The sequence below is a fragment of the Polyodon spathula genome, chromosome 14 (genome assembly GCF_017654505.1).
Source record: "Polyodon spathula isolate WHYD16114869_AA chromosome 14, ASM1765450v1, whole genome shotgun sequence".
In the NCBI taxonomy this organism is placed as follows: domain Eukaryota; kingdom Metazoa; phylum Chordata; class Actinopteri; order Acipenseriformes; family Polyodontidae; genus Polyodon; species Polyodon spathula.
Window position 1 is genome coordinate 24,197,835 of NC_054547.1, and position 60,252 is coordinate 24,258,086.

At 39.8% G+C, this 60,252-nt stretch overlaps 2 protein-coding genes across 2 annotated transcripts; one reads left to right on the forward strand and one right to left on the reverse strand.

The window, feature by feature from the left end:
• The first annotated feature begins 1,940 nt into the window (after window positions 1-1,940).
• On the forward strand, window positions 1,941-24,880 carry LOC121326496 (uracil nucleotide/cysteinyl leukotriene receptor-like). The gene is made up of 2 exons (XM_041269779.1): window positions 1,941-2,144; window positions 22,726-24,880. The coding sequence occupies exon 2, from the start codon at window positions 22,735-22,737 to the stop codon at window positions 23,752-23,754; it is 1,020 nt and encodes a 339-aa protein (XP_041125713.1). The 5' UTR covers window positions 1,941-2,144; window positions 22,726-22,734; the 3' UTR covers window positions 23,755-24,880.
• An 8,923-nt stretch (window positions 24,881-33,803) lies between these two features.
• Window positions 33,804-47,969, reverse strand: LOC121326352 (serine--pyruvate aminotransferase-like). The gene is made up of 11 exons (XM_041269587.1): window positions 47,532-47,969; window positions 45,204-45,396; window positions 44,701-44,765; window positions 43,997-44,097; window positions 43,683-43,753; window positions 42,861-42,945; window positions 42,238-42,333; window positions 39,014-39,083; window positions 36,670-36,765; window positions 35,557-35,685; window positions 33,804-34,484 (listed from the first exon to the last, which is right to left on the reverse strand). The coding sequence occupies exons 1-11, from the start codon at window positions 47,787-47,789 to the stop codon at window positions 34,377-34,379; spliced, it is 1,272 nt and encodes a 423-aa protein (XP_041125521.1). The 5' UTR covers window positions 47,790-47,969; the 3' UTR covers window positions 33,804-34,376.
• Window positions 47,970-60,252: the final 12,283 nt, after the last annotated feature.

Consider the following 60,252-nt stretch of genomic DNA (forward strand, 5'->3'; position numbering starts at 1 on the left):
CCAATCACCAAGATCCCTTTTTATGAAACCCAATGGGCAGTTTCGTCATCAGAGCCTGTGGGCATTCAGGGCCAAAACGGGCTCAATCCTCTTCACCAGAAACACCCCAAGACTTCCAGGCACCCATTAAAACTGAGAGGCTGGCTTTCTCTCCAATGAGAGTGTCTCAAATTCCTTCCAGGTGCCTGGCAAAACCCTCGGCCCGGGTATCTGCACCACAAAATGTCGAGAAATGTAATTTAATGTATATTATATTCTCCAAAACTACTAAATTAAACAAAAATCCATCCATTATCAGTAACCGCTTTATCCTTTTTTTTATAGGGTCACGGTGAGCCAGAGCCTAACCCGTCAGACAGGGTGCAAGGCAGGAGCACACACTAAACTTTTATAAAATCTCTAATTATATCCTGTAGCCTTTCCATATCCTATAACATCCCACTTGGTCTGTAATACAACATTGTTGATATATTTAAAAAGCTATGAAGTGCGTTCCCGCTCACATCATATCTTCATGGTGACCTCACTACACCTGCCAGTTTTTAAGTACAGTAAGATGCACCATTTGCCAATATCGGAACTACCCTGCATCGTTCCAAACATTTATTTATTCTGTTACATTTGAGATTCTGTTTCAATCAACTCCCTGTTGAAACAAAGTTTGAAAATGTTAATGAGAGAATGATTAAAATAATAGTATAGAAACTGGTGGAAAGAGACTTCATTGAGGATGTCAGCAAAAAGCCTGAGCTCTCTGGATGCCTGGCCATCAGGGGCTTCTGTAGTGCGGTAAGGTGAAGCAGACACTGCCAATGTTCCCACCCTAAACACAGGAGCGCCAGGACTGCATGACTCCCTTCTCACAGTGCGACTGTGTCTTTACCAGCCTAACCACGTTAAACAAGCCGAGACTTAAGACTACTTAAGTAATACCTTTTTTGAATAAAATTAACTCAGTACATGTGAAAGTAAAGTAGCCTCAGAGAATACAATAAATAGAACTGAATTCTTGTTCAGGGTATGGTACCAGTCCACATAATCTACTGGAGATTCTACAAGCTTTACCAACCATGATCATAAATCAATGGAAACAAGAATTCTTATTTCTATACATCATTTATATTTTAAGCTCCACAACTGAACCCCTGTGAGACACTGGAGGGTCTCATTCCGAACACTGAATCATGTTGACACAGAGCCGAGATTGGGATGGGGGAGAGAATGAGCTGATGTGTAGACTGTACAGCTGTGATCTGCTGGATGAAAGAAATATTCTCTTCTCTTGCTCATTTTCCAACCCGTCTGCCTTGTCAAAATAGAGATGATTATTCAGGTCCGAAACATCAGGCCTCTTGTCGGGAGGCTAGTAACAGAAGCCTTGTTTTCTCTTTCAGTTTCTCTCCCTTCTTATCTTTGTCGATAACGGGGCTCCTCAGATTAAACCTTCTACAAAGAATGATGTCCTTTCCCTCATTCATAACCCTTCCCATTAACAACACAGGCTGCCCTCTATATATTGATAGGGACAAAAAAAAAATCATCACAGAGACATTTTTAATTAAACTAGGCCTTGTTGCCATGGGGCCTGGGTTCCCTGCTCATCGCTAAGGAGAATCATTCTATTTTTCAAAATAAATAAAAAAACCTTCTCTTAACTCAGACCATTGTCCCGTAGACTGTGAATGGATAGAATGGAACACAAGTGGTCCTCACAACAGAGAGGGAGGAATATAACTAAGGTCAAGGTTCAACACCAAGAATCCCCCTCCCTTCCATGTCAATCAAATTAGAGAGACAACAAAAAGTAGATTCAGAGCGCTGTGGTTCTACAAACAACTGAGTTCTTTTTTTTTTTTTTTTTTTTTTTTTTTTTTACATGAAGCCAACAGCATTTTGCTGTGGGAGCTGATAGGTGGATATACATATCTCTCTTACTCAACTGGTCTTATAAAACTGATGCAGCCTACATGTAGTTCCCACTCCTATCTCTCACACACAAACTCAGAGCTGCTGTATCTGTGTATTTCCTTAACTTCACAGGCAGCTGTTGTCAGATCACTGCCAAAACCAACTGTCTGACGGACACACACCGGGCAGGCATTTTCTATCAGCACAGCAACCCAAGAGGGGCAGCGTCCTAACAGGTAAGAGCCCTATTTGTCAGTTCAGTGTTCAGTCTGATAGGTTTGATTTTTAGAGACTAATGTAGGTACTGCTAAAACTTAGTGTAGCATGTGGCACTGAACTGTAGCAACTCCATATGAAAACACACACGGAAAAGTGGATGGCTTTCACTAGAATATCCTACATGAAGCATCTGTTTTGTAAAATGGGTAAATGGATTCACCAACATGCTAATGATTGTGGGACTGGTATTACCAGCAAGGCAATGTGCAGTTGTTTTATTTTGTGTTCTTCTTAGGTGCAGCAGGATTACTTGCTTTGTGTCAGTTTGGGGTTCAAGCTTTTTAATGTGGGGCACTTTGGTTTATCCTAGCAGCTAGGATACAAAAGTTCCTACTTTGGTATTTCAACACAGAACGATGCTGTATTTACATTTAATCCTACAGAGCAATGTTTAACCACTTATTTCTAAAAATGAAAAGGTAGTTTTACAGAGCGTTAAGCTGTAATAAGGTCTTAAATAATTTTTCTAATATTGAAAATTGTACTTTAGCAAATTGCCACGCCTCAGATTGTATTTTTGTATAGTATTTGTGTCTATATAAATGGAATACACTAGTTATATTTTGAATCAGAGATAAGAAAGTTTTACTAGCCTAGTGAAAAATAAATTTACAGCTAGCCCCTGTAGCACACCCAAAACCATTATTTAGGCTATTCCATTGAATATATCCAGTCAATTGATAATGGTCAAAAAGTGCTAATTGCCAGTGCTGAATCTATTATACGAGCATACTAACAAACAAGTGTGACAGCCACTTGTGAAATATACAAAATCAAATGAATCACTTCTTTATACTAGATTTTGTTTTCCTTTATACATGATTATATCCTAAAGCAGTTTCCTGTGCAGTTCATTCTTAACTCTTTGTTGATAGATCAAATAAAGCAAATCATATCGCGTCATGCATTTATTGTGCCCTTGTTCGATTCACTAGCATAAGAATTGTTTGCAGTGTTTACTAAGTTTAACAGGCACAAGCCAGAGTTGCTCCTGCAAGTGATTGTGTAGGAAACACAGCTGATGCCCAGTGCTGTCAAGGTTGTCTGCATGCAGGGATGAATTAGCTTCCTGTGCTGGTCAGGATATTGACACGGGGGACTGACGCCCCTGTCAACTTAATCCTCTTTAACCCTGAAGTACAGAGTTTGAAACCAAACCTTATTCTACCCAGGGCATTTTACAAACACACTGTGAAACATGCTGGATTATTAAAGATTTGTACTTCTATAAAATCATTGTTATTATTAGGACACTTTTATTCTGGAAGGAAATAAAAACAACAACAATTACTTGCTTCAAATTGAGAACAAGCAATTTACTGGCAATTTACAAACACTTGATGTAAGTTGTTTATTTCTTGTTTACTTTTTTTACGTTTTTTCTACCTAGAAAATGGATCTACTAAAAACATATATTGAAAAGCCAGTACTGTATGTTCCGGTTTTGTGGTGTAGACTGTACCTGGCTGGAAACATGGATTCAGAGGGGCACAGTAGATCCTGGCTGACGAAGAAGTGATAAAATATAGCCAGACTTTCACAAGTCCTTTGACAAAGTGCTGCATTAAACTAATCCTTCAGATCAAATCAGTGGAAATACACATGGATTCATAACTGGTTAGAGAGCACTTGTAAATTATCTAAGGATCTTCTGGTTGGGATCCCCAATCTTTTATAGAGTTGCGAGTGTAAGGAATGTGTTACCAAGCTGCTTTATTCTTGATGACTCATTGACAGCCTTTAAATCGATTAGACAACACATTCTGGGATCAGAAAAACTGAATGCATTTCATGTTCTTCTACAAGTTATGACCTTGCGACATTTTACACATTTCACCATAATTATAAAACACACTGTATTGTCAATTAATTGATTACAACTTGGACTGGATACATTAAAAACTGTTATTGGCTGAACAAAGTCACATGACCATGTGTGGCAAAGTGCCCGTCCCATGTGTATTTTGTGTTATATGTTGTGTGTTAATGTTGATGTATAGTCATTGGTACACAGGATATAAACAGGTCTGTGTAACACATTGTTTAAAATGTATATTTGTATTTAGGCACGAGGATTGCACAACACTTCATGTGCAAGTAAAAAGTAATAATATGTGAGCACGGGGAATTGCACTTTATTAATTCACATGCAGTTGTACCGCAACCCCAATTGAATTATTGATTAGCAATCGAGTCAGTACAGCTGCATAAAAGCAGCATGTTTTCAGTCACTCAGGGTTGTGTGTTCGGTGAGTGGAGAACGGGATTGGAGACGGAGGTAATAATAATAAGAATAATAATAACAGTTAAAATATCAGCTCACGGTGTTTGTTTAGTGTTAGTCTGTTTTGTTTCATCTCTTTGTTTTGGCGAATTTGCTGTGTCCTGTGTTTTTGTTTGTCTGTCCGTCTGTTCATTCATTAAATGCTGAGCGCAAGCAAGCGCTCAGCTTCCCCAAAACTCCACCTCTCTTTTTTTTCTGGTTCCTGTTTCTTGTCCGACATCCCCCAAACCAGCCGTCTCTGTGACACCATGCCATAAGAATAGTATTACCACATGCTATGACATCTATGGGCCCATCACTGTGTTTGTATTGTCTCAGTGAGCAGTTTTGGTCAGGTTGTCTGATATGAGTGACATTCTGCTTGCCTGCCTGCCTGTCTGAGTTCAACTGATGCACTGAGACTTTGGGGAAGTTAAACTACTCTTGAGAAGAACAGGCAGCGTGTTTGGAGGAAGAGCACAATTGTTATATGAGGGAAATGTACTTAAGTGTATAGAACGTGTAAGTAAGCAGTAATATATTTAGGTTTTGTAGTTTTCCTTCACAGAAAACTAGTACATTTAAGCTGCAGTATAGAAATTCATAAATAAATACAATTCAATATCTAAAGAATAGTAAAATAATCCACTTCGCAGTAATAAGTTCCTGTAGACCATGTGCAGCCTCTAAAGACACAGTATAACTTTTTACATGGGCAGAAGGAAACGTTAACTTTAAAAAAAAAAAATTAAAATAAACATAGAGCCATTTCATATGTGCAATAACCCACTGCAGGGAGCGTGGTGAGAATGGTCTTACCACACACCTGGTCGTGGGTTATTGCTTGCATTTCTCCATGCTTTATCTCTCCAGCTGTTTGTTAAGATTGGTTGTTAAACCATATCAGTTTCCACTAAACATTGTACCACTACAAGAATGCACTCTGCGTGGGACTAAGCATTACAAATGAACTTTCCAAATAATTACAGATCTACTAGAAGTGTAATTATTTGCACAGCTGTTTCTTCACTGTCCCATAATTGTAGAAACAGACTGTTTGCCAAAATATGCAAAACTAAAACAAAAGTCATGTTTTGAATAAAATTAAGTATAATGAATGTATTGGCTGCGGAGTAAACCCTGTGAGCTGTAGTTTGCGCCCCTACTAATCAATTACCTAAAAAGTTAAATCAGTTAGGCCTGCCTTTATGCAATTGCCTGTTAGTATAGATGGCACATAGGGAATCCAACATATTTAAAGTTGAACTGTAGAACTTGATAATAAGTTATAGGTTGTGGCGGGCAGCCACTGTTTACCCTGCCACTGCATTTGTGAAATTTCTATACTTTGAATAAAGTGTGTTTGGGGGGTAATATATCTTATTCACTGACCCAGAAGTATCCACCACTATATATTTATTAATTGTTACACATTTAAACAAAATCTTTAACATTTTAAAATATTTAGTTTATTTATTAACTATTAAAATAACTAATTTTGGTTCTTGTGCATTATTACCTGTGAATTCCCAGAAGGTACTGAAAATGGCAGGTTTCCATGAAGTTTGTCAAATAACAATATTTTGATATGTTTTGTGAAAACTGTATTTATATCAATTTTGAAATAAGAATGAATTTTCTGAAAAAAAAAAAAAGTTTTTTAAAATCATAATTCTGGTGTGCATGTAACTGCACAGAAATGTCAGAAGTCAGTTCCCATTTTGAGCCGGGCTTCTAATTAAAAACAGGTCTGCATCAATCTGGATTTTTAAAAATGGACGTAATGAGCACAGTGTTTAACAAGAATGCATCGGAGCAAGGCAATACTTAACAGAGGAAACAGCTTCAACAAGACCCCGCGTTTAGACAGAAGTAGTATGAAATAATGTTGATAAGTGCGTTAATACATGATTCCTTGGGGGGAAACCCAGCTGGTTTATTAAACAGTGTGTATTTTTAGATCTGCCATTGTTTCAAGCATAAATAAAACCTGTTATCTTTGTTGACCTTGCTTTTATGGTACCTCAGATCAAATGCTGACCTCTCCAGCAGAGTCGTCCTCCCCCCTTAGTAAAATAACTAGTCAATAACCCCATCTAAAGCAAATCACTTTTATAAAATACTTTTCATAATAAAAATAAAATTGAATAACCCTGTCCCCTCCCACAGCGAATGTGGTAATGGTGAATCATTTTAAGGATGGACCCACCCAAGAACATGCTTATATCTCCTCTGGGTGCCCAGCTGCATCACTTAATTGCCAGCTGTGCTGAATACCAACGACGCTTGAGAAATACAAACTCCCCCGACTTTAATATGCCTTATTCCTTAGCAATCACTTTGAATTTATAGTATTTTGGAAACTCAGCAATGCTTTGACAAAAAGTTAAATGAAAACATTAGAGTTTAACATTACATTTTTCCTTGAACAAACCCGGCAGGATATAAACATTGTGCTGCTGCTTCCCCTTGAACCCTGTCTTCTTTTTGGTCCTGTAATGGGAGAAGCTACAGTGGATCGCTGGGAATGCACAGATGTTGGGCAGATGTGGGGATGCACATTTTAAGCAGTTGCAGTTCCCTTTCATTCGAAAATAACCATCAACGTATGGGACATTGCCGTCAGGCAGTAGGGATTGGCTGAGAGTTATAGCAAAGCTGCCCATTGGCCTCTGTGCGAGCTGACGTGTAAGCCCGCCCCCCTGGAAGCTTACTATACACAGCGCGCAGAGACTCTCTTCCTCTTTTGTCTTCAGCATCGGTAGCGGTAGGTACTAGAGCTTGTAGCTGACTGTACTCATTAAGCTTAGGCTTGAGAAGCTGGTTTTTGCCCCTTCTCCAAGTTTATTTCAGTTGCATTTATTGTTGGTAAATTTGGTTTATATAATTGTATTTATATTTTGTATATATATTACTTTATATATCCCTTCACGCTTTGCTTCGGCATCGTGTTTTTGTTTAACCTCGTGGTCTTCGTCTTCTCTTATTATTATATATTATTCTAATATTTAATTGTGTGTTTTTTGGGTTTTGTATATATATATATATTTTGTTATATATATATATATATATATTATATATATATATATATATATATATATATATATATATCCGAAAATATATATAATATATTTAATTAGGACCCACGTCGTTGGCTTTGGCCATGCGTGTATTGCAGCCTCAGTCTTGCCAGCTAGAACGCTTGTGAATTGAGTCTGCTCTGCAGCCCTCTATAAATCTTCCACTGCTGTGTGTTCCCCACCACGTGGTAGCTGTACGGTTTGCCCTACAGTCACTCATACAGTACACTAAGCACTTGCTGCAGCGTCCCAAAAAAATCCCTTTTCACCATTAAGAAGACGACCACCAAGCACATACTCCCTTAAACACCAAGGTAAGTATTCACCATATAAGACACTGTACCAGCACTAGCGTCTCCACTCTGCGGGTCAGCTGATGCTTAGGCGTCTCGTGCTAGCATCTCGACTCTCTGTATTCGCTCTGCGTGGTGTTAGCGCTTTGGCGCTTGGTGCAGTGCTTCCGCGCTTGGGACTCGGTGCTCGAAGCTCGTTGCGTCGGTGCTCGACGCTTGACGCTTCGACACTCGACGCACGCACCTCAACGCTCAGCGCTTCGACGCTCGGTGCTCGGCGCTTTGACGCTTGCCGCTTCGATGCAACAAGCTCTTTGACGCCACACGCTCTGCGCTTTGACGCTCAGTGCTTCGATGCTCGGTGCTCGGCGCTTCGACGCTCGGTGCTCGGCACTTCAACGATACACGCTCAGCGCTTTGACGCTCGACGCTCGCCGCCTTGACGCTGCACGCTTGGCGCTCTGACAATCAACACTAGATGCTCGACGCTAAGCACTTCAACGCTCGCCATTTGCCGCTTCGGCTCATGACACTCGACGCTCGGTGCTCGACGCACCTTCGGTGTTTGTTGTGTCGTGCTCTACGGAGATGTCGGGCTTCCATCGTTGCACATCCTGTCAGGCAAAGTTGCCTGCCAGTGACCCACACGATGAGTGCGTGGCATGTCTTGGACCAGAACATGCCACATCCGCGCTGGCGCATAGGGCCTTTTGTCACCTTTGCGCTGGCTTTCAGACACGCGCCCTTTGGCAAAGGGCTAAGAAATCAGTGGGTGGGCACTCTCCTTCCTCGGGATCTTCCCACACCATTTCAGCCCCGCCGTCGTCTACGGCGATGCTGCCAGGGCGACTGCAGCTCTCCACGAGCCTGGCCTCCCAGATTACAGCTGGTCAGAGGTTCCCCACAAAACGCGCTCGGGCTCTCAGCCCCTCCCTTTCAAGGGTACGCCCTCATCTGGAGTCTAGGTCGCCCTCCAGATCGCCTCGACGCAGAGGACGCTCTCGTTCCCCTCATCGTGACAGGTGATACAGAGACAGGTCGGGGGCGGTGGAGTTAACCTCCAAGATGTCTCAGTTCATGGAGGTTATGACGAGGCAGCAGTCTATCCTCATGTCCCTAGCTAATGCAGTGCCTCGAGCCCCAGAACAACCCACTGGGCCTGTCGCCAGCCAGCCAGTGGCTCCTCCACAACCTCCATCGGCTGTTTCCCTTCCACTGCAAACTCAAAAGGACTGGGATATCGATGCGGTTTCCAGGGATGCATCTGACAACCTGGAAGGGGATAGTATAGAGGCTGAGGTAGCCTCCCGGCACTCGGATCAGGACGCTGAGTCCGTGGTGATGGATACCGACGACCCTATGTGGTCTGTGGTGGACAGAGCAACCCGCCACTTGGGCATCGATTGGTCTAAGACAGAGCTTCCCCGGCGATCTCTGTTTGAGTCGCCTTCAGCCCAGTCCCATCAGTCCAGGATGCTTCAGGCATTCCCAGACTTTGTTAAGGAGGTGCAATCTACTTGGAAGGCTACGGCCTCTGCTCCTGCAACGTCTCGCAAGGCTTCAGCCTTTACTACGTAGGGGGCTAGTGAGGATGGTTTAGCGTCCTTTCCACCGGTGGAAGCTGCGTTCGCCGCGTTAGTGAAGACGCTGACACTATCTGGGCTTACAAAAGACCCAGCTTGCCCCAATAAGCAGTGCAGGACCACAGAGATACACCTCAAAAAAGGGTACTCTGCGGCCACGGAGGCAGTCAGACTGTCTAACATAGCCAGTCTACTGACGATTTACCAGGCGGCACTCCTTCGAGACCTACCTGAGTGCCCTTCTGCGGCCCTCAGAAGCGAGGTAGGCACAGTCAGTCAGCTGCTGGTGAATCTAGCCCAGCTCAGTGCGCAGGCTCAGGGCAGGAGCATCGCGTCTCTGGTGGTGGCCAGAAGACAGCTCTGGCTCTCGTAGGCGAGAGTGCAGGAGCCTGACAAGGCCCCTTTGCTGGATGCTCCGATTACACCCGGACACACATTTGGCAAGGCGCGGGAGGCGTCGCAGCAAAATGGATAAGATGTGGCCAAATAAACAGTTCCAGCCAAAGCGGCCTCAGGAACAATCACAACAGCAGGCACAACCATGGGGTAGTAGGACCTCCCCCGCAGGTCCGTCAGCGCGCGGACAGCCTGGGTTTGCAAAACCACAGCGCATACATTGTCACCCTAGAGGAGGTGGTAGGTCACGTTCTCGCGGCTCTGGCCAGGCCCCTTGTGAGTGAGCACAGCCAAAGCAGCCCTGAGACATCCAGGCAGCTGTTAGCCCACCCTTACACTGTTCCACAGCTCCAGTTAGCACAACAATGCACCAACGACATCTGGGTGCGCAAAACCATATCCATCGGGTACACCCTTCAGTTCTGGTTAAAGCCTCCCCCCTTCAGGGGGGTGGTCGTAACTGCAGTGAAGGACCCTGTTCAGTCTTCAGCTCTGAATGTCGAAATACCAGCATTGCTCAGGAAGCATGCTGTTCAACAAGTAGACTCTGCTCTGATCGACCAGATGTTCTATTCCAAATACTTCCTAGTGCCCAAAAAGGACGGCTGGTTCCACCGTATTTAGTACTGAACAAATACCTACAGCGGTTATCATTCAGGATGCTGAAGCACAGGCACAGCATCCAGTCATTCCGACACGGCGACTGGTTCACCACCGTGGACCTGGCAGATGCGTACTTTCATGTTCCCATCTGCCCGGGTCACAGGAAATATTGGTGTTTCGCATTCCAGAACAGGGTGTACGAGTTTTGTGTCCTCCCATTCGGTCTGTCACTAACTCCTCGAACCTTTTCCAAATGTATGGATGCCATTTTAGCTCCCTTGCGGGCTCAAGGTGTCCGACTGGTGAACTATCTGGACGACTGGCTCGTCTGCGCGCAGTCGAAGGAGCAGCTGGCACAGCACACAGTGATGGTTACAGACCATCTTCAGTGGCTAGGTCTGAAGGTCAATTCAGAAAAGAGCCGCCTCGTACCAAGCCAACAGACTGAATTTGTGGGTCTGCATCTGGACTCAGTGTCCATGGAAGCAACCTTGTCGACACAGAGAGTTAGCTCGCTGGAGCGGTGTCTCTCCCTGTTCAGGTTGAGAGAAACAATCAGCATGGAGCTATGTCAGCGCATGTTGGGGCTGATGGCTGCCGCCTCACAAGCCCTTCCTTTGGGCTTATTACACCAGAGACCCCTACAGTCCTGGTTCAATGCCTTCGCGTTACGTCCGCGGAGAGACAAACACCGCAGGTTGACAGTTTACCGTCATGGGACCTTGACGTGGTACTAGAAGCCCTTACCAAGGCACCATTTGAGCCTCTCCACACTGTGGATATGAAGCTCGTGTTCCATCCTCCTCCCTTTTCTTCCCCAGAGAAAGAATGGTTACATATGCTCTGCCCTGTGTGGGCATTGAAGTGTTATATTGACCGTACAACGACTGTGCGGCAAACAGAACAATTGTTCATATGCCATGGTTCTAAGACCTTGGGTTAGCCGTTGTCTAAACAACGCCTTTCAAATTGGATGGTGGATGCTATTAAATTAGCTTATGAATCTGCAGGCCTTCCACCACCAGGGCAGTTGAAGGCGCTTTCCACTAGGGGTATGGCGACATCCTGGGCCCACTTTAAGGGAGTCCCTATGTCTGACATTTGCGCGGCAGACAGTTGGGCTACACCGCATACTTTTATGAGGTTTTACCGGTTAAATGTACTGGATTCCTCTGCTCCACTATTTGGAGCTTCTCTACTACACTCTGTGGCACCCTAGGATGCCAGTATGGTGTTTACTATTCCACTTTAGGACAGGTGTCATTGCGAGCATAGACGCTGAGGTGCAGCTCCGCATATGCCTAGATGTATTACCTACGCAGTTGCGTTATGACGTAAGTCTGTCCTACTGCCGAGAATCCTCCCTCGCGACAGCTTGGGTACACTGTTCCCATACGTTGATGGTTATTTTCGAATTGAAAGGGAACGATGGGTTGCGGATGCAACCCTGGTTCCCTGAAAGAGAAAATAACCATCAACCCTAGAGGTTGCTCCGGAAGCCTTCACGGCCTGAAGAGCAAAAGAGGAAGAGAGTCTCTGCGCGCTGCGTATAGTAAGCTCCCAGGGGGGCGGGCTTACACGTCAGCTCGCGCAGAGGCCTATCGGCAGCTTTGCCATAAAGCTCAACCAATCCCTACTGCCTGACGGCAATGTCCCATACGTTGATGGTTATTTTCTCTTTCAGGGAACCGGGGTTGCATCCGCAACCTATCGTTATATTGAATAAGACTGTTGGTTCGGTAGGCGTTACATTAATATTTTTGGGCGCACCTTATTCTTAATCCCTACCTGACAGACAACATGTGGGTACTGTGTTGCAAAGCAATAATGGTTATATTGGATAGGAACAATCTCTGTCTAGTCAATTGGAACTTGAGTTACATTAACCCTTTCACTGCTAGGGTTTTTAGAACCCTCAGTGCTAGAGGTTTTTTTTCTGAATTTGAGACTGAATCATTTCAAAGTCAAATTTCTCACAGGTCTCAAAGGAAACAACTATAGAAAGAAAGAACTATATATAGCTTTTTTCATCACAGTTGTTTTTTCTAACAGTTGTTATGCTTCTGTCACAGCTGTTTAAACATTACTAAAAATAAACAAAAAATAGAACACAGTTTCGTCAAATGATCTTTGCATTTTTCATAGTGTCAGCATTGGGGCATATAAAAACTTTTCTAATAAAAAGTATTTTTTAAAAGTAGATAACTATAAAATTCAAACTATATGACATTTTTTGCTTGGAATAAAAGGACAGCATGGATATATAAAAAAATTGTTTTTCTTTTTTTTTTTTTAGTAGTTGCCAATTGTTTTTATAATTTTCTCCTCAATTTGGAATAGCCAATTATTTTTTTAGGCTCAGTTCACCACTACCACCCCCACGCTGAATTGGGAGCAGCGAAGATGAACACACTCTATCTGACTGCTTCTTTTACACTGCAGACCCACCATGCAGGCACCTCAGAGGTGCAGCTTTGGAGGACCATGCAGCTCTGGGCAGCTTACAGGCAAGCCTGCAGGCACCTGGCCAGTCTACAGGGGTCACTGGTGCGCGGTGAGCCAAGGACACCCTGGCCGACCTAAGCCCCCCCCCCCCCCCTCAGGTGGCGCTCAGCCAATTGTGTGCCTCCCACTAGGAGCTCCTGTTCACGGTCGGCAGCGTAATAGCCTGGACTTGAACCAGTGACGTGCACGCTATAGGGCACATGCTGTACTCCAAGCCTTTACTGGATGCGTCACTCGGGAGCCCCTGTTCTGTATTTTCTGACCCCTCTGCACATACTGTTTCCAAGGAAGCTGGAAAATGATATACATTCTGAATTTGTGTGTTGTGAGGATTACAATGGTGCTAGACTCCAATTGAGTTGAACTTTAATCCCTCTTGCAATGCATAGAGTATAACTTGCCCAATTTTCATTTTCAAAATTCAGGATTACCACATCACATTATAAGGCTTATTCTAAGTTCTAAGTTAAACTTCAAATTGGCAAGATAACTGTCAAATGTTGTGCTTACTTCAAAAAGTTCTTTACAAAAACTATAACATTTTATACTTCAACGCTTTTCTTGACCTAAAGGGCTGATGTTAACCATACCAAAAAAAAAAAAAAAAAATGCAAAAATGCAAAAAGATGCTATGCAGGTGTCACAGACTGTTCTGGCACGTCCTTTTGTGTTATAAATCATTAGATTAGATTCTTTTGCATGGAAGGCCTCAGTTACAAGGGTATGCGGTTCTTTGATGGACCAAGATTCAGTTAAATTGTTTTTGCCCACTGACGATGGGAATGAGAATGTAGAGATGGGAGCCCAGCTAAGTTTTTGCATGTATCAGGCTTTTAAAGACTGTCACCCGCACCTGTGAGCAGAAACTGACCCAAGACTGTCACAGCTACTGGAAGTAGGCTGATCTTTGGGATACACATTGAGTATTTGTGAAACTGCAACAAATATTGTAATGACTGTAATGTGTTTTAGAAAATGTTTTTTTAACAGATCTGCACAGGCCTGTTGCGGTATTCGCAGAACCAGTCCGAGCTGAGCCCGGTGCAGGGTTTGAATTCTGTTGGGAACGTGCTGAGTAATTATGAATTGGATGATTTAAACTAACCTGTATTGATTGAAATAATATGATATACTCGTTGTCAGTAATTCTAATAATACTGTGTATGTTCCTTTAAAAAAATCTGTATACTCATGTGAGGCGAGAGTGTATTAACTTATGTAAGTAACTTAGACAGTAACTTATGTGTACAGAAATAAAATAATTTATTTTTATTTTCTATACACAACAACAAAAAAATTAAATAACAAAAAGAAAACAAAACGCTGTGAGGGAGGGAGTGCAGGGGTAAAAATCCAAAACAGATTGTGAGAACTCTTTCTTAATCGTCTTCGTGGCGTACCGGACATAAACAAAACAAAGACAAAAGAAATATTAGTTCAGATTTTCAAAAATCCCGCTGCTCCAAACTAGTCTCTCCCTCCACCTGTTACTCCACCTATTTTACCTTCGGACCAACCTCGAACACAGTAGTACGTTCCCTTTAGTATGTAATGTCCCGCCTCTGTAGTCAGTGGAACACCAATCCCCAACCGACAAGTGTCCTTATCCTTCACTTGACTCCAGTGGCTGGAATTTACATACTCGTACTTCCGCCCCTCACCAAGGTGCCGCCCCTCAAAAAGATGACTTTTGCCATGGTCACAAGCTCTTGGTAAGGGAAATCCCGAGTTGGTTTGATGCCATCTACTGTCGGGAGGCTGAATCACAGACCGAAACCCCTTTGACTCATCACAACTAGAAAACAATGGATAGATGTTGTGTTCAGTCTATGAAAGCACCTGCTGGAAGGAGTCAAACTTGGCAGGCTCTTATCATAAGGCCTTGTTAGCGTATTCCAGTTTTATGAGAAAAAAGTAGCCCGTTTCTTTCGTTACTTTTAATTACTTTCGGATAACAGAAGGTAGGAGTATTAGAAAATGCTTACGGTAGTGTCTCATACTAATCAACACCCAAAAAAGTGGCAAAAGGCTAGGATGTCTTAAAACCTGCTTCAACTGGATTTTGTATGAACAGGCTAGGCATTGCAAATGAGCAAAAACAAAAGGGTAACCCTTTTTAGACAGAATGATATTTGAAACTAAACAGACCTATTTGATTGTGTTAAGAACATAAGAACATAAGAAAGTTTACAAACGAGAGGAGGCCATTCGGCCCATCTTGCTCGTTTGGTTGTTAGTAGCTTATTGATCCCAAAATCTCATCAAGCAGCTTCTTGAAGGATCCCAGGGTGTCAGCTTCAACAACATTACTGGGGAGTTGATTCCACACCCTCACAATTCTCTGTGTAAAAAAGTACCTCCTATTTTCTGTTCTGGATGCCCCTTTGTCTAATCTCCATTTGTGACCCCTGGTCCTTGTTTCTTTTTTCAGGCTGAAAAAGTCCCTTGGGTCGACACTGTCAATACCTTTTAGAATTTTGAATGCTTGAATTAGGTCGCCACGTAGTCTTCTTTGTTCAAGACTGAACAGATTCAATTCTTTTAGCCTGTCTGCATATGACATGCCTTTTAAGCCCGGAATAATTCTGGTCGCTCTTCTTTGCACTCTTTCTAGAGCAGCAATATCTTTTTTATAGCGAGGTGACCAGAACTGCACACAATATTCAAGATGAGGTCTTACAAGTGCATTGTACAGTTTTAACATTACTTTCCTTGATTTAAATTCAACACTTTTCACAATGTATCCGAGTATCTTGTTAGCCTTTTTTATAGCTTCCCCACATTGCCTAGATGAAGACATTTCTGAGTCAACAAAAACTCCTAGGTCTTTTTCATAGATTCCTTCTCCAATTTCAATATCTCCCATATGATATTTATAATGTACATTTTTATTTCCTGCGTGCAGTACCTTACACTTTTCTCTATTAAATGTCATTTGCCATGTATCTGCCCAGTTCTGAATCTTGTCTAGATCATTTTGAATGACCTTTGCTGCTGCAACAGTGTTTGCCACTCCTCCTACTTTTGTGTCGTCTGCAAATTTAACAAGTTTGCTTACTATACCAGAATCTAAATCATTAATGTAGATTAGGAATAGCAGAGGACCTAATACTGATCCCTGTGGTACACCGCTGGTTACCACACTCCATTCTGAGGTTTTTCCTCTAATCAGTACTTTCTGTTTTCTACATGTTAACCACTCCCTAATCCATGTACATGCGTTTCCTTGAATCCCAACTGCGTTCAGTTTGAGAATTAATCTTTTGTGCGGGACTTTGTCAAAAGCTTTCTGGAAATCTAAATAAACCATGTCATATGCTTTGCAATTATCCATTATCGATGTTGCATCCTCAAAAAAATCAAACAAGTTAGTTAGGCACGATCTCCCTTTCCTAAAACCATGTTGACTGTCTCCCAGTACCCTGTTACCATATAGGTAATTTTCCATTTTGGATCTTATTATAGTTTCCATAAGTTTGCATATAATAGAAGTCAGGCTTACTGGTCTGTAGTTACCTGGTTCAGTTTTGTTTCCCTTTTTGTGGATCGGTTGTTACTAAGCATAGAGGTTTTAAATAAAAAGTATTCTGATCTAATAATAGAGTGACAAAACTCTCTGAAGAGAAATAATGTTTTAAGTATTTTGATCTAATAAGAAACATAATATTTAAACCAAAAGGTGTTTTTGCTTGTTTAAGGCGCTACTGTAATACAAATAGACTGTAAAAGCAGAAGCCAGCATTTAAATTAATCAATTTAAGAATTAGTTCAGTTTCTTTCTCCAACTAAACAAAACATCTTTTAGACAGTACAATATCCATTAAATTAAAGAATATAAATGTTTAGTTTATATTATGCAATAAAGGAACTGTTAGGTTGGAATATTAGACAAAGTGTAAACTGTATTCAATAATTTTAGAACACAAAAAAATATACTTGCCCTTATCTGCTTGCAAGCAGAGCTGTGCTAGATAAGGAAGGTTTTTTTGGCAGTCAAAGTGAGATTTACTTGTAGTCCGCAGTTTTGAGTCCATGGTCTTTCTTTGATAAGAAAACCTGGCTGTAGAAGGGAGTATTCCATGAATTAGGGGAGTTGTGTCCACTATCAGTTATTATCAAATAAGTAGCGACTTTCTTTGGGAGAAAACTAACTTCATGCGATGAATTTGGAGAAGTGCTTACAATAGTGTTTCATATTAATCAAAACAATAATCTTGGCAAGAAAACAGGGTATCTGAATCCTGCTTGAGCAGGCAACTTTTAGAAACAGAGAGGTCAGGCATAGTCCGAGAATGGCACAGTTAAATAAGGCTGTTATACTTAACATGTTTTTTATAGCTTAAATTTAAATGAAATTAACTGAACTGACCACTGTATACTTATTCAAAGAGAGTCTTTGTCCCATACTTTACTAACACACATTTGTATATGATGTTAAACTGGCCCATTGAGAACACACTGAAAAGGTAACATCATTTGCGGCTAAGAGGGACATATATTTTTTGACCCAGCTTAATATAATCAAATAAAGTTGGTGTTACATATTAAAAACATCGCTCATATATACACATATATTTGCATTATATTATAGCAAGGATTCTGTGAACTTTAGTCCACCTGACCAGATCCTTCTAGAATGTATAATTCACTTAAAGATAAGAAATGTCAAGGCCAAGTGATGATTAGACTTCTGATGTATTCAACAGAGGGAAAATCCTGTATAAGCCCAGAGCAAGACCCCATTTGATATTGCTCAACTTGCTAACTACAAGTTGCGTGATCCATGCTCTGAGGGCCTCTGAAAAATTGATCGCTGTTTGGTCGAAGTCAAGTCTCTGCCTTTTGAAGACAGTTCTTATTTTTCAATATATCCTACACTACACTTCCATATACTGGAAGGTAAGTATATATTTGAATTTACTATCTCTTTTATATTGATGCATTGCTATAAGGTACAGAAATTATGTTTTAGTATTAAGAGATTGGGATTTACAGTGGACTGCACAACCAACCAATCCAATATTTAAATAATTTAATAAACCGAAACGAGCATGTGTACTGCTCTGATTCGTTAAAACTTCAAATTAAATGTGTCTATGTGTTTTTCTTGATTATTAAAAAGTTATCTGGATACGTTGCAAGCCCTGTGCACGAACAATCCACTTACAGGAGTCTGAAATATCTTTATGTTCTCCTGAACGTTTCCCCTGAGTTTAAGACTGAGCTCAGAGTATATATCAATAAAAAGAGTACGTGCAAATCTGACACAGGATAAGATCGCTGTCCTGGAGGACAGAAATCATTGCTGTAATGTCAGACTGGTGGGGCTTCCTAAAGGCGATGACCCCATCCACTTTTTTCAGGAGAAAATTTTGCATTGGTATCTGACCCTGAAACCCTCTGATGATCACCCTTTCCTGGAGCACATCGCGTATACGCAGAGGGCCCTCAGGATTCTTATAAACCACTCACCAGGATCTCAATGCCTTTGTTACAATGATCTACAATGACTTCTCCAGGCTTCTCGAAAATCAGGGGAAAAATCTCTCCATGTGGATCACTCTGCTGCTACTGCTGCAAAGAGGCGGGCCTTTGGTGAAGTGAGAGCAAAGTTTCGCTCCCAGGAAGTGGACAATTTCTTGGCGTTTCCAGCTGCCTGTCATCAAGTCAATCATGGAGGGGAGGGCCTGTCCTTCACTACCCCTGAACGTTTTCACCCTAACCCTAACCCTAAGTCCAAGATGGACCACCTACGTGCTTTGATAGCCGGACAAGCGGAATTTCTTTTGCATAACTCTAGACAGCTTTATTATGAACAAGTAAATTATTGGCTTTGTGCTTAAAAAAACAGAACAATTTACTTCTATGGATGCAATCAAAGATACAATGGGAAGGGTGGTTTACCATCCACAGCAAGTAAACAAGGTCTTAAAGATATTTCACTCTTGACTTTACACATTTGAAGCAACAGTAGACAGCAGTGTTATTGATGATTTTTTGAACACCCTGGAATTACCCCAATTATTTCAATGCTAGACACTCTTCTGATATTACAGGAGCTGGAGGGTGCTGCATGTGAAATGAATAAGGGTCATGCCCCAGGATTGGGCCAGAACTTCTGTTATTACTATGGAAACAGATTGGCCCACTACTCCTAAAGTCAATTAGCTCCTTTCACAGAGAGCAGGAATCTGCATTGATCTTTCTTCTTTTGAAAAAGTGGAAGACCCTTTAGAATGTTATAGCTATTGTCCACTGTCTCTCTTGAATGCAGACATAAAAATGTATGCAAAGTGTTTAGTCCATCGACTTGACTCATGTATTCACGTCCTAATTCATCACGATCAGACGGGGTTTATATAAGCAAACAAGCCATTTTTTCCCCAAAAGCATTCAACAGTTAATGATGTTAACAACAGCATCTTTCGACTCCCATTCTAGTCAACAGTTAGTGCACACCATTATTTTGTCACCGTCAGCTGCATACATCCCATCATGCTCCAATTCTTTGCAGCCTTGTTTAATTGTTATGTGCGGTTTAGGCATTTTGTAAACAAACGTCTCTTCTCTTCCATCATAATTTTAATTCCCAAGCGACTTGCTTCAAATTATACAGTTGCCAGTCAGAGCTTCCGTTTCCCTTCAGACCTTGTCCATGGTCATTGCCATTTCAGACAGAACAACATAGAGAAATCCTATAGACTAGTTTAGGCATCAGTCATGATGCACGATTTCATGGGCGTGATTGTGCACCATACCCAAAGCTTGAGAGACTAAACCCTCCCACACATGTCCTACAATTGTGGAAGCGATTGGACACTCTCTGCCTGCAGGGCACTGTGCCACTGACATATACAAGACTGCGTATGATGGAAAATAGGGCAGGCTGCTGCAATCAATAGTGATTGTTTAGTTCTGAAAATAATTTTTGAAAATAAGATAGAGTTTGCCAAAATAGCTGCTTGGATCCCCTAAGTGTTGTAGCCATCACGAGTTTAGACAATCATCAATCATCCACTGTTTAAATGACATGACCGATACACCATGCACATATATCTAGAGATTAAACCCTTCCACACACTCCGTGAAATTTTTTAAACGACTGGTTGGTTACTCACAGCCTGCGGGACAGTGCGATATATATATATATATATATATATACACACAGGAAGACGTTACCCAGCACTGAAGGGATTAAAGACCCAATAACCAAGGCTTAAAAACACCACTCATTAGCATAAGAACTTTCTAGTAAATCCCACATAATTTTTCTGTAAGTAGTTTTGATTTTAAAATTGTATTTTTACTTTCAATCAGTAACTCTGCCACCACACTGACAGGTGCTACAAGTATTAGGACTCCCTTGGAAATGGGGTTATTCCTGGTTAAAGAATGAATCAATAAATACAAATCCTCCTCACCTTACATGTTATGCTATATTCAGCAAAGGGAGTGTAAAGTTTCATCTGACATATTTGTATGTTTGGTAGTCAGACTTAATATATATATATATATATATGTATATACATACATACTCGATTTTCTAGCTGTGTCATTTTTTAATGGCAGAAATGTCAGGGTTGAAACCGTACAAGCCTTAAAAATGGTGTACAAATAATGCACACCTGTATAACTCATACTCGCAAATGCCAGTATACTCATTATAGATATACGTTTATACACACTACTCGGCACACCCTAGTAATTTGGCAATAATCCTCTAATACTGCCGTTTTCTAGTGTTAGTTAATTACAATTAAAAAGTCATATTTAAAGGCCACACAGAACAGACTACAATTTTAGTACACAACCTGAGAATTATTTAGGTGTTTTTTTAAGGAAAGTGAAGGGATGCCAGGGTGTTTAATCCATATCAGTTGAGCCAGTCGATTCCCAGTATATGGCTGTTCATCTTCACTGTGAATGTTGGGAGTCTTGCCCAATCTCCTTTCTCCTTGTTGTTTTAGAGGGTGTGCGTTGACGTTATGTGTACAGGATATCAAACAGTGTGTCTGGCTTCATTTTATTTGGAGTTGCAAATGGCAGTGGAAGCCAAGGTCAATTAAAGTTACAAAAGTACAAAAACAGCACCATTAATTAAATAGGCCATTCTCTCTCTCTCTCTCTCTCTCTCTCTCTCTCTCTCTCTCTCTCTCTCTGATTAAATAAGGGTTAGTGTCAATTAGTCAACTAGTCGAACAGAAAACTGACAGTCAACCTCAGAAATTGGTAGTTTACTAATTGCACTTCACATGATTGTGAAGTAATTGTGAATTACTTTTCAGATGGGTGAAAGTACAGTTGCGGAGGCAAACTATTAACATAGAAATTACATTTTAGAACATTAATAAACAGTTTTTAAAAAATCCAAGCAGTTTTTAAATATAGTGCACAGACATCAAAATGTGACAAAACAATACGTTCATTATTGTAACACCAGACATTCACCGTGTAACAATTTATTTATTTATTTTTTGTTCCTGGGTAGTAAGTGTTATTTCCTAATTGCTTACGCCTCAAAAATATAGAAAATGGTTATTATTCTCCACAAACTTTGCTTTTGTGACCAGGACAGTGATATTTCAAAATATCGCTATTTCCAATGGGAAAACGGGCAAATGTGTGTCTTTTTGTTCACATAAAGTCAGAAAAAAACAACATATGAATCCAAATTAACATGTATTTATACTAAAGTAATACAAAAATGACTACAAAAGATTTAGAAGTGAGTAGTTTTTCGAGATTTACGATTATACTGTTCATTTGTTAATTTGGATTCATATGTTGTTTTTTTTCTGACTTTATGTGAACGAAAAGACACAAAGTTGCCCGTTTTCCCATTGGAAATAGTGATATTTTGAAATATCACTGTCCTGGTCACAAAAGCAAAGTTTGTGGAGAATAATAACCATTTTCTATATTTTTGAGGCGTAAGCAATTAGGAAATAACACTTACTAACCAGGAACAAAAATTGTGTTACATAGTGTAATCAAATACATGATTTATTAATATTTTTAAGTGCCGACTAGTCAACCTGTTTAACCTTTTTTTTACCTCTACTGTTTGACTCAAATTAGTAGTCATTCTGCCCCTAATATATATATCAAAATGCACCAACAAATTGTAAAATATTTTAGGGAGTAAATTCTTCTGGGCAAAGTTTGTCTCATTACACGTCAGCCCAGGTAGACACTTTCCAGACTGAGCCAGTGCCTCCAGGGTCTATTAACTTGGTAACCTAGGTTTGGCATGTGAAAAGAAGAGGTGGTTCAAACTATAACAGTCTAAGTGTCAAATGGTAAAACATTTGTCTTGTATGGTGTATTTGGGTGCCTCTAGAGGTTCTTGGAAGGCCGTGTTGCCAGACTGGGAGATAAGGCCCTTCCTGTGGAAACAGGTTTTTTATAAATGGCAGAGTCGAGCGCTTTTCTCAGTAGTTTTTCCTTTATAACTTCACACTAAATCGTGATATCACCATGGAATCAATGCTATTCCCATGGGTTAGTTAGAGTATAACATATAAACAACAAATGAATGCTATAATATTTCAGCCATGTTTTTTTTATGCTACATTTTTAAATTGCATTGAATAAACAAGAGACAAGTGTGTTTTTGTTGAAACGTTATCAAGAAAGATTAGAATAATATGATTTTCAAATAGTCAAGAACAAAAGTCTTTCTAAACACTACAGTATGTAACCAGTGGAATTCTCACTGAAACAGGGCTGCCTTACATCCATTCTAATGTATATATATATACACACACACACTGTATAGTTCATTTTGTAATTTACTTTCTTGCTTTGCATTCCAGCTGTAAGAAATGAACACCTCATCGACGGAATCTGTATCTCTACTCTCCAACCAATCCAATGAGAGCTGCAGCAGCAGGGAGCCAGCACTGGAGAACATCCTGTTTGCTGGCTTCTACCTTGTTGTTTTCCTATTGGCTCTGATTGGGAATGGATTGGCTCTCTTGGTGTTTTCTCGGCAGCGAGGACCTGAGTCTCCTGCAAATGTCTTCCTGGTGCACTTGGCTGTGGCTGACCTCTCCTACGTGACCATCCTGCCACTGCGAGCCACATACCACTTAATGGGAGGCCACTGGCCATTTGGGGAAGTGCCTTGTCGGTTGGCAGGCTTCCTGTTCTATGTAAACATGTACGCCAGCCTTTACTTCCTGGCCTGTGTTGCAGGAGACCGGTACTTGGCCGTTGTACATGCTGTGCGCTCAATGAAGATTCGCTACGCACGTTATGCCCATATTGCCAGTGCTGCACTCTGGGTCCTGGTTACTGTGTCAATGGTGCCTTTGCTTATCACCCAGCAGACAGCACAGGTGGACAACACCACCATTTGCCTGCAGCTGTACCGTGAGAAGACCTCTCGCCGTGCCCTGGTCTCCCTTGCTGTGGCCTTCACCCCACCCTTCCTCACCACCCTTGCATGCTACCTGCTGATTGCCCGCAGCCTACAACAGGGAGTGCGGCTTGAATCAGAGCTTAAGACCAAGGCACTGCGCACCATTGGGCTGGTGCTGCTTATCTACCTGCTGTGCTTCCTGCCCTACCATGTCAGCCGTGCCACCTTCATCCTCTCACACGGGCATCCTGGAGCCTCCTGCCAGGCCAGGAGAGGCCTGTTGCTGGGCAACAGATTGACCTCTTCCCTGACTTGTCTTAATGGTGCCCTTGACCCACTGGTTTATCTCTTTGGCGCTGAGAAGTTCCGGGACAGTCTGAGACGTCTTCTCTGTGGAGAAAAGACTGGGCAGTCAGTGGCTACCAGTGGAGAAGGGAAGAGGACCCACGAGAGCTCATTGAGCGCCAAGTCTGAGTTCTGAAGAGAGAAGAGGCTGGTCCTCAACCCTAATGGAACATTTCCACTTCTGTACCAAATGTAAAGAATAATAATTGTCGTGATGAAATCAATAACTGTAGGCAGCTACCATTTAAAGCTACAGTAATAAGGACTAATTTCAGTTTTGTCTGTTTGCTTTCTGTTGTTTAACAATTGCAAGTTGCCCATTGATCCTCAGTCTTCCTAAGACAGTATTTGGGTGACATTCAAAATTGCCATTTCAAATTGAGGGGAAAACGGGGGAAAAACACATAATTGGACACTTGTTTTACCCCTGTTCAATAGCTTGGTCAGACTGTTTGTATGAATAAAATTAAGTTTGATATCATATTTTGCGCCACATACTTATGTTGAAATGAAATCATCAATAGTCCAGAACAGTTTTAGGAATATCAAACTTGGTTTAATGGTAAAACAGTATACATTTAATTTGAAAAAGCATTTTTTAAATAACCCATGAGCTAAAGGTTTGTGAATAAAGCCCAATGTTACATTGATCCAAGAACCACAGAGTTGCGTCCCGTAAGAACAGCTTAGCGCCTTCTTGCAAACCCACACTTACTGTATTAGCAGGCCATCGCTAAATACTTTGGATATATACGATTCCTTATATTTAACATTTGTCCGACACAAAATTGTCATCATATTAAACTGCAGCCCACGTTCCTAGTCACAAAAACAAACACATTATCTTGGGGTTCATAGTAGGCAAATGCAATACATTGTAATGAGTGTAATTTATTCTTTGTTGTAGAATGTGATTAAATATTTTAAACATTGCTTTGATTATAAATCCATCATACATTTTCACTATCTGCATGTAAACTTTGTGTTATCATGGCATTCTTTGTAGGACTTGTTTTAGTATTAGAAAATGCATTTAATTACATTTAAAATAAACATTCTTCAGTAAGTCTATCTAAATACTATAGTAACCAATACTGCTATTACTGTAATGTTATAAAATTTTGCCATACACTGCAACATGCAACATCCTATATTACAAGGTACAGCATCTGCTGTACAAGCAAATTGTTGTTGACCAAAAACATGTACAAAAATAAGTTATAATAAATAATCAGGCTGTGAGGCGTGTGAGTACAAATGGATTTTCCAGACAGTGATTTACGTGTAACAATTAAAATTTTATTTAATATTACACGAAAAAAAAGAAAAATAATAAAGAAGGATGTGAGGGAGGTAGTGCGGGAGTAATCAAAAATAAAGGAACGGAAGCCTCTTAGTCCTCTTCGCGTTCTGCTTAAATCCAGAAATAAAACAAAAAGGAATAAAAACAGAAAAGAACCAAGTTAGTAAGGCCTCCGTTCGTGACACAGTCCAAACTCCCAAGTACTTCCCTCCAGCCTTTTTTTCCCCTCCTCTATTCCTTAGGATCAACCCTGAACACAGTAGCACGTTCCCTTTAGTATGCAAACCCCGCCCCGCCCCAATCCCAAACTGACAGGTATCCTTAATTTCACTTGACTCCAGTGGCTGGAATTGACATACTCATACTTCCGCCCCTCACCAAGGTGCCGCCCATCTACTGTCCGGAGAAGTCTGGTCAGAAATGGCCTTCATGGAAGACTTGCGGCCAAAAAGCCAAACCTCCGACGTGGAAACAAGGCCAAGCGGCTCAACTATGCATGGAGAGCGGTACACGAATGAGTGTCTGCAGGCAACAGTGAAGCATGGTGGAGGTTCCTTGCAAGTTTGGGGCTGCATTTCTGCAAATGGAGTTGGGGATTTGGTCAGAATTAATGGTCTCCTCAATGCTGAGAAGTACAGGCAGATACTTGTCCATCATGCAATACCATCAGGGAGGCATCTGATTGGCCCCAAATTTATTCTGCAGCATGACAACGACCCCAAACATACAGCGAAAGTCATTAAGAGCTATCTTCAGCATAAAGAAGAACAAGGAGTCCTGGAAGTGATGGTATGGCCCCCACAGAGCCCTGATCTCAAAATCATTGAGTCGGTCTGGGATTACATGAAGAGAGAGAAGCAACTGAGACTGCCTAAATCTCCAAGATGTTTGGGCCAACCTACCTGCCGAGTTCCTTCAAAAACTGTGTGCAAGTGTACCTAGAAGAATTGATGCTGTTTTGAAGGCAAAGGGTGATCACACCATATATTGATTTGATGTAGATTTTTCTTCTGTTCACTCACTTTGCATTTTGTTAATTGATAAATATAAAATATTAACATGTCTATTTTTTAAAGCATTCTTACTTTACAGCATTTTTTTCACACCTGCCTAAAACTTTTGCACAGTACTATATATATATATATATATATATATATATATATATATAGAGAGAGAGAGAGAGAGAGAGAGAGAGAGAGAGAGAGAGAGAGAGAGAGAGAGACGTATGCGACGAAGGATATCAGCTCTCTGCTGGGTAATGTACTGTTACTGAAGCTAACGAGGAAGCACAATGAATTTTCACTGTTCAATTTACAGTTGTGCTGCTGAACTTTTCCTTCTTAATGGTGTTCTTTCTATCATTGAATGCAACCCTGCCCATTGCATCTCAGTATCTCTGCTCTGGGTCTGTAATAAGTGATATGGAATTTCTTGATTTCTATGACTTAAAGCTGCACTATTGAAGTTAATTTAATTGTATTTTTTATATTGAATTTTCTGACCTTTGTGGCTTCAAGCTTAAACAATAACTATTTTAACAATGTTTTTTCTAATGAATTAAATTTTTCTTGTTTATGTTCTCAGTGAAACTTGAATAATGATCATAACAATAACTTTGTGGTGTGAACTTTCTTTTGACAAATGCTCTCTGATTGTCTGTAACTCCTTGATATGGCAAGGGGCGATTCCAAAGTTTGAATTATACTGTTATAGATCAAACATTTCCATGGTGGTATGGGATAAATGTAGATGATAATACTGCAGGTATTTGGCTGCCCTTAAGCTCTCACCATGCAAAGCAAACCAGAACGGCTGCATAGGAAAGTGAGAGAAAAAATTGTTCCTTTGTGGACACTTTAACTGTGACCAACTCAGTCATTAATTCTCATTAATTCTGAGGACCACAAATGCACCTATGTAAGGGTCTGGTGTGTTCTGGTGTGTTCTACTTCTATCAACAATTGCAGCACATGGTCAGACAAGCAAGCAAGCAGATGTCAAAGATCAATGAAGTAGAGAACTTTTATTGTTAGTCGAGACAAAATAAACATAGGAAGCTGAATCTAGCTCTTAAAGGTGACACCTAACACAGACACAGGTGCATACAGCGTATAGCTTGGAGCTCTGGACTAACTTCAGCAAAGGAGAAAAAGGTACACAAGTTTAATGAAAGGTGCAGGATTGATGAAAACAGGTAGTGTTAACCAATTTAGAATTAATTTTGTTCTTTCCATAGGGTTGATGAACAGAAAGGGCTAAATGTAGGACACACTTACAGGAATGGCAAACAAGCAAGGGTCATTATGCACTATATTGCTGAGGTAGAAAGAAGCCAGCCGCAAGATAAAGTATGAGGTGCAGTTCCTGTCAGTGATGTCAGATTGTTAAAGATAGTGGTATCATGGAAGAAGATCTGGTATATGTAAGAGTCTGACAGAAAGGGGAAGTGACTGTGCAGTTTGTGGGCATACAATACAATACAATACAATACAAAACAAAACAAATGTATTTTTTTTATAGCCAGTACAAGCTTCACCACCAACTCTATAGTTGAGCTATGGCATGAGCCAGTAAGGAAACACAACAAAAAGAACAAGAAGTGATTGTCTGGCTTGGAAGTGAATCAGAAGAAGAGATCATTGGAAGTGACAAATAGCAAATTTCAAGCTAACAGTCAAAGGGGACTTAGAACTTAGAAATGAGTCTCAAACTGAAACATGGTTTACTTTTGTATTTTTCAATGGTCACAATTATTGTAATTTTTACATATTCCAATAATAGCTTTTTTTGCAGTTTCCCTTGTTCCTTTATTTAATATATTGCAACACAAACTGCATATTTGGTGAACTATCAATAAACATTATACTGGGCCAGTAGAATGTGAGTGGTGCAAGTGGATTTCTCCATTCATTAGCCATGTATCATTCTGTAAAATCAGAATCAGATAACTAATGGTGCATTCACTTTAAAAGTAACACTGAAATATCTGACCCTGGAATTCACGCTGATTGATGGGTGCATTTCTACAGTCTATGGGTTTTGTCAGTAAACGTTAAGAGTGTAAACTGAAGGTTATTTATTTATTGAAGTATAAACCAGCTGACTGAATTCAATTTTTTGTTTAAAAAATGTCAAACTTTGCTATTAACGTGTAATCTGTTTCTTGTTTCTGTTTATAAACACATATTCTAACATAACGTCATCTTAACCCTGCTCTGGTTTTTTGTGTGAGTGTTGTTACATTGCTACACCTGTTTCTCCCCAGGCGGGAACACAGTTCTGTGCCCGGTAACTGACTCCCTGTGTACTTGCAGTCTGCACTGCAGGGTTAAGCACTCTGTGAACAAACAAGCTGTACAAGCTTTGTAGACCTTGGTCCATCAAAATAGATTGGAACTACACCAGAAATACATAGTCTGGATCATAAGGGGAAACACTCAAACTTCTGTCTGCCAAGAAGCACACGATACAGTACATGCTGTGTTTACAAGGAGGGTGTTTTGCAAATGATCTTTAGCCAGTTCTTGTGCTTTTTTCTTGAGGGTCATAGAGTGCAACAATTAAATTCCATACTGCATTAATGGCATGTTACTTATCAAGTGCAGCTAATGCTTCAAGGTCACTATAACTGTCTGCACCACGATCCAGTAATACTTGAACTGTCAGCAAGGGTGGGAAAAAGTCATAGCCTGTCAAAGCACATTCAAATAGTGGAACAGTAAAACAATAACTTCTCTGTCTGGTTTTAGACTACAAATCTCTGTCTAATGAGAGCAGACTTTCTATTTGCATCTATAGCATGCAAAATAATTATTGTGTCCGCTTCTTCGTGGGTACATGTGGGTCTTGTGGTCTCCTTGACATCTGCAGGTAAATTTTTTGGTGTGGCTTTAGACACTGTGGAGCAGATAATTACTTGATACAGCTGAAACCTTAGCTTAAGATTTGTCTAGTTTGTCATATCAATTAAACAATTTAAATCAATTACCTACTCTGTTGCATATGCAAAGTGTGGAATTCACTGTAGCATAAATGCATCTCCAAGGTTGTCAGATGTCGTGTAGTTGTTTCCAGATGTAGCTTTCTCCCCTTAAGCATGTGAGATCAGCCTTCTGAGTTTTCCACATTGTCCCATCTTGTCTCATCTTTATGGTGTTGTTGGTGCTGCAGTAATAGGCTCAGAACAGTCTTCATGATAACATCTTCAGAGCTCTGTAGAAAACAATTAATAACCCAATATTGATGTGTTTGGATTTTCCTAGTTTTCTTTTTCATATCTGCAAAAGACCTGATCGTGACATTGGACTCTAGTGACTACGTTGTTCATCAGAGCCAAGGCTTGATTTGACAGATGTTTAAACTTCTGTTGGCCTTCAGCAAGCAAGGCTTCTGAACATATGATGTTGCATGCAGCCCTTAACTTCGAATGCGTTGGGCATGTTAATCAGTAATGAGATACCATGGCAACAACATGTTAATCATCTTTGGCCATCATTGCTGCTTCACTTTGCATTCTGGATTACCATCTTTTCTGTGCCAGTATGTGCTCTGTAGTCTGACGGACAGAAAATAGGCATATTCAGCATAATAAATATGTGGGCAGGTGTCCATCTTGAGTAGTTTGTGTGGTTGGGTGATTATAAGTGTGGAAGAGTAAGGAACAATTGCCTTCAAGCTAGGCTGTAATATTTGTACATTTTTTAACAACATCCAGAAATCTCGTGACATACTGACTTAATGTTCACTTTTTTACATCCTGTTTAACCAGAGCGGTATCAGATCAAGTTCTTTTACTACATTGACCACCACATGGCTATCACATTTCATTGAGGTTTGAGGACAAGCCTGTTGTGTCCTTCTGTCTCCTCACAATTTGAAAGGGGTACAAAGCAACATTTGCATGTGTGCTTCATAAGCTAGTCCATGGCAGCTGCATACTTTCAGGATTCGCACAAACTCTTTTTATTGATATATGTGCTCTGGCACACTTTTAAACTCAGGGGAGACGTTCAGGACGACACAAAGATGTTTTGGACTCCTGTAATGGATTGTTCGTGCACAGGGCTTGCAACGTATCCAGATGACTTTTTAATAATCAAGAAAATCACACAGACACAGATTTAATGAATCAGAGCAGTACAACTGCTCTGTTCAGTTTATTAAATGATTTAAATATTCGATTGGTTGGTTGCGCAGACCACCATAAATCCCAAGTAAAAAGCAGTCTGGGCAATCCAGTGCTTTACAGGTTTAACAGCATTAGTACTTAAATAAAGTAACACAAATATGGTTATTATATATTTAGCCATCAGGCTATGCATGCATAATGCTAAAAATGCCCATCGCTAAATTCTAGAACATTATTTCATAATTTCTATAATCTATAGCAATGCATCAATATAAAAGATTAAATTCAAAAATCTGCTTATCTTCCAGTATATAGTGGATATATTGAAAAATAAGAACTGTCTTCAAAAGGCAGAGACTTGACTTCGACCAAATCAGTTTTTCAGAGATCCTCAGAGCATGGATCACATCAGCTTGTAGTTAACAAGTCGAGCAATACTTGACTGGGGTTTTACCTTAGTTTTTATAGGATTTTCCCTCCATTGAATACATCAGGAGTCCCAATTAAATCTGATCACCAATCTTCCTTGACAGTTCCTATCTTTGAGTTAATGTTATTTTCTAGAAGGATCCGGTCAACTCTGTTTTCAAAATTAACTGAATGTGAGCTCATGGTTCACTATCTTCCACCCCTCCTTTCCCTATAAATGAGGTGAACTGGAGTTCACAGGGTCCTTGCTACTAAATACAAGTATCTGTGTATATATGAGAGATGCTTTTAATATGTAACACCAGATCTATTTAATTCCATTAACCTCTTAGCCGCATATTATGTTACCTTTTCAGTGTGTTGTCAATGGGTCAGTTTAACTTATATACAAATGTCTGTTAACAAAGTGTAGAACTAAAACACTGTAGGGGTTTATCACAAGCCTTTGAATAAGTATACAGTGGCAAGTCCAGTTATTTCCATTTAAATTTTAAGCTATAATGAAACATGTTAAATATAATAGCCTTATATTAACTTGTACCATGCTTGGACTAAGCTTGACCTCTCTCTCTGTTTCTAAAAGTTGCCTGCACAAGCTGGTTTCCACACATCTTGTTTACTCGCCAAGGCTAGTGTTTTAATTGATATGAAACTCCACTCTTAGCACTTTTCCAAATTTACTACATTAAGTCATTTTTTGGCCAATTCAAGAGACGCGTGGACCGGTATCTTTTCAGATAATACAAAAAGCATACATCCTAATTTTTATAACTAAGCTCTCATTAATATCTCATGATATAATGTGATACATACTCCTCTCTTTCTAAAGCACCTAATGTTGGTTAGCATTCAAGGTTGGCAAATCCTGCTTTCAAGTCAACACTGAATCCTGCTTATTGATATATAAGACTAAGTCTTATCATTTGAAGGTCTAATGCCCTTCCAGAATTATACTGTGTTTCTGAGACAAACATCTAGCGAAAAACCGCAGACCCCAAATTTATTTATTTCACGTTCAAACTCTACAGCTTGTTCTGCAAATAATTACCTCTGTTTATTACTGCAGTAAAATCTTTATATAAACTAAACATGTATATTCTTTGGTTTAATTGATATTGTTATGTCTAAAAGACATGTTTTGTTTAGTTAGAGAAATTGAACTAATTCTTAAATTGATTAAATTAAATGAACATTATTTCAAATGTGTAAAACAATATATTTACAATATTGTCAACACCATGCTTCTGTTATAATAAACTTTTGACATGTGCTTTCAACAGTTTAACTTTAGATGTCATTGTAAGATGTATTTCTAATTACGTAAATTGTAATATTATTTTACTTCATTGATAAATATTTTAAGTTTTGAATGGAAGGTCCAGTTATTTATATCTAAATACAGGCTAGCATTAATACACCAGAATGCCATAGTGCTACAATGACTGAACTAAGGCTGAGCTTCTTCAAAATCCAGTTAAAGCAGGTTTTAATACAACCTCTGCTTTTTGCCAATTTTAGGATTGATTAATATGAAACTATTGTAAGCATTTTTCAATACTCATTATTTCAAACCAATATCTAACTTAACGTATTAACATGTCCCATGTTTTCCATTCCCTTTGAGTCCATCAAAGAACCGCACACCCTTGCAACCAAGACCTTCCATGCAAAAGGATCTAATGATTTATAGCACAAAAGGGGGACGTGCCAGAACCATCTGTGACAATACACATCTGTCAACACCCATGTTTTTCAGTTCTCAAGTACAATGAGAAATCAAGTACAGTGGTTGGCATTCAAAATTTACTAATTGAATAAGAGAAGTCACAGGGTCCCCGAAAAAATCCTGTGGCAAAGTTGAATGCTTCCAAAACACTGTAGCGCATTTTTACAAAGAGCATACTGCATCCTGTCAGTATGCATTAATTGCTAAAGTACATTCCACTGTCTCGAATGCATAAATAAGTGACAATAATATGAAGTGCTCAACAAAATATTTTTGTGAAAAAAATACAAAATAAAATGCATAAATCTTTAAACATCCACACTCTCATTGCTTTTATTTAAATAACACATTCTGAAAATCTTATCTACTGGAAAACTACAGTACTGTATAATCAATTATGTGAAAGTCTACAACACATTTAGATGTTATTATCATAAGAGTAGATGGTTTTAAAGGATTAAAAGATGGGTACTGTAAATTATGTTACAAGTTATTATATAGTGGAAGACGTATGTCACACACATTTAATCTGTATATCACACTGACATTGTTCCATCTATCTGGAGAGTCACTATGTCAGAATGTGATTAACCAAGTCATTGCTAACGCTTTGTCTATACTCTTCTCTACACACTGTTGATATATATTATGGGGCCGGTTGTACTAAAGGGATCTTATCCTGGATCTAGGCTTCTCTTGTGATGTATTTGGTTTTACTAAAAGGCTCAGTGCTGATCCTGAGCTCAGTTTTAGCTAAAGTTCCGATCCTGCTCCGATCTGGCTTCAGAATGAGATCAGAATCGAATCAGAGCTTGAGCGCATATTTCTAACAATGAGGAACAAGAAGTTCTTAAATTTGTTTGTAGATGACATTTAAGATGTATTCTGGGATCATCAACACCCTTCAGTTATTTATAGCGTGGAGTTGCCAGCTTGTGGAACTGTTGTGTCTGCACAGACACCATAGTTTGCTTTGCCCGGCACAAGGATGAACATCAGAGAAGGAGACTATTCGGCTTATCTAAGCTCATCTGGTTCCTAGCAGCTGATTGTCTCAGAACTGTGAAGTCTTTAAGGATCCAAGTGATTTGGTCTCAACATGACTAGGTAGTTCATTCCAAACCCTCGCCATTCTTTGTGTCTCCTTCCCTCTGTCCTAAGTCTGTCTCCACTTAATTTCTAACTGTTTCCTCTGGTCCTGATTTCTGTGCATACTACATTATGTATGTATGGTTTCTGTGCTGTGTTTAAAGTATTGGTTAGGGTTAAATATGTCAACTCATTTTAAAATTTTAGACTTAAATGATGTCCCCAGTAATTCGTCTTTGTTTTGGGCTAAATAGATTCAGTTCTTTCTTTTTTTTCTAGGCCAAGGTTGGCCAACCAATGGTTCTTCAGTCATAATAACTAATTTTAGCTGAAGTGTCTCATTTATTAAAATTAGTTAGTGGGTTGCGAAAAGATTGCAAGGACAATTGGTAGTATTATGTAGAAGGTAATCCCCTTAATAATGTAGTATGTACACTTGTTTGACTACCTTTCTAGTCTGTCTGGAAATAATTGGAGCACAGTACAGTCCAAACGCTCAACATCCACTGGTCATTTATAAGGCTTTTAGCCAAAAAGGTTCCATAGGTATTTATTCTGAACAGTCAGCAAAACAACCACTCTACATAACTGTTCCAAAGCCAAACATTCAGTTTCAACATGATATAAAAAACGTTCCATAGGTACACTTCCATCTGAGCATGCACAGTTCTTCAGGCACCACTGTAATGATTTGGTATCTCAGCCCATTGAGTTGAATGGTAAGACATTCGTCTCTGAACTGTTCCATTCAATTCAATGGACTCAGAGGCCACATTACATTACTTTTAATATTAATAGATGTGTTGGTCAGGTTAAACTGCATCTGTCAGTTGAATATTATTGCAGTAAATGACACAGTAAATCCAATACAAATCATAGAATTCTTTAGATTGTATTGTTTGCAAAGATAACCCCCCCCCAAAAAAAAAAAAGATGAACAATGTCTTGTGAAACGTGCAAGTCAATTTAAAATTGGAGCCAGGCATCTGTCCATTATAATGTTACTAGAAGACAGGACAGACATAGCTCCATGCCCAGTATCCAATACTGTCTTTATTGAGTCAGTGCGGCTTTTCCAGGCTGCTACACTTTGCTCTTGTGGCAGTGCTGCAGTGCATCTCCCAGCGCCTGCAGCACCAGGTCAGCGTTGGCCTTTGTGCAGTTGTATCCCATCAGTCCAACCCGCAACACCTGCAAGGGAAACAAACAGGGCACTCATAAACTCTGCAACCTCCACCTCAACTACTTGACTTGCACACTGTAGGGCTGCAATTATACAGATCTAATTTAGAAAGAATGTTTCATAAATGCATTGATTTATACTTAAAAATGGCACTATTTATGGAAATACCCTTATAAAAGTTTATCAAAGTATAGCAAAGCATAATAAAGCATACTGAAAGCATGGTAAAGCAATGGCAAATCAATGTAAAGAACAGTGAGGTATGGTAAAACATATTAATTAACACAGTAAACCAGGGTAAATTATGCTTAATGCATGGTATTACCATGGAAAAAACATGGTAAAGGTGCAAAAATACCATGGTAAACTTGTATAAGGGTAAAGAATATGGGTTTCTGGGTTGTATAAGGGTAAATAATATATGATGTACTGCATATAAATATTAAGCACTTGTTTAATGTCCCTATGACCTGTGCTCACTGCTTATTGCTTCTACACAGTCAAGTATTTCAGTAGTTAACTTTAGAGACGTTCAGAGTTAGTGATGCTATGAAACATTAGTGGACAAGATGAACGGCAGGTTAAGCCATCTTGCAGACTTTTTAAAATGATCTTTGGAAGAGGTACAAGAGGTCAGGAGAAAGGGTGTCAACCACATTCACTTTAAAGAGGCAAACCAGATTTATTTCAGCTGCCCTTCCAAAAATGGGAAGGGAATCAATTGACACTTCTTGCATCTTATACAGCACACCTTACCATGAATAGTTACATTTTGCAGAAAGCAGTACATTTTGTCTTAGCCTACTGGCATTGAGTTAGTGCCAAGACCATTAAAAAAAATTCTTATTCCTGTGTGGATTGATTAAAAGCAATCTCCAAGTGTTTCCATATCCAGCAGTGTATTGATGCAAGGGTACTGGAGTGCGCCAGTAATTTCTCTGTCAGAGCTTTCAGAGGAAGAAATTACTGGTGCACCCCTAGTGGTCATCTTTATACTGGCTTCTTCACCGAAATCCCTCCTTGCTCAGGCCCCAAAACTAAATATTCCTGACGCTTGCCTGAAATGTCCCCCATACTCACCATCCCTACCGATGGGCCGAGCCCCCCGGTGATCTCCATGCTGTAGTTTTTCATGATGTATGCTGTGATGTCTCTCCAGTCATAGCCCTCAGGCACTGCAATAGTGGTCACTGTCGGGAGTCTCACATTCTGGCAGGGAAGCAGAGATATCGAAACTCATTGTAGCATCTAATAATCATTCGGTTTTGGTGAGTTTAACGTCACAATGTTTCTGCCTAAAGGTGCAGTTTCCCTTCCTTTTCTAAACTCTAGAAGGGCTCTTTTAGTGTAACATTTCAGCTACATATTGATGGGTGAGCAATGAAAATGATGCTTAAGCCAAATGGCTTATGCAGCAAATAGTGTTTAGGGGATGTTTGGTATTTATTAGTGACAGACAATTCTGTTTTATAGTAATAGAACCCCAGTATATCTGTTTTTGTATTTTTGCTTTCTTGGTATTTATTTCAGGGTTGGAGTGCAGGAAAAATGCAGAAGGCCGCTGTGTTTTGTGGGTGGAAATGCTCTCTTTATCTCAGAATCTATGGAAGGTATAAAGAGATGGATCAGGAAATCAACAGCTAGGGTTCAGAAGGGGCCAAGCAGAAGTATATCACAAATATCAAAGGGTGCTTACCTAGTGCAACTACAGAATAGAATACAAGACTGATCAGAGTTATAAGCTCTACACCACATATACAGAGGGCTGGGGATCAGAGGCAATACCCGTCATAACACTGTCAATAGGGTGTAACACCAAGGTAGCCACGAATGTGTAAGGTGTATAAATTGCTCTTCCTTCTTCAATGACTAGCGCATAAAATATATTCAGGGAGGTCAGGGGTAAAATACTGCATTAAAAACTGTTCTTCAGAATGGCTTATTCGTGGCAGCATCACATTTATGTACTACATATAGGCATTTGAAATATGTTGCCAAACCCCTCTTTATCTGTTAGTTATCTGAGGGAGGATGAGCACTAGCAACAACAAAATCTTACGGTAACACTTTAAATATCTTATGCATTTCCTGAGTTCTGAAGTAATTCATTTTGAATGTACCCTGTTATAATTGTATGCCTTGTACATGTGATCAACATAATTTGTTACAAACCAGGTTCTCCACTCTACTTACCTTGTCCTTCACAAAGAGTTTAAGTCCCAATTTCTCAAGTCCCTGATGAAAATAGAGGGCCATTTCCTGATGGTGCTTCCAATAGTTCTCTAGGCCCTAGATCGGTGCAGTAAAAAAATCAAGCAGTCACTGACAGCAAAGAACCACAAGAGGGCAGTGCTGACAAATAAGCCTACAGCATTTTTTTTCTGTTTTATATATATATATATATATATATATATATATATATATATATATATATATATATATATATATATATATATATATAGTCATAAGTAATAAGAAAAAATATTGCAACAGTCCGGCCCGGAGGTTGAGTCACGGGCGCTAGCGCTCCAGAGGGACTCTGTTATTGCTGTTGCATCACTGTTATTATTTGCTGTTATTGTAAGGTGCACGGGTTACGTCATCTAGGGGGTGGGGGTGATAGTTAGCTATGGGGAGGCTCTGGTAGAGTTTACGGGATGGGAGAGCCGTAGCGGATGTTGTGTGTGAGTGTGGGTGTGTGTGGGTGCTTGGCGGTGGGACTGGCTATAGATGGGTGTTCACCCCCCCTTCTCCTGAGGTCCCCCGCCGAGTGTTTTTAATGGGTTTTCTTGTTTTGGTGGTGTGGTCCTGGCCTATACAGGGACCGTTAGTGAGTCACGGAGGGCATTAAAAAGCTCCACGGAGCGTTGCACCTGCATCAGTGGTCTGTCTGTTCCTTCTAAGAATCTAAAAAGAAACCCAAGTACAAAGACTGTGGTTATTACAATATGTTAGCGAAAAGAGCTGCAATATACTGTTAAATATTTGTTGTGTCTTGTTAACAAGATTTCTAGCATGCATTGTGAGAGTCGAGCGACATTATTCAGATAAATAGCGGGAGTTGAGTTGTGGTTTGCTGCAGCAGAGCGTACCTCAAGGATCACGTCTATACATGCAAGGGTGCAAGAATCAAAATGATATTGTTTTTGTTAAATGTAAACATCATCTTTACAATGCATTCTGTTCTGTCTTCATTTTACCTATTTAATATATATATAAAATGAAAGTCACTTTAATCCCATCCGATTCTATGGTTGTGCCCCTTCACCCCAAGAAAGCTATTCATAAACAGTAGCCCCTCGCTAAACCAGACATGTTTGTCCGACATAAGGCATACATGCCAACAGTCCCTATATGGTCGGGACAGTCCCGATTTCCTAGCAAATGTCCCCGATATTTACACATATATATATATATATATATATATATATATATATATATATATATATATATATATATATATAGATAGATAGATAGATAGATAGATAGATAGATATTCTGCACAGTAGAATTGGTAAAAACCACACGCTGTGCTCTTCGTGCGGCTGACACATCTGCTGATCTCTAACTTATACAAACTAAGAACGCTTCATTGTGTCTCTTTTTACTGTCATGATGGTCGTGTCATGTTGAGTTGGAGGGATACATCTATTATATGATGAGCGTTTTTGCTTATGGCTCCTCCCATGTGTATGATGCATATGAACACCACCCCTCTCCCCCCCGGAGACAAGCATCCCGCTGAACAGTTTCAAAAAGTTGCAAAGTATGATAAGGTTTTGGGTTTAAAAACAAAATTGCACTGCTGCTGCTGCATTGCACACATTGGTGTAAAATGCAAATAAAAGATTATTTTAAATTGAAACGAAATGAATTTAGGGGGTTTTATTTTATTTTAATTATTATTATTTTTAACTTGGCCTACTTAGTCGCCTAGACAATCAACACACAATAGATCATGATCCTATACAGAAGCTCAGAATGAGGGTTAGTGGCACATCTGTGCAGTGTATTGCTCCCAACACGCTGGGAAAACCAGAAATGTCATAGAAATTTGTTTTCAAGGCTTGTAGTACACGCTGAAGTTAGTGAAAGTGCATTGAGCACAATTGGCAATACATGAGAAAAAGTGGACTTGGAAATATCAGCAACAGTTGTTTAAAACGTGCTTTCAAAAGTTTGTCGCAGTTGTCTGCAGCTTTAGTACATCTCATTATAATATTTAGGAACCCCCATTCGCACTATCTCTGCCCCCTTTTTGCGAATGTATGCAGGAATGCCCATAATTGGACAATCATCTAATGTTGAACAGCAAAGAAAAACTGCTGCAGCAAAGCATTCCCTAAAAAAAAAACACTGTGCTTGTTTAATACATTTCCCCCTAGACTTACGACTCATTTGCAACTGGTTTGCAACTATTACGACAGGTGCCATACTTTAGTATATCTACCCCTAAGTGTTTATTTGTAACAGCTTCTGAAAGTATTTCCTTTGAACCAGGCCTTAAGTTGAGCTGGCTGCTGATCAGCACCCCCACCTGCTCTGCTAGAATGGCGAGGCTCTCCCTGAGGGAAAATAATCCAGAGACAGGTCCAGTGTGGTGATACCTGCAAGACAACAAGAAACAATAGGTTACGGATGTAACCCCAGTTCCCTGAAAGAGAAGACGACCAACAACCCAATACTTTTGGGATATGCCTGCTTGTCAGGTATTTGTTGAGCATTTTATATCAAAGCTGCCGATAGGCCCCTCCGTGGAGTAGCACCCTCGATCCCACCTCCCAAGGCAATAAATAGCTAGTGGTGGCGATATCAGTCTCTTTTGCATTGAACACGCGATTGAGAGTGATGCTACCTCACAAGGTTGGCAGTCATCTTCTCTTTCAGGGAACCGGAATAACATCCGTAACCTTTCGTTCCCTTTCAATTCGAAGATGACCGCCAAATCATACTTTGGGAAAGTATACCAAAGCCGTCGCATGAGAGTATGAGCAGACAGCACATGAGGAACATTTCGCTACCGCCATCTAGTGTTGGTGGTGTGAACATGCAACCTATTGAAGGCATAGAGGAATCTACGACATTCAGTCGGTAGTACCTGGCAAATATATGTGGAGTAGCCCAGCCAGCCATATTACAAATATCGGTCAACGAGGCACCTCTAAAGAGGGTCCATGACGTAGCCACACCTCGGTTTAGAGTGCGCAGATGCCATTCTATCCACATAGCATCTCAATGGCCATTGAGGGCAGAGGGAATTTAACCCTTTGCCGCCGGAGCATTCTAATTTCAGTGTCTGAGAACCGAAAAAACTCCCTGTCTTCCGTGATGTCTCACAGCAATAATAAGCTGTGTAGTAATCAAATCAGTCTTTCTGAAGCTTGTTATTGAGTATACCTAGGTCTTAGAAACAAAAAACCCATGTTTCCCTCTGTGTATTTTGGTAACGATACTCTTCAAGAAAGTCATGTACAGCAAATGCGAAGTGCCCAAGACTGCGCGTAGCTCTGAAGCTAGAGGCTCGGAAAGGGTAAGAGAGAGCAACATGCCATTCAGGTAGGCCATCAAGAGGCCTCCTGTGTCAGCAAGGCGAGTCACCTGCACTTTGGCCGTGTAAGCCTTTTTCAGGTGGGCTTCCATGATTCTGCATTGGCCATTAGGGCATACAGGATCTGTAGACAGACCTCCTACTGTGGGGGCTTGCACTAGGGCCGCTATGGTGGAGTCCACCGGAGGGAACTGTGCCAGCCCTATCGCCTCTTCGCCTTCCATGGAGGCAAGTTCGGCCGCGCTCTTGGAGACACTGGGGTGCTGAAGCTGGGTGTTTGCTGAAGACGGCTGTCCCAGGCTAGCCGCAAGGGTGCCTGTGAACTGTTGCGCTATTCTGTTTTGCAAGGTTTTCTCCTTGGATCTGGCGCAAATAGAACAGAATGTCTTGTCTGCCAAGGCAGCAGAGGCATGATCTATGGCCAAGCATTTGAAGCGTCGAGGAGTCAAAAGTACAAAGTACTAAAGAATTCGAGGCTATAAACACAAAGGCACCGAAACCTTCGAGGGGATCTAGTTTACTGGTGCAATATGTAATTTTGGACTGAGGGCGTTGATGAACCGTGGCTCCAGGGTACTGGGGTTAAGGGTGCTGAAAAACACAGAGGACACCGCTGTAAGGAGCTGTGGAGCATCATAGTCATTGAGTGCTGAGATGACAGGTCTTCGAGGCACCGAGGGTGTCAAGGTACTGAGTCTATTGAGCACCAGGGACCCAAGGGTCTTAGGGTACTGGAGCACAAGGCTTAAAAGACCTTGAAGTATCGAAACGCTGAGGCATATTGTTCTCGAGGCACTGAGGGTGTCGAAGCACTGAGGTACCGAGACTCTGGGGCAGCATGGCACCAAAGGCGCCACTGCACAGGGCTCAAAAGGCCTTGAGGCATTGAAACGTCGAGGAGTGTAGCTTTCGAGGCACTGTGATGCCAAAGCATCGAGGTACAGAGGCTATGGAGCACCGAGGCACGAAGCCACCAATGTTGGAAAGCACTTGAACACCAAGGGCACCAAGTCACTGAGGCATCGAGGCTTTAGCTCAGTCTTCGTAACGTTAACGTTAGCTCAGCATTCAGCTGCCAAGTTTCTGAAGTGGCAAGCCTACTTCCAGCAATAAATTGCAAGGAAACTCCAGAAAATTTGATGGAAAGATCTTTAAAAGAGTTAATCACACAACTGGAAGAGGTTAGTATTATACTCACCTTACCTATCTGTTCGTGAAAGGCAAAAGAGACTGAGATCTCTGTGCAGTGACAATTGGAGGACGTTACTCCATGGAGGGGCCTATCGGCAACTTTGACATAAAGTAATCAGCAAATTCCTGACAAGCAAGCAAATACCAAAAGTATGGTTTGGCAGTCATCTTCGAATTGAAAGGGAACCCATATGAGACACAGACAGGCTTTTGTAAGTTCCTGTGACAAAGTGCCCGCCCCTGTGTATATTATCTGTTATGTGTTGCGTGTGGTGTGTTTAAATGTTGGTGTATAGACATTGGTACACGGGATATAAACGGGTCTGTGTAACACGAATGTTTAAAAATGTATATGTGTATTTAGGCACGAGGATTGCACAGCACTTCACGTGCAAGTAAAATGTAGTAATATGTGAGCACAGGGAATTGCACGTTTTAATTCACGTGCTGGGATTCAAGTGAATAATTAATTGGTAATTGAATCCCAGCACAACAGTATATATAGATGCACGTTGTCACATACTCGGGGTTGGGTGTTCGAGAGTGGAGAACGGGAGATAGAGAGAGATAGAGATAGAGATAGAGATAGAGATAGAGATAGGTAAGTGTAAATATAGATTTCAATTGTTTGTGTAGCGTTCGTCCACTCTGTGTTTTGTCCATGTCTATTCGTTTTGTTTGTCTGTTTATTTTGGCGCGAAGTGCCGTGTCCTGTGTTTTCGTGTTTGTTTAAACCTTTTATTTTACAATAAACCGGCGCAAGCCAGCGCCATCATCATTTCATTTTATCCGTCCTGTGTTTTTTTTGTATTTCATTCCTTTTCCTGGTTCTGACGCCGCCCACTTCGGCCGTCTCTGTGACAGTTCCTCATAAACAAAAGTATTTTTCCCACTACCAATTTATGTGACAGTATTTTGTAGCAATGCTAAGTTAGCAGTACAGATACAAATGCATAAGAGTTTGCATTGCCTACATCTGTGCAAAGACAGCTATGAAAATAAATAAAGATTTCAAATCTTACACACGGGGTTTTCCATCACAGCCCCAGTAATTGGCCAGCCAGCCCATGTCCAGATAGAATGAAACGGGCTTCGTTTTCCTACTAAAGATCTTCTGTCTGGAGAGGAGATAAGAGCAGAAGATGTTTTTCAACCGAAAAAAAAGCCAACAGGCCCAGAAAGTGCTTTTAGTATAAATACAATTTTTATTTTATTTTTTATGCAGCTCCCTTCATCCTTTTTTGTAAATAAACTCATCTAGTAATGTCAATTAATAAATTGAGAGTCCTTGCATCTGCAAATGTGTTGTTTAATGGAGTCTGTTACTTTGTATTGAAACCTATTGTAAGTGAGTCTGCAGCAGCAGTTGTGATGCATAGTTCACCCCCTGGTCTCTAAGTTGCTGCTAAATGACTCATTAATAATGTACGCAAAAAACACGCCCCCCCCAAAACCCTTGGAATCATTGGTACCCTGAAATATGTTTCCTGAAGAGCAAAGTTCATACATATAATTTACAATTGCAAAGAAATATATTTATAGCAATCATTGTATTTCGATGTTGCTTTGCTGGTCATTATGTTAAACTCAGAGTGTGACGATGGCATTCTAAAAAGCTGTAGAGCCCCTCCCTGACCCTCCTTACTTTGCCCTCTCGCTGAAGGAGATAGGAGCTGTACCAGGGGGAGCGTTTAGGACCTTCTGAGATCCAGAGTAGAGAATGTCAATCTCTGCAGGGGTGGAAAAGAGAGAGTCAACTGTGAATGATTAAAACTTAATATATGTGATAAAAATGTAAAAATACCGGTAATTAAAAAATATATATAAAAAAAAATTAATGTAAAAAGGTCAATCTGGAAATGCTATCAATTTATTTTGACCTCATTCAATATAAACATATTCAATTTACCCTGAACCTTCAAATCTATTATTCAATACAGTTATTAATGTTAAAAGGCCACATTCTGCTGTTGTTGATGTTGACATGGCTGTTATGTTCTGTTTTAAAACAAATGCAGTAGTACAGCACTGCTATTACGTTATGGACTGGGGCATAAATTGATCGTAAATTGAGCCAGCTCGATTTGTCAGCAGTCGCAAGAAAGACGTGTGTCTGTTTGATTGTAACAATGAAGTGTCGTTCCTGATCATCAAGTTCTGTCTTGTGATTGCATAACAATGGCATCCAGCAAAGCATTGGGTGGAATTTATGTACCAAGCAGGAGAAAAATTCAATTTGCAAACTCTGCCAAGGAAATATTTCATTCAAAGGAGGAAGCCCGCTTACTTAATGTGCTCCACATTATTTAATTTTTTATTTTATTTATTTGCTTATTTATTTTTAAATAAAGGCTACTTATTCGATCTTTTTGGTAAGAAACTATATCTGCATAATAACTGTAGATAAAGCATTCCAGGTTTTCGGACACCACAATGGGCAGGTGGGCAGGCAGTGAAGCTGGCATACCTTGTCTGTCCATATATATGGGGGCTCCACCCAGAGAAGCCACGGAATCTACTAGAAGTAAACAGTTATACCTGGGAGAGAATAGAAGAAACAAAAGTCAAGCCTTAGCTGAGCCAGGGGTTCAAGCAGCACAGAATCTTTATCCTTAAATTTAAACCCAAGGCAAGCCATCAGCCCAACTGATCGCTGGGTCACATAACCTTCCCTGTCACAAACCCTCACCACTAGGCCATTCTGTCTCCCAATACATCTGGTATAACTCAAGGCTGGGCCAAATTAATTCATAAATGTTTTTTTCATCCAAGCCAACTCACTTGTGACACAGGGCTCCTAGTCCGTCTAGGGGATGCGCTATTCCAGTCGAAGACTCTCCATGCGTGATGAAGAACAACACTGGCTTGTGTTTTGACAAGGCCTGGAGCAAGAAGACACATAGTAAACAAGTTGCAGTTACACTGTCAGTACACAGGATGTTAATCAAGGATATGTGCGTTTTAAAATCTCAAAGGCATTGAAATTCTGCAGTTTATTAAACAATACACAAGTCATACATTTAATCGCTTTTATAAAATTAACAGTTTTGCCTCACAGTAGCTGCAGTTTTTTTTAAACAGTTTTTTAGAGTTGATATTGAGGGACCGATTCATAACACTTTACAGAGTGTTTCATGATGAAACATGAGAATTCACTTGCAATCTTTTCTAAAACAGTTGACAGAAAGGTTACATTAAATGGAAACTTGATTTAATAACTAGAATGTGCTTTTAAAAATACAAATGTAACACTGTTCTTTCATGGAACAACTGAATGTGTAGTGTCACTAAACACTACTTGTATAGAACTATCCGTGCACTGCTGGGAGCAGTTCAGAATTCAGAGAGTTCTTGAGCTTTGGCGGAGAGTGAGGCTGTTGCTGTATGTACTCAAGCTGGCTTGTGGAATTAGTTTTTAATTTAATCAAGTTATTACAAACGTATACATACAGGCAAAATGTAGATAACGTACAATAAAACTTTACCTGTTCAATTTCTTGGAGGGTGAAACATTCGCCAGGTGGTTTGACTAGTCTTTTAGCATCTGCACCTGTGGAAACCAGATAAACAAGGTTCCTCAGATGCACACAGTGTTTTTTTTGTTTTGCAAGACAGTTCAGTGACTGGGTAAGTATCAGGTGAGTGTTTATTTCTATTTCATAATAGCACAGCATACTAAACCATTAACACGGGTCCTGTATTCCAGTGGCTATATCTGTTACTGGTTTGGGTGACTGATTTTAAATGCTGTTTTATAAATAAGCAAACGCAGACACTGTCTGTTCTCATTCTAAATGTACACCTACTCCATGAGTAGTTATTTTTACATAAAGATTGTCAATACTAGAAATATTGCATTGGTAAAATATGAGTGGTTAAAACAGGGTCGATGATGTCAGAATTAAGCTGTTGTTCATGTGAGGTGCGTGTATTTAGTTGGAATTTGGATGACTGGGTGAAGGTGTGGTAGGAGTACAATGCAGTGTACCCATTCTCTCTGAGATGTCCGCTGCTCTCTCTCCCCAGATGCCGTTGACTGCGATCAGGACGGTCTCCCCGCGCTCCACTGCGTTATACAACGCAGCCTCCATGGCAGCATGGCCAGAGCCGCTGATCGCCATTGTCAGCTCATTCTTTGTTTGGAAGGCATACTGGATTCCCTTTTTAATGTCATCCATTATCTACAAGAAATAAACACTGTACACAATCAGCTGCTAGACACAAATTATTGTTCAGTACATGAGACAGATTGATAACTGCATAGATTGTGACTTCATTCAACCTACTTTTATGAAAATCGATCATATATTAGAAGTTCCAATTAAACAGGTATTGCATGCCACAGCTCATAGGAGGCTCCAAATCAGATGAAATAATAGCTAAAAAAAAAATGTTGGTCATATCTTGTATGCAATATGTGAAAATCATATAGCTGTATATACTAGTGTTGAGAAATCTTGCATCAGATAACATTTGTATACTTGGTGCAAATGTTACCAGATCTAATTTTGGAGACTTATCTTGCATTCATTCAAATCCAATGGCAGAATGAATGATGCTGCACTGCTAAACAGATTCCTCATTGGTAGAATATCTAGAGTACTCCATGTGTATTCCTCATGCATGTTCTGTTTCCTTGTGATCTCACCAGTATAAGCCTGCTGCTGCGGCAGTGCTTTTAATAGAAGAAGTAATGCAAATTATACAAATGTAATGCAAATTATGCAAATTATACAGCAAAAATCTACCTGGTTAGGTAGGGAACTCTTTTTTTGCAAGTATATGGTATATGTGGTAAAGAGGAGAAATAAACAAATGAGGAATCTTTGGTCCAAAAGTGTTACCAAGCAGTAATTAATATTCGATTGATATGCTAAGGTGAACGTGCATGCATGTGAATAAACTAAACTAAATGTTCTTTTAAGCATACAAATATCATTAGAACTATAGTAGCTTTGTGATGTTTTTATATTACAAAAAGATATACTAAGAAGCCAATGTGTGGATTTACTCCTATTCCTGTTTATCTCTAGCTATCTCTTAGATATAGGAAGTGGCCATCGTTAACAGCTAAATGTGATAAAGATTAATAATACTACAAATAATAAAGAGGAAATAAGAATAAATATCATATTTTAGAAAAGAAAGCACAAAAATAGTTCTACGTAAAATTGTCTAGCACCTCCAGTCACCTGAATGTAGCTGCATGTTTGAAGCTGGGTGAAGGTTAAGGGAGGTGTCTTCTGCATTCAAGATTGAAGTGTTAGCCACCAATCAATCCTTTAGGTCTAACTCCTTCCTTTTACATGAACTCTAACCATGATACTCCACCATACTGCCTTCCTCCCCGTTCTTCAGTATTATTCGCTAGCAACATGATCTTCTTTGAAGTCTCTCTTCCTGCTTTCACATGCTCAGTTCTACTCATGAAAGAACACTGTCTTATCCCCAGGACCTTGCCTTTAACCACTAAACCACACTGCCTCCTTCCAGGTTCTTTAGATAACCTCTAAACAGCACTGCCTCATTCTTAGTCCCTTTACTCTGAAGCAGGTCATGAGACCACTGTAATCACTGGACCACTACCTTCCTTCCAGGGGTAATAACCAAGGAATTTTCAGAAATTGTAGAATAAAAACATTCTTGCTTGTGTTTGTCATTTTAACCCTGGCAAAGCCCTCACATTACATAAGAATATAATAAAAGGTATGAATGAGAGGAGGCCATTCGGCCAAACTAAGCTTGTCTGGTTCCTAGTAGCTGATTGATCTCAGAAAACTAAAGTTAGCTCTTAAAGGATCCAAATGAATGTTTCAGCAACATGAGTAGTTAGCCCAGTCCTTCCTCTCACCCCTCTCTGTGAAAAAGTGTCTCCTTCCCTCTATCCTAAGTCAATCTTCACCTAATTTCCAATGTGTCCTTAAATTTAGATGCAGCAAGTTTTAGAACTACACCTAAGCCACACGCTCTACTGCAAATAGACAGGCCCTAAGAAATGTTTGAATTCTTTAATGTAAGACTATTATTTGTAGACTATTCTTTTAAAATTGCAGTGTTCCAACCATGTATACTATTGATTGATCAAGTCCTCAAGTACTGTAGTTACTTACAGATTAATCATTAATGCCAGCAATTGGAAATGTAGTCCAATACCATTCAATACACAATAATTTTACCCATGCAAGATAATAAAAATGGAATATTCTCATTCATTCATCATTTTGAAGATACATTTCTATAAATCATTTAAGGGACTTTAACATTGAAGGATGGGCACTATCTATAGTGTAAGCAATAAGCTCTTCTATTTCCTTACCTCAAACATTTCCTTGTGCATGTGTCCAATTATGGGTCTCCCTCCTGCAGACAGGATGCGCGGAGGGACATTGGAGGGTCCAGGTCCCAACATGAGACGGTAGGGGACTTTCAGGGGCAGGAGTAGAGAGGCAGGTGCTGGGACAGTAAGGGAGGACATGGCACGATAGGAGCGAGGCACCAGAACAGATGAAATCCGAGTAGGCAGGGTCACCTGCTGTGCAAAAAGAGCACCTCTGCAAATCAAAGCCCTCTGCATGCTTAATAATTGCTCCTGTCTGTGGCTTCACTGTGTGCTAACTCCCAGACTGCAGACCGGTTGTATAAAAAATAACTGAAAAGACAAGAATTTAAATAAAAGGGTCCCTAACCTCCAATCCCTAATTGAAACAAAAACATACCCTTTTGCTGTGACCTTTTTAGACTGGGGTCACGGTAAATAAAGAAATATTAACCTTGCTTATATCGCTTCTACTGTGTCAATAGGAGATATCCAAGTATGACAAAGTAGAAAACCCCTACAAATTAACTTATCAACTTGAAGCAAACATACAAAAAACTAATTCCAAGCTCACACATACTTATAAATCATTAACTGATTCAAAACATGTTTACCACTCATTTCTTCTCTCTAGTTTCCTTTGCAGTGCTCATTATCAAGTTGCAGGGTATGGACAGTGCTGCACAATGGAATTGAGTATTTCAGAGCTCACTGTAAAGTTACAGGGGGAAGTATTCAACAACGCAATGCTTAAGAGGGCAGACTGGAGTTAGGGTTCCACTTCCATTTGGGGTTCCACTTCCACAAATACACTTCCATTTGTATGTGTATCTAGAGCAGTGGTTCCCAATTACGTTCTTTACTGAGTATTATAAAAAGGGTAAATTGAGGTTTGCGTTGCAATGTATGTGCTGAAGGAAAGCAGGTAGTATGTATAAATAGTACAAGGTGTTTTTATGGTTTAAACTGAAAATGACAGTAATTAAGAAAGCCATAAGAACAATAAGGAAATTACCTAAATTGCAGCTTAATAAGTTAAGCAAGGTGGTTTAAATAGTTTTACCTCTACTGAAATAAACAAAGCCTTTCTAAAATAATTAAAATAATGAATTACTTGTGAACTGTATGATCTAGTTCAGCTCCATGTTATTATATGGGTTTATTCAGCAGGTTTAATATCTCACAAGACAATATGCCAAAAGGAAATTCTTTTAACACTACTTCTGGAAAATGCTCTCCAATAATCACCTTTTCCCAATTGCTTCCCACCCACCTCATCTTCGTATTCTGGTGTTTTTTTATATGTACCTAAGCTGTCGACTCAGTGAGGGCAATACGCTGCGTTAGAAATGTTGTGGACACCAGTACTGGTATTTATATTTGCTGACCCGAGGACAACCCAAAGCAACAGGCATTGTTTTTTAAACAAAATAAATGGGAACTTTGCTTTCAGCAACTTTGAATGTACAAAATAGCGAAGATCCAAGCCCAGGGATCTTGTTAAGTTAGGTACGTTATAGAAATATTTTACTTTGTACATTTACGTATGCATATAAGCCTACAAATTAGTTTCAAAATGCCGTTGTGAAAGAATGCATGGCAAGTGGTCCGTGGGAAAATCTAAACACCAAGGTGCTCCCTACATTGAAAAAGTTTGGGAACCACTGAACTAGAGTACCACTTTTTCCGATTGTTGTGATACTTAGGCACAAACCATCGACCACACACCACAAGCAAGAGTCTTAACCACTATGCAAAAGAGCTGGACTCATCTGTGTTCCTATTGTGTTTATTTTTTAATAACTCTTTAAATGTATGTAGTGACTGAAATGTTTTTAATTGTTAGTCTCTTAAAAAGTTCTATATCATGTTATATGAATTCCTTTAGACAAGCTTTGAAAGTTTCACCTAGTTGGTTTTCAAAGGGCACAGGACAGTATAATCATTAATAAGATCCAGTCTCCCCTGAAACAAGAGCCGGCTCTGGCCTTTGCTGTTGTGAAAGAGCTCAACCGCTCTATTGATTTGTCTTCAAGCCTATTTACTTGTTTTGCAGTCATTACCTCTCCATCAGAGAGGCGTCTACACTCCCAGTGAATCTGATTGGTTAACCCACATTGACGAAGAGATTCACTAGTGCAGTGGACATGCCTTCACAGACTGGTATTCCATGAGCAGCAAAACTTACAATATCAGCAACTGATGGAAAATTTCATCACAGCAAGATACGGTTCTGGTAGACAGAAAAGCATTTGGTCACCTTTTCAAAGCAAAATCTGCCTGAAGCAAAACTTTTATTTTATTTAAAGTTGTATTTAAAAAATCCTTGCTGTTTCCCATTTTTATATGAATAATATGAATTGAGGTATTTGAATGGTAAAAAGAAAAGGTTGTTAACCAAAGAAATGGTTTATATTACAGAAACAAGGTACACTGATACACTGAAGTTCACACTTGAGAGAGGAGGAGGCAGCGGGGTCATCAGTAAATCAGAACATCTGCAAAAATCCCATAAACAAAATACAATAAAGGTATTGGTATTAAAATTTCTGATTATAATCCCAAATGCTCAAACAGGAGTGGTCATTCATTTTTATTTCAAAGTTGTACAATGATTAAACTACTAGAAAGGATGTCAAGGACAGGGAGCACACAGACGCACATCGAAATGCATTGACAGATGTTTGAAGGAAAGTGTTTACGAAGAATGCTTTAAGAATGCATTTCAATTAGGCCATTTTCATTTGAACCTGAAGCTTTTGATACTAGATCATATTTAATGGGTTTGCAATCCATACAGACAGTTCTAGATTACAAAACCTCATCTAAATACGATTACAGTCCCTTTCCTTCATCAATATTGTAATATTCAGTAGAGGAGATATTAACATGGTGCTTAGTGCTGTGGTTAAGGAAATGGAACCTTTTCATGTGAACATGCATTTTATTACTCAAAACTAACATTGAAAAGATATTAATTAAATACTTATTTAAAAACTACATTTCCAACTGCTTGCTTGCAACATGTATGGATATCAATTAGAACAGGGGTTCCCAAACTTTGGCTCAAGCCCCCCTGTGACATTAGGCAACCAGACTGAAGACCCCCACCAGAAATGTAGATTTTAATACCTTTAGTGACAGAGGTTGCTCGTTTGCACCAGCATAAGTACTACTGTTTTCATTATGTTCAGTGTCATTTCTTGGACTTTTGAGAAGCTACTCCATAATTACTATACTGTTGTTCACTGTCTGACTACAAATGCAACATAAGCCTGCCTGTAAAGGTAAACAGGAGTGGTATCGGTTATTGTATTTACACAGGGGAAGAAAATATACTAAGAACTACTATTTATTTATTTTAAATAAAAAGAGATTGATGTTATGAAATGCATTGGTATAATTGCCTAGTCTGTTCTCTTACAGTCACCCCACTTTGTTGTATAATGGTACATACTGTTATTGCAGGCGCGAGCTGATGTCAATGTCACATTTGAAATAACTCCAAGCACCTAACTGCAGCATTATGTAAATTAATTGATCCCCTGGTCTGGGGATCATATGGGACAGGGTCATATTTGAGAGAATTTGTGTATGTGCTGTGGCCCCTCTGAAACTATCTTGCAGACCCCAGTTTGGGAATCCCTGGATTAGAAACCAGTTTAATGTTTAATACTGCTGCTTACAGTAGCTGTTAAATTGTAAGCATGTCGCCAAACTACCAGAATCAAGCCTGATTTGAACCAGCTGGATAGTGAACTAGGTAGACTAGCTGTCAAATATTGCAACCACAACTGCACTTCCGTCCATCTAAAACCACACACTTCACAATTGCTTTCTGTTTAAATTCAAACAGCTAAATACAATTAAAATATTGACATTGCTAGTTCGCTATTAGTAGAAACTTTAAAAACACAAAGACATTATTACAGTGATTGATTTTACATTAAAGATTAAAAGTTGTGTCATAATTATTGTGATGAAATCACAAAACAGAATGAATGTGGGTTTGTCAGTAAATCTTCAATTACCTTTATCTTAGCATAAACAGAAGTGGAATATGGTTAGTTGTGCACACGTCTGTCACTTTTATTACTATTTGGTGCTACCCCTCATTTGAACAAAGTCAAATGCATCTATAATAGTGAATTAACCTGCTGCTTAACTTGATTATAGTAGGTAGTATGAAATACAATGTCAGATGCAAGCTTTTTAAATAGCTAGACAGCATATCCACCCAACAAGGATTTCAGCCACTGCACAAACTGTCTGTGCTCTACCACTTGCAACATTATTACAGCTCAGGGACAATATGTTCCTGTTTACTGAACTAATTTTGTGACCGGATCAAAAGTGTGTTAATTCTCCACCCTCAACCCTGATAACAGCTACTGCCTCTAAACAGCTTTGCTTTTAAGTTAACCTCCTGCCTTAAAACATGTAACCCTATTATTGAGTTTACACGTACAGATCCGACCAAAGCTGCCGTTGGGTTAGTTTGCTCTAAAGATTCGTATTGCGTTAAAGTTAGTTTATAGTAACTTAAGCTAGCTTTAGTCCTGTATGAGCATGCATAGCCCCTAACTAACAATGGTGTAGATGTATAAAAAAAAAAAAAACATGATCAATCATGAACTAGCCAGAATTATTCATTTTAAATGAGATACAAAGTTGTAATAATGGCTGTGGTATAAGGGGTCATTTATTGTGTAAATAAGATGGGCAGGAGTGAAACTGACAAGAAAAAAAGATTATATAATGAAAGCAATATCAATCCACACAGTCTCTAATCTCTCGTATCTGGAGCAATGCTTCTCTTCTTCACCATTGATGTAGCTGAGCATGTTTGTGCTTCCTGTTTCCATGGCAACGGCTGTGTGGCACTGATAATGGAGGTTCACAAATTGCCTCTACGTGAGCAGACTCAAATCCATCTGGGTTCAAGCAAGACATGCCTACTGTACATCCTCAGCCCGTCCTGAAAGTAGGAAGTGAAAATGGGGGATGTATGTATCACATCCTGTAATGTATGAAAGGCTATTGAAATTCTGGCTCGCCTTTTGACTATCTACACTTCCCATTTAGTTCCACAAGTAACACAAACTGAAGAAAATTAGAGACCCTGGGCCCCAAAGGATTTCCCAAAGAATTCTACAAAAGATGTTTCCTTGGTCTTCAGTCAGCTTACTGGTATGCACAGAGGCACACACACACACACACACACACACACACACACACGCACACACACACACACACACACACACACATCTGTTAGTAGTAGCTGTGAAACTCCTGCATACTGGAAATAAGCCACTTGGTTGATTAATGGTTAACCTACAAACTATTTACTAAGAAATCCATGTCCAGAGAGCCGTTGGAATAACAGGGGAGAGGTCACAACCTGAGAGGGCAGATAGAAACTGGGCTCGTAGTGTACAAGCTTGTTTATGTTTATTTTTGTTATCCACTGCTGCTGTTCTCTTGCCCTCACACAACATTGATGCTTGGTCTATGCAAGTTAATAATAGAAATACACATAATCTGACACACAATTGATTTGTAGATGTTGTGCTATAGGGAAACTGCAAATCTTCAGTCTAAAAGTCACAATTCTCTTATGTTTTTGTTAAACGGATGTAAAAACATCCTTGTTTTTTTTTTGTTTTTTTTAATTGTTCTAGTAGAGCATCAGAGACCAGAATTGTGCTCTGTTTTAGTAGCTTTAATGCACCCTCCATACATACGGCCCCAGCGTAACACAACAATTTTACATATAGGCAAGCAGCCACGGACTTAATATTTAAATAAACCAGCAATGCCTACAGGCTACAGCTATATGCTATATAATTCTATAGCGTCAAGACATCATGATTCCCTCTGCTGTACAAGAAGCATTTCTCCTGGTGGATTTGGGGAGAACTTTGACGTGAGATAGCCGATTTCCCCCTGAAAAGAGTAGCAAACACTTCTCATAAGAACATAAGAACATAAGAAAGTTTACAAATGAGAGGAGGCCATTCGGCCCATCTTGCTCGTTTGGTTGTTAGTAGCTTATTGATCCCAAAATCTCATCAAGCAGCTTCTTGAAGGATCCCAGGGTGTCAGCTTCAACAACATTACTGGGGAGTTGATTCCACACCCTCACAATTCTCTGTGTAAAAAGTACCTCCTATTTTCTGTTCTGGATGCCCCTTTGTCTAATCTCCATTTGTGACCCCTGGTCCTTGTTTCTTTTTTCAGGCTGAAAAAGTCCCTTGGGTCGACACTGTCAATACCTTTTAGAATTTTGAATGCTTGAATTAGATTAGTCTTCTTTGTTCAAGACTGAACAGATTCAATTCTTTCAGCCTGTCTGCATATGACTTGCCTTTTAAGCCCAGAATAATTCTGGTCGCTCTTCTTTGCACTCTTTCTAGAGAAGCAATATCTTTTTTATAGAGGTGACCTCTAATAAGTACTTTCTGTTTTCTACATGTTAACCACTCCCTAATCCATGTACATGTGTTTCCTTGAATCCCAGCTGCGTTCAGTTTGAGAATTAATCTTTTATGCGGGACTTTGTCAAAAGCTTTCTGGAATTCTAAATAAACCATGTCATATGCTTTGCAATTATCCATTATGGATGTTGCATCCTCAAAAAAAATCAAGCAAGTTAGTTAGGCACGATCTCCCTTTCCTAAAACCATGTTGACTGTCTCCCAGGACCCTGTTACCATATAGGTAATTTTCCATTTTGGATCTTATTATAGTTTCCATAAGTTTGCATATAATAGAAGTCAGGCTTACTGGTCTGTAGTTACCTGGTTCAGTTTTGTTTCCCTTTTTGTGGATCGGTATTACGTTTGCAATTTTCCAGTCTGTCGGTACAACCCCTGTGTCAAGAGACTGCTGCATGATCTTGGTTAGCGGTTTGTAAATTACTTCTTTCATTTCTTTGAGTACTACTGGGAGGATCTCATCCGGCCCAGGGGATTTGTTTATTTTAAGAGCTCCTAGTCCCTTTAACACTTCTGCCTCAGTTATGCTAAAGTTATTTAAAACTGGATAGGAACTGGATGACATGTGGGGCATGTTGTCAGTATCTTCCTTTGTAAAAACTTATGAAAAGTAATCATTTAATATATTTGCTATTTTTTTTCTTCATCTACGATTTTGCCATTTGTATCTCTTAAACATTTAATCTCCTCTTTGAATGTTCTCTTGCTGTTGTAATATTGGAAAAACATTTTGGAATTGGTTTTAGCTCCCTTAGCAATGTTCATTTCTATTTCTCTCTTGGCCTTTCTAACTTCCTTTTTGACTTGCGTTTGCAGTTCTGTGTACTCCTTCTGCGTACTTTCTTTTTGGTCCTTTTTTAATGCTCTGTAAAGTGCCTTTTTTCGCTGAATATTTTTTTTAATTGATGTATTAAAGCATTTTGGCAATTTAGTTTTACATTTAGATTTGTCTACTTTAGGGATGTAATTGTTTTGTGCCTCTAGTACTACATTTTTGAAGAACAACCATCCTTCTTCTGTGGGTGTTTTCTCTATTTTACTCCAATCTACTTCTGTTAGTCTCTGTTTCATACCTTCATAGTTTGCTTTTCTAAAATTGTAAACCTTAGCTTTAGTCATTACTTTTCAGCGACAGTGAGTGGGAGAAGTACAGGCGTGGAAAAGTACAGAGCAGTTTCGAAGCAGTTTGAAAGCAGGTTGACGGCTGCAGAAGAAACTAAACTTCAAAAAAAAAAAAACCTCAACATGGTCTTCAAGCCAGTAATCTGTGACACCTGCTTGATGTGGGAAATCCGAGAAAACCCAGCGGAGCTAAACCAAGTGTGCGTAAAGTGCCGCGCGATCCAGGATTTGCATAAACTAGTAAGTATGCTAGAAATGGAGCTGGAAGAAGTGAGACAGCAACAGGATCTTGAGGAACGGGCACACCCACAATTCATGGAAGTCTACATCACCCCTAACAGACTGAAAGCCACCAGGGAGATAGAAGGTCAGAACAGCTGGGTTCAGGTAGGCAGAAGCAGGGAAAAAAAGAAACTTCGTCAAACACAACCACCAGAAATCAAAACAACCAACAGATTTGAGTCACTTCAGAATTTTGATGAGCAGAACCAACAACAAGAGAATGAAAGGAACAACATCCAGGACCCTATTGACAGTGGTGACCAGACAGCAAAAAGAAGGGAGGTCATGATTGTTGGGGACTCCATATTGAGAAACACAGCAAGTTCAATTCGCAGTTTGGACCCCCTTACTACAACAGTGTGCTGCCTTCTGGGAGCCTCGGTCAAGCACATCACTGAAAACGTGGACAGGCTCCTAGAACGAACAGGAGACGACCCGGTAGTAGTCGTCCACATCGGTACAAACAACATTGGAAGAGACAGACCAAAATCCCTGCAAAACAAATTCAGAGAGCTAGGAAGGAAATTAAAAGAGAAAACCAAAACTGTGGTATTTTCTGGTATACTACCGGCACCTTGCAAAGGACCATATGGACAGCTGGAAATAATTAATCAAAAACGCATGGCTGAAGACGTGGTGCACACGGGAAGGCTTCACCTATCTTGATCATTGGACCACATTCTACAACGAGGACTATCTGTATAGACGGGATGGACTGCATTTAAATAACAAGGGAACTAGTCTACTCGGAGAAAAGATCCTCGAGCAGGTTCGGAAGCATTTAAACTAGAAAGGAAGGGGGAGAAATCAACAAAAAAACAGAAGGGAGACCGCATCAAAACAAGAACAACAACTCAGGTAAGACAACCATTAAATGTATTTATCTAAATGCTAGAAGTATCAGAAACAAAATTCTAGAACTTGAAGCTACTGCACTAACAGGTAACTATGATGTGATAGGTGTTACAGAAACGTGGTTGTCTGAGAGTGATGGGGACGAATATAATATTTGTGGGTATACACTGTATAGGAAAGACAGGCAGGACAGAAGAGGAGGAGGGGTAGTGCTATACATAAGAAACAGTCTTGAAGCCCAGGTGTTAAACCTGGACAAAGAAAATAAAACCGAATCAATATGGGTCAGAATAACAGACAAAAATTCAAAAGGCATAATAATAGGAGCATGCTATAGACCGCCAGATTCAGACGGTGAGCAAAATAATCTGTTATACAATGACATTAGAAATGTGTGTAGCAAAGGAGAAGCCATACTAATGGGGGATTTCAACTTCCCCCAAATAAAATGGGAAAACCCGGTGGGTAGCGCGAAGGATGAAATAGAAATGGTGGAAATGACAAATGACTGCTTCCTAACACAATTTGTCAAGGCACCGACTAGAGGGGAGGCATGCCTTGATTTAGTCTTTTCAAATAACGAAGATAGAATAACTAAAACAGAGGTCAGAGAACCACTGGCAAACTCAGACCACAACATGGTCTCATTTGAAGTGTTTTTTAAATCCCCAAAAGTAAAGACTAAAGCTAAGGTTTACAATTTTAGAAAAGCAAACTATGAAGGTATGAAACAGAGACTAACAGAAGTAGATTGGAGTAAAATAGAGAAAACACCCACAGAAGAAGGATGGTTGTTCTTCAAAAATGTAGTACTAGAGGCGCAAAACAATTATATCCCTAAAGTAGACAAATCTAAATGTAAAACTAAATTGCCAAAATGGTTTAATAGATCAATTAAAAAAAATATTCAGCGAAAAAAGGCACTTTACAGAGCATTAAAAAAGGACCAAAAAGAAAGTACGCAGAAAGAGTACACAGAACTGCAAACGCAAGTCAAAAAGGAAGTTAGAAAGGCCAAGAGAGAAATAGAAATGAACATTGCTAAGGGAGCTAAAACCAATTCCAAAATGTTTTTCCAATATTACAACAGCAAGAGAACATTCAAAGAGGAGATTAAATGTTTAAGAGATACAAATGGCAAAATCGTAGAGGAAGAAAAAAAAATAGCAAATATGTTAAATGATTACTTTTCACAAGTTTTTACAAAGGAAGATACTGACAACATGCCCCACATGTCATCCAGTTCCTATCCAGTTTTAAATAACTTTAGCATAACTGAGGCAGAAGTGTTAAAGGGACTAGGAGCTCTTAAAATAAACAAATCCCCTGGGCCGGATGAGATCCTCCCAGTAGTACTCAAAGAAATGAAAGAAGTAATTTACAAACCGCTAACCAAGATCATGCAACAGTCTCTTGACACAGGGGTGGTACCGACAGACTGGAAAATTGCAAACGTAATACCGATCCACAAAAAGGGAAACAAAACTGAACCAGGTAACTACAGACCAGTAAGCCTGACTTCTATTATATGCAAACTTATGGAAACTATAATAAGATCCAAAATGGAAAATTACCTATATGGTAACAGGGTACTGGGAGACAGTCAACATGGTTTTAGGAAAGGGAGATCGTGCCTAACTAACTTGCTTGATTTTTTTGAGGATGCAACATCCATAATGGATAATTGCAAAGCATATGACATGGTTTATTTAGATTTCCAGAAAGCTTTTGACAAAGTCCTGCACAAAAGATTAATTCTCAAACTGAACGCAGTTGGGATTCAAGGAAACACATGTACATGGATTAGGGAGTGGTTAACATGTAGAAAACAGAAAGTACTGATTAGAGGAAAAACCTCAGAATGGAGTGTGGTAACCAGTGGTGTACCACAGGGATCAGTATTAGGTCCTCTGCTATTCCTAATCTACATTAATGATTTAGATTCTGGTATAGTAAGCAAACTTGTTAAATTTGCAGACGACACAAAAGTAGGAGGAGTGGCAAACACTGTTGCAGCAGCAAAGGTCATTCAAAATGATCTAGACAAGATTCAGAACTGGGCAGACACATGGCAAATGACATTTAATAGAGAAAAGTGTAAGGTACTGCACGCAGGAAATAAAAATGTACATTATAAATATCATATGGGAGATATTGAAATTGGAGAAGGAATCTATGAAAAAGACCTAGGAGTTTTTGTTGACTCAGAAATGTCTTCATCTAGACAATGTGGGGGACCCTGTGGGGCTATAAAAAAGGCTAACAAGATGCTCGGATACATTGTGAAAAGTGTTGAATTTAAATCAAGGGAAGTAATGTTAAAACTGTACAATGCACTAGTAAGACCTCATCTTGAATATTGTGTTCAGTTCTGGTCACCTCGCTATAAAAAATATATTGCTGCTCTAGAAAGAGTGCAAAGAAGAGCGACCAGAATTATTCCGGGCTTAAAAGGCATGTCATATGCAGACAGGCTAAAAGAATTGAATCTGTTCAGTCTTGAACAAAGAAGACTACGTGGCGACCTAATTCAAGCATTCAAAATTCTAAAAGGTATTGACAGTGTCGACCCAAGGGACTTTTTCAGCCTGAAAAAAGAAACAAGGACCAGGGGTCACAAATGGAGTTTAGAAAAAGGGGCATTCAGAACAGAAAATAGGAGACACTTTTTTACACAGAGAATTGTGAGGGTCTGGAATCAACTCCCTAGTAATGTTGTTGAAGCTGACACCCTGGGATCCTTCAATTTCTTATGTTCTTATGTTCTTATGTTCTTTTGGGGTTTTAAAAAACTCCATACAGTCTGCTGCTGAAGTAATTGGTAAGCTGCAAAGACATACAAAGTTTCTTATGGAACATGCAAACACTAGGGTACTGAGCAAACTACACATAGTTCCATCATGTGACATTCTACCACTTGATTTGAGAGATGTTATTCAAATATAGCGAGTTGGCTTAAAAAGATGTATATGGTCAACAGTTTCAAAATTAATTTCATACCAGTTTAATATCATGTGTGTGTTGTGTACTATTTTCTACTGTTTCTCCATAGATTGTTGCTTACAGTGCTTACTAACTTTTCAAGCATGTGCAACACTTATTTTTGTCCTGAAACTTTGACTTTGGATATATTTCAAATACAATTTTCCAACATCCCCCTATTATAGCACATTAGTTGGGAGCCATAGTTACTAGACCACACTTTTTGTGTTGTGTCTTATAACGAGAAAGAAAGGGGTAGACATGGCCACCTCTCCTTATAACCTGTCTCATGGTAGAAAGTGCCACGTGGCTCCCCAATCTGCTGTATGATATCTAGATACTTTAAACTGAAGTGCCCCACCATCTATTTTAATTGATTTCTAAAGGTAATTTCAACTGACAGTGCACCAGCTTCATCACTGCTTAAACTGGACAAACCAGTAGTCATTTCCGTTAACATACTGCAGATCACTTACCTTGTTTTTGTGATGAACACACGCTTCTGTTACCTGAAAGTATTCAAACGAAATTTTAATAAAACTAAAATGTAAACGTTACTACTGTAATAAATTCTTAATACTGCAGCTACCAATCTCTGCTCTAACCGAGGAGTTTAAGTGCGCCAAAGTCTGACTTGAAATTACATTAGTAGAGTCACATGACAAATGCATAAGGGAAGCAGCACCTGTGTTGAAAACTGGAAGAAAATGGGCGGCAAAGAAAGCTGTGGAAGATGCTAAGGCTGTCCTTCGAATTGGAGATATTCTGGAGCAAGTTTAGCATGGAAAAGGAGGTCTTGGTCTCAGTTCAGCTCCTCCTACATGGCACAAGGCAACCCCAGCTCAACAGAGGAAGCTGGTATTCAACGAGTTGCAAAAGCAGGAGGAGACGATCAGGTGTGTAAAAGCCGGGTGTCCGATCCTGTGCGACAGTTTGGAATTACGTCATCCACACTCTTGCGACACTGCGTTTTTGTTGGAGAG

Coding starts and splice junctions, on each gene's coding strand:
- LOC121326496 (XM_041269779.1), top strand. CDS start 22,735: ATGAACACCTCATCGACGGAATCTGTATCTCTACTCTCCAACCAATCC.
- LOC121326352 (XM_041269587.1), bottom strand. CDS start 47,789: ATGCAGAGGGCTTTGATTTGCAGAGGTGCTCTTTTTGCACAGCAGGTG. Junction 45,397..47,531: donor TGCACAAGGAAATGTTTGAG/GTAAGGAAATAG, acceptor TATTTCTTGTAG/ATAATGGATGACATTAAAAA. Junction 43,754..43,996: donor CTAGGAGCCCTGTGTCACAA/GTGAGTTGGCTT, acceptor ATTCTCTCCCAG/GTATAACTGTTTACTTCTAG.